This window comes from Geotrypetes seraphini, chromosome 8, assembly GCF_902459505.1.
Source record: "Geotrypetes seraphini chromosome 8, aGeoSer1.1, whole genome shotgun sequence".
Lineage (NCBI taxonomy): Eukaryota > Metazoa > Chordata > Amphibia > Gymnophiona > Dermophiidae > Geotrypetes > Geotrypetes seraphini.
Window position 1 is genome coordinate 48,822,940 of NC_047091.1, and position 72,089 is coordinate 48,895,028.

Here is a 72,089-nt window from a genome sequence, read left to right on the forward strand (position 1 = left end):
ACATGGGATAAACAAGCAAGAGTGATAGCCCAGGATACCAAGCCAAAGAAGCACCATGCTACTCTTTTGAGTCAGTCAGTAATTCTATGAAACCAAGTCTGGAAATAAGAGAAATTTCTACCGCTATAAAGCAAGACCTGGAACTGAACCCAAAAGAGGAAGGATATAGCTAGGGTAGAAGCAATCCAGAGATGAGCTACCAAAATGGTGCAGGGTATAAATAACAAATCAAAAGCAAACTTTTTTTTTTTTGTGCCAAAAGAACATGATGTGAAAATGTAAAGGAGAAAATATTTCTTCATAGAGAGGTTGCTGGATGCATAAAAAGAGCCTCCCAGGAGGGAAAAACAGGAACAGAATTTAAATAGAATCCAGAGACTGGCAGTTTCAGGGGCCCGATGCAGAAAGCCTCCCAGTAGATCCATGACTGCCACATAATTAGTCCTCCAAACCTACTGCAGCATGCTATAAACAATGAGTATGCAAATTACATGCAATGGTAATTGGCAGCTCATTGCAAAATGTCACCCTTCCTGGCAGTGCCTGAACTACAATTGGCTCAGGCACTGACAGGAAAGGTGACATTGTAAACCACATAGATGCACTTGCCAATGCGGTATATCAAATTCTAAATAAACTTGGAACCATCGAAAATTCCTGCTTTCATTTTTTCCATGGTAGGTCCAGGTAACATATGCGCTTATGGGGCTCATAATCAAAACTTAAAACACGTCTAAAAACCCGCCCAAGTTGGCACTTGATTGTCCTATAAGACAGGTCGTCCATGTGCCAATAATCAAAACGGCTTTATGGACTTATACAGGGAGATTTTAGGCCTCTGAATCCTACTGTATGCCCAGAGATGAAAGGGGCTTTTCTGGAGGAGTGGTTAGAGCAGGATGTGGGCTGATCTAGACTTAGTTGGCCTGCAGGGATAACTGAATGTTTGATGAGACTTCCTAGGTAAAACTTATACATTGTGAGTTAGATGATGTAAAACAGTGGTCTCAAACTCAAACCCTTTGCGGAGCCACATTTTGAATTTGTAGGTACTTGGAGGGCCTCAGAAAAAATAGTTAATGTCTTATTAAAGAAATGACAATTTTGCATGAAGTAAAACTCTTTATAGTTTATAAATCTTTCCTTTTGGCTAAGTCTTAATTAAGTCTTAATAATAATATTGTAATTTATAGCTAAAGAGACATCTGATCAAGAAACTGTTTTTATTTTACTTTTGTGATTATGATAAACATACCGAGGGTCTCAAAATAGTACCTGGCGGGCCGCATGTGGCCTCCGGGCCGCGAGTTTGAGACCACTGATGTAAAAGCAGGTATAAGTACCATAAAGGTATCGAAAGTGACCAGCAACCACTGCAGGGACAAAGACCCATACACACTCCCCCTGTGTTCACTGATCCCATCGCACCCCCACAAAGTTCAGAATAAAAACATATATACCTGCCTCCAGAACCAGCAGCTGCACAGAAGTGGCTTAAGTAGTCTGGGGGGTGGGCTACTGAACCATAGAGAGGAGGACCCAGGCCCATAAGCCACTAACCACTACATTAATGGTGGAAAATGTGAGCCCCTTCCCAAACCCTACTGTGCCACCCGCAGCCATAAGGGTTATTGAGGTTGTAGACAGGTAGAAATAGTGGGTTTGGGGGGTATTTGGGGGGGGGCTCACCATAACCTATAAGCGAGTTCTGGTGAGATGTTTATGTGACACCCTTTTTGTGAAGTTCACCGCAGTGTGGCGCAGTGTTAAAGTTATAGCCTCAGCGTCCTAAGGTTGTAGGTTCAAACCCATGTTGCTTCTTGTGACCCTGAGCAAATCACTCAATCCCCACATTGCCCCAGGTACATTAGATAGACTGGTGGGGGGGGGGGGAGCTTTCATTTCATGACACGGGGGAAGGGGACCAATGTGCTCTTGAACTTCCTGTTTTGCCTAGCACATGCACATAGGAGTTTCGTGGTAAGCATGTTTCTCTCCTTTGCTTTCACTTCACTAACATACATAAAATTTGCATTCCATGTGCTTTGGGTTTTGGGGGCTAGTTTTCAGTGCTGTTCTTGCACTATGGCATGTATGCTTTTGCCTCTAGTGCCAAAGTTTTGAGCATCAGGCCCATTGTGAAATATTGCAAGAGCTATAGACATGTAAGGGAACAGTGTGGCACAATATTAAAGCTATAGCCTCCGTTCAAACTTGTATGAAAAGGCTGATTGCTTCCTTAGAAATCTGACCAATTAAACTAGAGTTGTTTCTAAGGTGTTTAACTATGTATCTTTCAAATCCAGTGTATAATTTGACTGAATGTTCATAATGTTTAAAGAACACTTTTTTGTGTGTCTTTTCATGAGACCTCAGAACCACCACTCCTCCGTCCCACCAAGGTGTATATACGGGGAGTACCAGCAGTGAAATCCTCACCGGTCTCTTCAAAGTTTAAATACCATACATTTCTTAGTGTGTTATTACTTAACTTAGTAATGGTGAAATCTTGTTTTTCATACGGACTGAACGGTAAGACCCTTTCGTCAGGGGTCTACCCACTACCGCAGCCGTGCACCTCAAATCCGTTAGTGTTGTGAGAGCTATAGCCTCAGCACCCTAGGTTCAAACCCACACTGCTTCTTGTGACCCTGGGCAAATCACTCAATCCCCCCATTGCCCCAGGTATATTAGATAGATTGTGAGCCTACTGGGACAGACAGGGAAAAATGCTTGAGTACCTAAATAAATTAATGTAAACCATTCCTGGGAGGAATAGTTCTGATTTCCTATCACATTCCTTGGCAAAAACAAGTCTACAACTCCCTTCATGCAATGGGGTAAAGTCAGGCCCCTCCCCCAGTGCATTCCCCCCCCCCTGGGGCTCTGATTGGCCCAGGTTGTTTAAGGCCCCTCCCATAGAAGGGGCCTTATGTGTCCGGGCCAATCAGAATGCACCAGGAAGGGGTAGGCCCATTTTGGAAGAGGCGGGTCAGCTGGCCAAAGGGAATAGGCATCTCTCCGGTCAGCCATCTAATTAAAGGTATGGAGGAGAGGGGTCTGAGGTGGTGGTGGTGGGGGGTGTTGTGATGCAGCAGGAGAGACTGGGCATCTCTCCCGCTGCTGGGGAGGGGGGTTGCTTGGCAGCAGGTGAGAGTATTGTTGTGGGTGTTGTGGGCATCTCTCCCGCTGCTGGGGGGGGGGGGAAGGTATTGCTTGTCAAAATGGCTTTTCTAGCAGTGTCCGATACTGCCATACCAGGGTTTTAAACAGTACTATCATTGTACCAGCACCCCTGGACCAGTTTCTGACTTTTGTCACCAAAAGCCAACGCCGCTCTTAGAGAATGGCTTGGCAATTTTAAAGAATCCACCAGCGTGCTCATTTTAATTTTGAAGAGCCCATTTTACATGTCAGTGTCGGAGACTGCTAGTAATCTTGCTAAAAACAGAGAGATGCCGTTTTGATAATCTGCCGCTAAAATGCATGCAGGCTACACTGTTGAAAACAGTTTAGTGATGGCGTTATTTGAGAATCTGGGCCTAAAATCAGTTCTTAGCATCATCACTATCTCACACCTTTCCTTATGAACACCATTCATTTGGCAGGTCTCTCTTATCTGTGCCAATCTGTTCCACTGCTAACTCCCGGCTCTGCCCTTTCAACCCTTACTGTGCCATTTGCCAAGAAAAGGCTTCCTGAGTCTGTGCCTCATGCTACTTGCCTGGACATATTCCTATCCAGGCTAAAAGCTCACCTTTTTGGTATTACTTTTAAACCTTGTCCACCTGTTTGTCATTTATATTTGGCTTGATTGTAAGCTCTATGAAGCAGGTACTGCCTCTTTTAAGTGCAACTATAAAGGACTGCAAACACTCGGTAGCACTTTAGATATAATTTGGTAAATGTCAGTAGATAAATGCTGCACAGTCCATCTCGTCTGCCCAACAAGGTGGCCAGAATTGAAATATGGCTCTGCACAGGTTCCACTTCATGATTAGACCTTGATATGCTTAATTTCCATCTCTCTCTGCCAATTATGGGGCACAGACCATAGAGGTCTGTCTAGCACTGGTCCTATGTCCCAAGGCCACTCCACTCTTGATCCTGATCTGCTTTTGCCATTTAGAGGATATGGATTTGTATATCACCTTTTTATAGTTTTACAACCACACTCAAAGCGGTTTTACATACAGGTACTTCAAGCATTTTCTCTATTTATCCTGGTGGGCTCACAATCTAGCTAATGTACCTGGGGCAGTGGAGGATTAAGTGACTTGCCCAGTGTGGAGTTTGAACCTACAACTAGAGAATGACACGGGGAAAAAATCTGTCCCCGTCACCGCCCCGTCCCATCATCCTCTGCACCGCCCCGTCACCGTCACCGCCATCCCTTTCACCGCCCCGTCACCGCAGCATGCATAAAAGCCTCAAACAGGTATGATTTTATATACTTATCTTTATTAACGTATTCCCATGGGTTACATACTGAACATGTGCTGGATTCCTCCATTCTTGCAGCACATGTTCAGGAATAGGATTCAGTAACCCATGGGAATGGACACAGCACACTACTACACTAGTACTCAGATTAAAAAAAAAAAAAAAAGAACCAGTTCCCAGCTCAGCCAGACTCCCGTCTCCAACCGGTCAAAGAATCCACTCAGATTAAAAAAAAAAAAGAACCAGCTCCCAGCTCAGCCAGACTCCCATCTCCAACCGGTAAAAGAATCCCCCCCCCACCCCTGCCGCCGCCACCGCCGCCAACCCTGGGCAGGCAAGTAATAGGAAAGTGTGCACCTTACCACTTCCCAATGCTTCTTATCCATGTCGGAACCAACGATACCGCCAGGAGCACCCCGGAGAGGATACCTGAGGACTTTGGTGCCCTGGGTGAGAAGCTGAGGAGGTTGGATGCGCAGGTTGTGTTCTCCTCGATCCTTCCAGTAAGAGGCAAGGGAAGAGCCAGAGAGAATCGGATCCAGAAGGCAAACGTCTGGCTGCAAGGATGGTGCAAGGAGATGAACTTCGGGTTCCTGAACCACGGAGAGGCACTACAAGGACTACAGGGACCAGATGGGTTGCACCTGTCCAGCAGAGGGAAGAACGTCTTTGGACACCGATTAGCCCGCCTACTCCATAGGGCTTTAAACTAGGTAAGTTGGGGGAGGGTACGGGCACTAATAACCTATCTAATGAAGTAAGCTGCAAATACCATTCAGGATCTGAGGTATATACACATAGCAATCATGGATCTGGGGGGGGTGCTCACATTTCCGGGTTCAGGGGGGATACTGACATTTTCGAATCCGGGGTAAGTTCACACTATGTTTCAGGGTCTAAGGAGAATACACACATCACAAACAATACCAAAGGAGCCGATGGAGCTCAATCGGGAATATCACTAGATAGCCATAACAAACCTAGGATTTGGAAGGCTATGTAAGTCAATGCCCACAGTTTGGGCAACAAGATTCTGGAATTGGAGACGGAAATGAGGGGCGCCGACCTAGATGTGGTGGCAATATCCGAAACCTGGCTTACGGACTCCCACAGGTGGGACATGGTCATACCGGGTTACAATTTGTTCCGCCAAGACAGGGAGGGCAAAATGGGAGGAGGGGTAGCACTATATGCCAAAGATGACATCAAAGTTACCAGAATCACAGATGTTAGGTACACAGGGGAATCCCTTTGGGTAAATATGGCCAGGGGAAAGGACAAATGCCTGTACCTTGGCATAGTATACAGACCTCCAAGGCAACAGGAAGACCTTGATATGGAATTAATCGAGGACATAGAGAATATCACCTTGCGTGGGGACACAGTATTGATGGGGGACTTCAATATGCCTGACGTGAATTGGAACACACTTTCCTCTGCGACCGGCAGCAGCAAAAGGCTATTAAACTCTATAAAGGGAGCAAGACTCAAGCAAATGGTTTTGGAGCCAACTAGGGATCAGGCGATTCTAGACCTAATACTTACCAACGGAGAAAGTGTCACAGATGTCTCTGTGGGAGACACGCTGTCATCCAGTGACCACAACATGGTATGGTTTAACCTCAGAAAAGGTTTCACCAAACCCAACACATTAACTAAGGTCCTCAGCTTCAAGGACACCAACTTCGAGGACATGGGGGAATTCATCCATCAGTCGCTGCAAAACCAAGCAGAGACTGATAATGTAGAGGAATTGTGGTCAACACTGAAAACTACCATACACGAAGCAACAAACAGATTTATTAAATCTGTAAGTAAACGACGAAGAAAAAACAAACCGCAGTGGTTCTCTATGGAGGTCTCCAACCTCATAAAAGAGAAGAAGAGAGCATTCATCTCCTTCAAACATTCAGGGAAGCAGGGCTCCAGAGAAGACTATCTGGCCAAGTCAAGAACCGTCAAAACAGCAGTCAGAGAGGCCAAATTGCAGGTGGAGGAGAATCTAGCAAAGAATATCAAAAAGGGCGATAAAGCATTCTTTAGGTATATTAGTGATAGAAACAGGAACACAGGAGGGATAGTACGCCTTAGGAAACCGGATGGGAACTATGTAGAATCAGACTCCGAGAAGGCTAAACTGTTAAATGAATACTTTTGCTCAGTTTTCACCCGTGAGGCGCAGGGATCCGGCCCTCAACTACCAACAGGGGATAGCTCGATAGACCCGTTTTGCAGCTTCGAGATAACGCCCAATAGTGTCTACAGTGAACTATCCAAACTCAAGGTTCACAAAGCCATGGGGCCAGACAACATACACCCCAGAGTACTCAGAGAGTTAAAAGACACCTTGGCGAAACCACTATCAACACTCTTCAATCTCTCCCTTAGCAAAGGAAAAGTCCCGCTAGACTGGAAAACGGCTAATGTCATTCCACTCCACAAAAAAGGAAGTAGGACGGAAGCTACGAACTACAGACCAGTGAGTCTCACATCAATAGTAAGCAAACTAATGGAAACTCTAATCAAACACCAATTGGATGCGGTCCTTAACGAGGGGAATCTGCGAGATCCCCGTCAACATGGGTTTACAAAGGGGAGGTCCTGTCAATCCAACCTGATCAGCTTCTTTGACTGGGTGACGAGGAAGCTGGATATTGGGGAGTCCCTGGACGTCGTGTACTTAGATTTCAGCAAAGCATTCGATAGCGTACCACACCGCAGGTTGTTGAGCAAGATGAGCTCTATAGGTTTGGGAGATACCTTGACTACATGGGTGAGGGACTGGCTTGCAGGTAGACTTCAGAGGGTGGTGGTGAATGGCTCCCCCTCCGAAACGACAGAGGTGTTAAGTGGAGTGCCGCAGGGCTCGGTCTTGGGCCCAATCTTGTTTAACATCTTCATAAGGGACTTGGCTGAAGGGCTTCAGGGTAAATTAACGTTATTCGCCGATGATGCCAAATTATGCAATATAGTGGACAAGAACACAACAGGACCTGACAACAAATCCAAGACCGATAGTATGGCACACAACCTCCTCCTACTGGAGAATTGGTCCAGAACCTGGCAACTAAACTTCAATGCCAAAAAATGCAAGGTCATGCACCTTGGCAACAAAAATCCATGTAAGACTTACAATCTTAATGGTGAGATCCTAGAGAGAACTGTAGCGGAACGAGACTTAGGGGTAATCATCAGTGAGGACATGAAGACTGCAACTCAGGTGGAGAAAGCTTCATCTAAAGCCAGACAAATCATGGGTTGCATACGAAGGAGTTTCGTTAACCGTAAGCCCGAAGTCATAATGCCATTATATAGGTCCATGGTGAGACCCCATCTGGAATACTGTGTACAATTCTGGAGACCACATTACCGCAAAGATGTGCTGAGACTTGAGTCGGTCCAGCGAATGGCCACACGGATGGTCACGGGGCTCAGGGATCTCCCGTATGAGGAAAGGCTGAATAAACTGCAGCTCTACTCCCTTGAGGAACGCAGGGAGAGGGGGGACATGATCGAGACATTCAAGTACCTCACGCGCCGTATCGAGGTGGGGGAGGATATCTTCTTCTTCAAGGAACCCACGTCAACACGAGGGCATCCATGGAAAATCAGGGGAGGGACATTACATGGCGACACCAGGAAATTCTTCTTCACCGAGAGGGTGGTGGATCGATGGAATGGTCTTCCGATGCAGGTGATTGAGGCCAGTAGTGTGCCTGATTTTAAAGCTAAATGGGATCGAAAGGTGGGATCTCTTCGCAAAGGGAGGTAGGGGAGGGTCATTGATGTGGGCAGACTTGATGGGCCTTGGCCCTTATCTGCCGTCACCTTCTATGTTTCTATGTTTCTATGTTACCTCTACTTGTAGCGCCGAAGTTTTCAATGAAATTTCAGCTCCTCCAAGTCTGAAGCAGTGACTCCTCTCCAATCCAGGCAGCGACTCCAAAAAAAAATCCTGGGCTTGCCTCTCAGCTCCGAAATCCCCCGATTTCCAATCGCTACTGCAACCCATTAAATATCATGTGTGGCAGTAGCGATTGGTCCCCTTCTTGAGCAGGAAAGAACTGACTAATGAGGAGCCAGAATATTGAAGGGGGCGGAGTCAGGCAACGTGCAAGTCGGGTGGAGAGAGACGAGTTGGAGGAGACCACATGGCCGACAAGCATGGCCGCTGGAAAAAAATCAGACACCTGTCCCGAAGTGAACTGAACACACGGTGAACACCCAGTAAATCGCGGTATGTAGAAGGGGATACATTTGCCTGCGGGGACAAATCTTTTCATCATTTTTGCGGGCGGTGAAAACTTTTGTCCCCGTGTCTGCAGTGATTTGGCTATGGAGTCTCCATAGCCCGCAGCCAAACCGCAGCCATGCCGCGGTTCCCCCCGGGGATCGCTCCCCGTGTCATTCTCTACCTACAACCTCAGGATGCTGAGGCTGTAGCTCTAACCACTATGCCACACTCTCCTCCTACTGCACCCAGAATGTAGAAGTCTACCCAGCATCAATAATAATAAAACGCTAGAGCGCGCATGTGCTCTCAAAAATTTGTGAGTCCTGGCGCCTTGAGGTGTGCTTCTGTGGCCACATTCTAATTGACACCTCACGGCGCTTGCAGGGGCTGGAGGCACATGCGCGCGACTGTGCTCTCTACAAACCTCCCGGCTCCAGCGGAGTAGGCAGCACCAGTGGCAGCAAACGAGTGGTGGACAGCAGCCCCGCTCCGGCCGTTGACCCTCCACACACCTCCCGGCTCCAGCGGCGTAGGCAGCACTATAAACAGGCTGCTTCGCGCCCTTCTCTGCCGAGTTCCTCTGCCGCGTCTCTGATGACATCATCAGAGACAGACGCGGCAGAGGAAATCGGCAGTAGGAGGCCGTGAAGCAGCGTGTTTAAAGTGCTGCCTACGCGGCTGGAGCCCCGAGGTTTGTCGGCGGTGGGAGGGTCAGGAGCAGGCCAGATTGAGGGGCCGAACGGAGCAGGGAAGAGAAGGTAAGAGAAGGGAAAGGGGGGTGGGGGAAAATGCTGCTACTGCTTCTGCACAGGAAAGGGGGGGATAGGAGGGAAATGCTGTTGCTTATGCATATGGAAGTGGGATGGAAATGCTGCTGCACAGGAAAATGGGGAAAAATGACAGACAGACAGCGGGAGGGAGGGAGACAGAAAGAAAGACACAGGGGCAGGGAGAGGGACAGAAAGACAGACAGAGAAAGGGAGCCAGAGAGAGAGTCAGTGGGAGAGGGAAAGGGGGCTGCTTTGGGGGGAGGGGTGTGCTTGGGGCAAACAGCTTTGCTCTGGGGGGGAAGACAGAAGGGGCCATGGAGAGACAGGGAGAGGGAAAGGGGGCTGCTTTTGGGGGAGGGGTGTGCTGGGGGGGAGACAGAAGGGGCCATGGAGAGATAAGGAAAGGAGACTGCTTTGGGGGGGGAGGTGTGCTGGGGACAGACAGCTTTGCTCTGGGGGGGAAGACAGAAGAGGGCCATGGAGAGACATTTGGGGGGGAGGTGGGTGCTGGGGGAAAGACAGCTTTGCTCGGGGAGGGAGAGACAGAAGGATACAGACAGCGGCCAAGGAGAGAGAGGTAAAGAAAGACAGACAGACACATCTATTCTAGCACCCGTTAATGTAACGGGCTTAAAGACTAGTTGGTCATAATTTCCAACCTCTGAAGCTGTGGTCAAAGCTCACGCCACTTCAATGGCATACCTAGCTCAGTTACCTCCCGGGTCAGAGTACCCCTCCCCTCCATCAAGCAGCAAGGGAGTGCATAGAGCAGTCGTGGAGCCACAAAAGGTTGTGAAGTAACGGAATGCATGGGATACACACAGAGGAGGAAAAGAATGGAATCCAATTAAAGCAAAACGTAAATGACCTGGTAACTGGAAACAGTGGCCGATCAAGGGGGCAGTGAATGTGATCCACCCTGGGTGCAGGCAGTGCAAGGGTGCAGAGAGCAGTCACAGAGCTGAAATCTACAGGCATGCAGCTGTGGGCTCTGCAGTCCTCTGCCCCAACATCGACTTCCTGCTGCTGGGCAGGGGATGCTGACAGCTGCACACCTGTAGACTGCAGCTCCATGACTGCTCTGGGCACCCTCATACTACCTGCCCTTGGAAGGCCACTGCTCCAGTTCTGAGATCATTTAAGTTTTTTTTCTCTGTTTAATTCCGTCACTGTATTTGATCTTCACAAGCTCCTGCAGGAGGGCATTCCAAGTATCCACCACCCTAAAACAAACCAACCAACCCACCCTGAAATGCGAGGCTTCTTTCCAGAGTCAGTAAGTTTCATTTTGCCCCATATTTAACTATCAGGCAAACACCAGTCTTGAATCTGTGACCTGGGCTGAGATACCTGCAAATTAACTCCTCCTGGAAAGCATATGTCTCTTAACCCAGTGGTCTCAAACTCGCGGCCCGGGGGCCACATGCGGCCCGCCAGGTACTATTTTGAGGCCCTCAATATTTTTATCATAATCACAAAAGTAAAATATTTTTTGATTATATGTCTCTTTAGCTATAAATTACAATATTATTAGTAAGACTTAGCCAAAAGGAAAGATTTATAAACTAAAAAGTTTTACCTCATGCAAAATTGTCATTTCTTTAATAAGACATTAACTATTTTTTTCTGAGGCCCTCCAAGTACCTTCAAATCCCAAATGTGGCCCTGCAAAGGGTTTGAGTTGGAGACCACTGTCTTAACCCAAAGGTCATAGGTTCAGGCAAAAATAAATAATAGCAGTAGTAGTCATCATAGATGTCAGCCCTTTGCGTGCAGTGGGTGCCTGTACTTTACGGACCAGATTGCTTCACTTAGCACACACAATCAGTTTTGAAAAGTTGGTAGTAATAGTCTGGTACATGATGTGGCAGTCAGTTCATGTCGGTAGCTCACTTACGGCCACGCCGCCCAGGGGGAGAAGCAGGGAAAGTCCGAAGAGGCGGGACTTTTGCAGATAGGGCGGAGCTGCAGCCGGCTGGAGCTACAAGTCCGAACTTGTTAGGGGGTGGTGCGTGTGACGTCATACAAGCGATGAGCTACGCTCCGTGCATGCCAGTGTGTGTGCTCGCGGGAGGCGCGAGAGCGGAGCGCGAACTGAGCCCGCGAGTGAGAGAGAGCGCGAGCCGGCCTGGGACGGGACCCATGCATCGCCGCTCCCAAAGGTAAAGTACCGAGAAGCGTTCACCGAAGGGCGGAGAGGAAAAGTGCAGAAGAGGGGTGCCGTGCTGAGCTAAGCTGTCTGTTCTTCGAGAGACAGAGAAAATAGCGGCAGTGCAAGGTTCAGGCTCCCCATGTCCGTGCATAGCCCTGGGGGTAGCTCCTGACTCCTTAACTGCGGGTGTGCACAGCATTTAATTAATCGTAAATAAATAGAGGAGCTTTGAGACTAGGAGTGCAACTAGATCACTTTTCTCTTTATTCAAGTGGCTAACGCTGCAGATCAAGTCTGCAGTGTATCCTAATATTTTCCCTTTACTTAACTATTTCCATTGCAAAATATGTCACGTCTGGTTTCATCGATACCTTGTTTTGTTTTAATGCAAACTTTTAGTAAATGATAAAAGCTTTTTAAAAGTTTAATCTTATGAGGGGTTTGGTTGCTTACCGATGAAAGATAAATACCAATTTGAAACTGTAAATGTATTTTTGCTTTTAATCAGTAAGCTCTTTGCAAGTTGGTGTTTTAGGAGGGCTCAGTTCAGTACAGCGCTGCTCTTGGGTTGTGTTTACAAACATTGACACGATGTTCTCTGCCCTGACCCCCAGCGGCCATCTCCTGGTATTGCACACACCCGGAGGAAATAAAAACAGCCTATTCTTTGCCCGGTGCCCAAAGCATTTCCACTCGCTTCTGTTTACAAAACATTTATGATGATGATAGCTTCTTGTTTGCAGTTTTCTTGCCAGTAAATACGTGATTAATTTGCTGACGAATTATTGCTGGCTATATTTGTTGCTGCATTTAATGCAAACTTGCCATCTGAAATGTCTTATGTGATTTTGTTGTTTTGTTTGTTGAAATGTTTTTTTTTTCAGGTTGTGCTCTCTTTAGTTTTCAATGACTGTCTTGCTTTTTGCACTTGTGAAAAATCCTAAATCCTGCAGCTGCCAGGACAAAGTAGTTCTAGTGTTGGGAACTTGATAATAGCTGATGATGATATCTCTTGATTATACCAAGGCAAGACTAGAGAGGGAAGAGAGGAACTGAACGATTTAGTTCTAGCTGCAGTCTTCGTGTGACCATTTATCGTTCAGCATATCCGTTCTAGTGCCTCTCCTTGTGTGACCCTGGGAATGAGTCACTTAAGTTATTATTTTTTTTCTTCTCGAGTTCCCCTTACTCTCTCTCCCTGTTGAAAACTCTCATACTGAGCAGAAGACAAAACCTGACAGTCCAGAGGTGACTGGTTCTCACGTCTGGTGGATTAAGATTAGAATGTGAAGTGTATAATTTAGAAAATGCTGACTGAGCTTAAACCCACTTGTTAGTTCTGTAGCAATTCAGAGGTGGACAGTGGATGTTATTTACTTTACCTACATTGCCATTGGTTGTGCTACAGGGGAAATCCTAGATAAAGTTCTAATTTCTGGGCTTATGGCCAGTGATTAGGCAGGTTGCTTGATATGTATGATGTTTGGTTTGTTGATATATTGACTCGGTGAAAAAAAATAGTTCCTCTAAACTGGGACAATAATGTCTCTCAATTCCAGGTAACAAAATATATTGAGATCTAGAGAACGGGGGGGGGTGGGGGATGGGATGCTTGTACTAAGGAGCACAGTTGTTGGAAGACATTTGGAATGCTTTTTTCACTTTGTGGCCTTATCTGATAATAAAAGTATAGATCAAAAGATGCTCTCTTTTGGGGGAAAGTGTTAACTTGTTTAAAATGCAGGGGAGGAAAGGGGGCAATGCAGAAAAGCGTGCATTAGGCATTAGCACACAGAGGCAGATGTTCAAAAGCATGCTGTTTGAGTAAGGCTGGTTGTAGCCTGTCTAGCTTTTGAGTGACTTCAGCCTCTAAGTACAAAAGAGTTCTTGGTGGCTTTTACAAATAATGGTAGCAGCCACTGAGAACAGCCATCCTGTGGAAATACATTACAAGGAGCTCATTGGTATTAAAGTGAGCACTCCATGTAAAGCATAGCAAGGAACGCATGCCTTTAGTGTGCAAACCTTTTTACGGCAGGTCTGAGCTCTTGTAGCCTTACTTACCTGTCATTGTAGGAGCGCTTAGACCTGTAAAAATTTTGTGGGGGTCCAATGGACTCCTCCTTTCCAAACCCCGCCCCCCTGAAGCCACAGCACATCAAACCTATCATCCCTAAGCTCTCAAAAACTGGCCCTCGTGGTCCGGTGGCAGACCCATTCCCCCCTCCCACTGAGCCCCCAAAAGAAAGCATTGATGGTCTAATGGGCTGAACTGGACCCTCCCCCACCTAACCAAACAGGTTGGGACCCAAGACCCTCCCCCCCAATACCTTTGGTTTTCTTCTTATATGGTATTTAGGCCCCTCCCAGTGCATCCCAGGATGCACCAGGCAGAGACAGGACTGCCTTTTTGAAGAGGTGGCCCCTGAGGCAGGAGGGAGTGGACATTCCTCCTGTCGGGCTTCAAAAAATACGTACAACGGTGTCAGGGGAGGAGTCCTGGCCCATATGGCCAGGTGAGGGCAAGGGTCCTTGAGCTGAGGGGGGCCCACTAGACCACCATGCCTTTTTTGAGTGGGGGGGGATCTTGGCAGGAGGGAGAATCGGGGCATTCTTGGAGGGCTCAGGGATGGCTTGGGGGACTGTGGTAATCTTTGGGGATTTGGGGTTCCTGGATATGCATACAAGAGTTGTACCTACCACAAAGCTCTTATGGGCATGTCTCAGTAAATTCTGACCCTTTAGCGACAGATGCTCAAAACCAACAGCATGCTCAGTGGCTTAGGGAGACTGAGAGGTGCCCGGGGCGGTGGCACTCCTGCCCTGATCCCACCTACTGCGCATGCCCCCCTCCCTTCCCTGTACCTCTAGTTGAATTTGTTGCTCGTGGCGGTCAACAATGTGCTCTTCGCGACCCCGTCAGCTCTCCCTCTGGTGTCATTTCCTATGCGCGGCACCCGGATATGAAGTCTGGGGGAGAGCTGACGGGGTCACAAAGAGACCGCCGCAAACAACTTCTTCAACTAGAGGTATGGGGGAAGGAGGCGCGCATGTGGAGGGGAGGAATGAGAAGAGGTGGGAGGGGCGGACAGGAGGAGAGGTGTTGGCGCCCCTACCAACATAGCGCCTGGGGCGGACTTCCCCCCCCTCGCCCACTGCATATAATTTGCATGCTGTTGGTGTTGACCATATGTCACTAAAGTTAGGCTACTTAGGCCCGAGCTTTACAGCGCCAGAGTTTTGTGCATGTGCCCCACACAGCTTCTAATGTAAATTAAAAATAACACCAAAATTTTTTGGCTGGCTGATGCCATAAGTTAAATATGCGAGTTTGATGCTAATTTTATTAAACAGAGGACACTGAACGTATATGCTATGTTTGTATATGTAATACCAACTTATATATCGCTGTTGACCATGTTATATTTGCCATATTATGCTAGTATATATAATACTATGTTTGTCATGCAATGTTTAGAATAGTCAGACATAGACTCTCAAACTAACATCTCACCCTTAATATAATATCATTATAGGTAAAAAGAAGGGTAATAAAATGATCATGAAAATGTATGAATATATCTCAGATTTCCATGAAAATACACGGAACATTGTTCCTTTCAAAAAAATCCTTTAAATGTTTATCAAAATCTTAACATACTGTACTTTGATTTTCCAATGATTCTCATTAAACATTGAATATACTATAGGGGATGAGCATGTCATAAATTTGAAGAACTCGGATCATAGGACCTCCTATGATCTAGATATCAGTTCGTCCGCATCCTGTGCTCTGTTTTTTAATCATACATGCTCACTCCCCCTCCCTACCTTTTAAAGTCAAAAGTATGTGCTACTATCTAAATATTCATACAATGTTTGCCATGCTCTGTTTGTCATACAAATGCATGTCATACCATGTATCACCATACCATGTTTGTCATGTTATGTTTTACCATGTTTTAACTGTTTTGCCACTGTCAGACAGTGTCCTGCCATGCCATATTTGCCATCACCTTATATAAATACACTTTAAGATGTATGTAAACTTGTAACCTGTTCTGAGCTCTCCTGGGAGCACAGGATATAAAACCAGCTGAATCGATGAATGTGCATAAGGTTCTGCACTCGGAACAGCCAGTACTGTGCACGTACGTGTCTGAGCAAAGAGTATCAGCTCACATTCTTAACTATATGATCGGGATGGTGCACATTCATAAGAGAAGAGGGGACGGTTCTTGATACAGTCTACCGGCGAAACATATCGAATGACAGGTCCCTTCCCGATATGAACAACAAAACAAAAAAGATAAGTTTATAACTTATAGAGCTTCAGAATTGCTCAACTATTTGACTAAGAAATTGACTATAATAGCACTTTAACAAAATAAGCACTTTGTGGCATAAAGCACTTTATAGAAAAGCACTTTATAAAATTACTAGTCTTTAAGCCCATTACATTACTGGGTGCTAGAATAGATGTGTGTGTCTCTTCTCTCTCTCTCTCCTTGGCCGCTGTCTGTCTTTCTTTCTGTCTCTCTCTTTCCTCGGATTTCCACCACCACCTCTTCACTGCTCCCCCTGTCCAGCAGCAGCAGCCCTCCCTTTTACCTCCCCCCTGTCCATCAGCACCCCTGGCCTTCTCCCTTACTTTTACCTCCCCCCTGTCCAGTAGTACCCTTTCTCCTTTCCCTACTCCCCCGGTCCAGCATCCGCTAGCCCGGGCAGCCTTGGGGCTTTTGCTAGGCCTGCCCACCTCGCATTATCGAAGTGGGCCGGCCTAACAAATGCCCCGCGGCTGCTGCATTTGCTGGTCCGGGAGTGGGAAGAGGCGTCCCGGCAGCGCAGGAGTCAAACTGCCACCGCTGCTGAAATTGCTGCATTCGATGCAAATAGAATATGGCCACGGAAGCACACACCACGCTGTCAGGGATCACGGCCTCCTAAGTGCGCATGCGCGCTTAGGGTTTCATTATAGAGGATTAAAGAGGTTTACAGCAGGCCCAGTGAGAAGGCCAGTGCTGAAAGTACCATAGCCGTTGAAAAAACTTGGCTGGTACTGGTACTTCAGAGGTCCTTGCTATACTTAAAGCATATGATACTATGCTGACTTGAACAATTGTGTGTATTATAGTATCTATATGTTCAGCTGCAAGATAATACTGTAAAGTTATTTTAGGCATAATCAGCCTCAAAAAATTTTGGTACTAGACATTTTTGCGATGCTAAATATTTATAGGTAGAATACATGCACAAGATATAGTTTTTCTGCTTAGACCTGTGTGCAGAACCGTCGTCGCCTTCGCTATTCTTAAAAAAAATTGTGGGTACTGTTGTACTCATAGCAAAGGGAGGAAACGGGCATGAAATCCTCACAAATGCTGCGACAGAAGAATGATCTAATCCTTCTACACCTTCTCAGACCAGGCATTCAAGTTCCTATGCTGTGCTTGCCTTTGTCTTCTGTGTATAGATGCAGAATAACTAATGGTGTCATTACTGTTGATTTTAATAAACATCACTGCACAAGACAGTGCACAGCGTGCGTGGTGCAGTGGTTAGAGCTACAACCTCGGCACACTGAGGTTGTGGGTTCAAATCCCACTCCTCCTTGTGACCCTAGGTAAGTCATTTAGTCCCCCATTGCCCCAGGTACATTAGACAGAGTGTGAGCCCACCAGGACAGATAGGGGAAAATGCTTGAGTACCTGAATGTAAACCACTTATGGTAGGGGTGAGCTACTCCGGTCCTTGAGGGCCGGAATCCAGTCGGGTTTTCAGGATTTCCCCAATGAATATGCACAAGATCCATTTGCATGCACTGCTTTCAATGCATATTCATTGGGGAAATCCTGAAAACCCGACTGGATTCCGGCCCTCGAGGACCGGAGTTGCCCACCCCTGACTTAGGGTATATAAATGCTAAAAATAAATAACATGAAATTTTGTGCAGGGTTAGCTTCTCCACAAAACCCTTTTGTCACCCAGACAGTTATGCGCAGATTTCACGCATGCCACACACTCCCATCTGCGCTAGCTTTCTGCATCAAGCCCTGGGTTTGTATTTCAAGCTTGGTGTTGGGTACCTGTGCCCCTCTGATCACCCACATGTCAAATGAACATAAAGGAGGAGCTTACTTAGAAACATGATGGCAGATAAAGGCCAGATGGCCCATCTAGTCTGCCCATCGACAGCATCTACTATCTCCTCCTCTCTTTAAGAGATCCCACCTGCCTGTCCCACACTTTCTTGAATTCTTCCTCAATACTGGGGGGTGCCCGACGCCTGCAGAGCTGGCTCCTGTGTCTGAGAGCAAAGCTTTGGCCTGTTCAGTGGGATTTTTACAGACACCCTGGGAAGGATACACACATGCTCATTCCTCTCCTGCCAGCTAATGAGGTGCGGTTTATCCACTGCCAAGAAGAGCTTACAATGCCAGGTGCAATCAGCGGTGAGAAATGGGAAAAAGTAGGGCAGAGGCCGAGGGGGTGTGTATTTAGTTTACACCCCCTCTTCCAAGCATAAGATAAATGTGGAAGGTTTGTGAGAAACTTAAGAGTAAGAACATGTAGTCTTCAGCACTTGTGGTTCCAGTTTTTTGAATTCTGCTTGCTCCTGTTCACATTAAGTAACCTCTACCTGATTATTTATTTTTCATATTTTAGAGACCTGAGATAATTATGGCAAGACCATTGCAAGAGGGAAACTCACCAGCAGCACCTGTCGAGAACACCCGGGGCGAAGGCACAACCTGTTTACCCTCTGTCCTTGTTTCAAGTCCCTCTTGCGCACTGCCCTTCACAGGTTGCAGGCACAACTCCCCCGACCTCGTCTTGCGGACCCCAGGAACTCCCCAGCATAGGGGCTCACCCCTGCATCATTCCACGATCTGCTGTGGCCAGGAGGCCCATCACACTGCCTCCACGGCGTCCTCCACCTTCTCGGGCAGCAACAGAACCAGAGGCACCACCGTCTCCGGTAAGGCCTTACCACCAGCCTTCCAGACCTGTGACTCACTATATTCACATGAAGGGAATATTTTACGATGCTGGTTGCCAGGATATTTGAGCCCTTCCAGTTTTATTAGGGACATCCTTGGGCACTGCTGAGGTTTAACAAGTCTGTGTGTGTCACCTTGAGGTTGCTTAAGCTGCTAACACAATCTTGAGACTAGCACATTTTCTGCATTGTATTGTGTTCAGGGATGGGGTTTAAACAGCATTTTTCAGAGCCTCAGTGAAGTGTGTTTGTTTTTTTTTTTTTTGCTTGGGAAAAAATATTATGTTAATTTGAGTAGCTGTAATTCCTTCTGTGATTGAAGGACAAATATCATGACGTTGCACTTGGTGAAACATTATGATCATATCTGTAGAAAGTCACTATTTTTTGACAAGTTTACCACAGGTAAGAATATATATTTTTCTTTTTATGGAAAACCCTCCCCCTGCTTAGGTTCTTCCATCTTGGTGACTGAGAAAATCATAGGGGTGATGCTGCTGTGCTGACATCAGAATTAGAGAATGACACGGTGACAAAATTCATCACCGTTCCCGTCCCCGCGGATAACCGTGGGAAATAATCCCATTTTATTTTTTAGTGTCTCTTTCAGCCTCAGTCCTTCTACACCAGCATTCTTCAAAGCAAAGATTGAGGGTCAGTGGTTGTGGCCATTCATACTCTGATTCTTCCCTCTCTCCTTAAAGAATGACATGAAGATGATTTACCGTGGTTATCCGCGGGGACGGGAACGGTGATGTATTTTTTCACCGTGTCATTCTCTAATCAGAATCTTTCCCTCCCACCACCACATACATACTTCACATGCAAACTAATGCCGATAAAGTAGGAATATAGTAAAAGCAGCACTGAAGAAAGGGATTCCCTTAGCCTCAGAAAAAAATCTTCCAGAAGTTCAGACTTGTCATAACTTGTTGTTTTCTATACGTAAGGATCACTTCAGGGCTGGTGGCAGACATGCAGAGGCCCAGGGCAGAAACTGGGGAGGAAGTCTCAAAGCCTACCTTCCAAGCTAATCCTTCAGATTGAGGCAGGCAGAGGGGCCCAGGATAGATGCTTGTTTGCCGCTTCTTAATGGCATCTCTGGATAGCATCCAGATCTCCAGGCCGATTCTCAGAAATTCCCACATTAAAGCCGACGCTGCAGGTCCCATACTTCTGGAATAGCGCAGAAAAGCAGGAAATGAAATTCAAATTATATGTGCGCTGTAAAAGCCAAAGCAAGGCAGATGGACATGCTTGGTTCATGCACAGAAGAGTGTTGCATGAGCATAGCTCTTATGCCCATGTGCCAGGCAAACCCAACTAAAGCACACATTGGCGCTGCTGCTCTTAGCTTTAAAATATAAGCTTTTCCACTTTTGGGGTTTATTTTTTTTTTTTAAAGACTTATATGTAAGCACAGAAAACGGGTGCCAATATGTGCTTTGACTTTCAGATTCGCTTGAACTCAACACAATTTATTTTTCAATACTGGTGCTTACATAAGCTTTCTTTTGCAAAATCCAAACCCAGCAGATTTTAAGACGGGATTTCTTTTGATTTCCATTCTTCCAAGCTCCAAGATGGCATTATTTTTTCCAGTGCTTGTTTGTGTGCTGTTCTGAGCATTGGGAAGGCAAAGCAAGCAATATTATTAGCATGCATTTGAATACAATTTGCAACATAGTGCCGTGCATGTTTCCTGCGCTAAAGCCCTCTGAGCATTCCGCGCAGATTTATATGTGCACTATTCCTGCGTTAATTGGCCTTTTTGCCAGTGGTAGGTTTTGAGAATCGGCTTTCTGGAATGCATGGGACAATTTCAGGTTCCAGGTTGCCCTTGTTCATGCTTATTTCTATCCTGTTTATTTTTACCCACTGCTGTACTACTTTTACTTCCCTTCTCCATTCCCCTCCTCCAACTACTCTTCAGTCCGCTCTAAAACCAAGGCAGCAGCAAACACAGCTTTAGCTCCCTGACCCCCCCTCCCCCCTGCCACCCCAGGTTCTTTATCAGAAAAAGCTGATATCCTAATCTAAAGGGGTCAGATCCAGATAAGAAACACCAGACTACAGGGCTTCTGGATGTATGTCATCGTGGGACAAAGGAAAGTGGAGGGGGGGATTTTTCTTTTCAACTTGGTTCTTACATTAGGGAAAGTCAGACGGGGCAAGTGCTGTGTTTTTGACAGGAGTGGAATAGTGGGGCGAAGGTATTTTTAGCGAATGTTATATGCACTTTTAGAAGCCTCTTTCAGAAAGGAACCATTTTGCCAACAGATTTCTTTTGTTCTAGTTACATCCCTGCTGGTGATTTGCAGAGGACAGTCCATGATTATCAGAAAAGTCCCAGAGGACTGCTTTGGCAAGGAAGAAACTGGGAAATGGGGGCACTCCTGGATGTTAATGAACCTGTGGTATCATTTATCATCCTTTTTTTTAAAAAAAAATTCATTTAGTATTTGTCATATCTGGGACAATCTCTAATTCCAGTACTTCAGGCAGCAGGCAGGAGAAGCCAGGCTACCCTGAAAATTAACTTTATTTCTGGTGTCTTGCTGTGACCTCTCTTAATATATTCCTTATTGTCTTCTCTTTATTTTTTATCCTAATATACATTTCTAAGTCTTTTTATTAATAATAAATTCCTCTTCACTATTTTTTGTTGTTGTTGTTCAGCTGTAATGTTGTGTACTGTTGCTTGGGGTAAATTACTGATGATAAACAGCACAGTAACGCTTCACAGCCCCCATCCCTCACATACACATTCACTCGCTCACTCCATTTACTTAAGTTCATAAGAGTGGCAGTGACCCAGAAATTCAAAAAGTTTAAGCATTTCATACTATAGTTGAAAACTGACCAATACTCAATCAGCTTGGCTAGTTTTGTTGGAGGTAAGCTAGCAGGACTTATATTGTCATTTTATTGACTGTCCTCCTCACTCATTTCCAGTCCCATGCAGACTTTTTTCTCTCTCTTGAAGCAAAGGCTGTGAAAGCATTTGGGCCAGGTTCAGAGCTAGAAGGTGTTCTCGGCTCCCATATTTTTTTTAGACTTGGTTCCTGCCATTTCTGTAGTAGCTCAAGGGAAGTTACATTCAAGTATAGTAGTTTCTCTACCCTTGGAGAACTAACGATCTGTATCTCAGAGGTAGTGGAGGATTAAGGCCTTGATTCACTAACCTTACCGATCGTGTCCCGACTAGTTTGCAACCACTTTGCAACCCTAACCCAATTCACTAACCTTCCTCCCGATCCGATCCGATCCGCACATGCAAATGAGGGGAGATGGCATGCAAAGCAGGAAGGCAGCGATTCACTAAACTTTACATTACATTACATTACATTGGTGTCTTCTATCCCGCCAATACCTTTCAGTTCTAGGTGGTTTACAACAAGAGTTGGTCTGGGCATTTCCAGGGAGAATATATGGTTACTAGATGTTTTTATGCGTCGGGATCTGTGGAGGGTCGATCAGGAACACCGACTGGGCTGGCCAATCAAAAAAGAAGCGACTACTGGGGACCAGTCGTTCACATCCTTTCCGACTGTCCTGCTCTCTGCCGCCCTGCTCTCATGATGTATGCAGCCATCTTACAATTACAGACCAAACTTACACAAAAAATTAAGCTTTGATGTTAAATTTAAAGATAGTCGGGCCTGAACACAAGTACATGCAATATAATTTTAGATACTGTGTGTAAAAAATTTTTTTTGCAAGGCAGCAAGCATTGCGTAAAATAATAGTATGACAATTTCAAAGGCCTGCCGGTTACTCACGAGCCTGTGGTTTTAACACTACGGCGTTTTCTGTTCTGTTCCAGACTGGAACAGGATAGAACATGCTGTGAGGAGCCCCGCTTTAAAACCGCAGGTTAAAACCACGGGCTTGCGAGTAACCAGCAACTGAAAAGGTTTAGGAAGAGCAGGTTAGAGTTCCCCCCAGCCTTCAGCCCTTCATCCCTTTCCATTGTTTCCTTTGACTCAAGCGTGTTCTGTTCCAAAGCCCCCCCCCCTCCCTTCATCGCTTGTGCAGATCATCTACAGGCAAAAAAGATGGTCTGCGCATGTGTCTGGATCGCTCTGCAGCGATCCGTGCAGTCGCTGTGGGGCATGCCTCCGATTGCATTAATTTGCATGAGGAGGCTTGGTGAATAGGTCGACCGGGAAGACCCGGCCACGGATTGGATCGCTAAGGTAAGATTAGTGAATCTAGGCCTAAGTGACTTGGCTAATACCATAAAGCAGTAGTGAGATTTGAACTCTAGCTTCCTTGGTTCTCAGCCCATTGCTCTAACCACTAGCCTACTCCTCCAGTTTGATGGATGCCAGAAGGGTTAGTGGCAGGGGTGCATGTTCTGGCTTAGTTTCTGGCCCAAATGCTTTCATGACCTTCCACTGCAGTTTTCTGCATTTGTGGTCCATTGAACTGATCCTGCTCCTGCAGGGAAGGTGAATAGAGGAACATTAATAGAGAAGAAAAAAAATCTACAGGGGAGGGGTAAGTCATGGAGAAAAAGTTCTTGGGAGGGTGGGAGTGGTATTTTCCAGGAAGAAAAGGGGAAACATTTTGGTGGAGCAGAGTGCCTGGCCCTGGCTGTTTATCAAACACCGTTTAATGTTTCTTGAGGAATAAACTACAGGTCAGAAAACCCCGTAAAAAAAAGAGTAGGGTCTTAGAAACCGGTTCACCATGACTATTTACCCATTTTTAATCATCTTTAACCATTGGCTGAAGAGTCTGAAAGGAAGATGCTGAGGTGTGGACACACCATGATATGTGTCAAGTCCACCTGAAGAATAAATTAACAGGTTTGGAGTAGAAGGCTCTTATCTAGTAAACAACCTGGGTTGTAGGGTATACTGTCCTGGTCTCTTCCGATTTCCTTTTGTGGTGCTGACTCATTCCAAACCTCCCTAGCATGCAGACAGCCTGGGCAGCTGGGGTGTGTATGTGTATATATATATTTATATACACATACATATATATATATGTGAGGGTTATTTTCCAGCAGATTCCTGTGTGCATGTGAGCTGTGGGCTTTCTGGGATGCATGTGGTCGGGTGAAGTGGTTGCTGCCCAGAGATTGTGGCTAAGAGTTGTTACATAGAGCATACAAGGTTGTTTGAATGGCAGAAATCTCCTACTCAGGGGTGACATAGAACATGCCCAGACATGTCCTCATGGTGCCCCCTCTTCTTTCCTTCTATTCTTTTAACAATGCTGCCAGTCTTGGCTGTATTTCAGGATGAAAACCTGCCACACAGAACTATGCTGGTGTGGGGGATGTCTCCAGCTGACACCCGATCTGTGTTATCTGGGTAGTGAGAGAGTTCTTGTGTGACCCCTCGCAGTCTCTAGACTTGTGATTTTAGGTTCTCTTAAGAAATGTAGGGATGACAACTCTGTGCATGCAGTAAGTGTAAAAAAATTAAAAAAAATCAGGACTGGCTTAGCCTCTCTGATGTCCTCCCTGCTGCCAGCTTCTGGCTTTTCCAGCTTCCTTCTCAGCAGCTTCCTGACCCCTTGCTTCCTGTTTTAATAAATTGCATTCAAGTGAGAGAACCCTGGACTGGAATCAGAATTCAGGAGGAGGTGACACAGGTTTATTTAAAGAAATGCAGTGGTTTTTTAATTGATTCATTTTGTGTGGCATGTTAGACGGTAGTGGTATAAAAATAGGTTGTCATGCAATTATATTTGAGGGACTTTTGTGTTCATTAGACCACATGTTAAATTGGTATTTCTCTCTTCTGTTCCTTCTCTTATATAAAGTTGTCGAGCGTATTAAGCTGGGTTGGTTGAGGCAGAGCTGGGGAGGGGGTCTGACAGCAGCTGGATTGATCGGTTGTTTGCCTTCTGCACCGGGTTCCAGTCTCTCTACTTTGGCTCTAGTATTAAAGGTTAAAGGGAATTTGGATTTACCTTGCTTACTTTCTCAGTAGTTTAAGGAAAGTTACATTCAGGTCTATTTTCCTCTCCACATTGAGCTTAAAATCAGAGGTGCCATTTTATCAAACAACAATAAAAAGTGGCCTTGGTGCACCCACACAGTCATAGAGTCCATTTTTTTCTGCTATGATAAAATGGCCAAAATTCCTATTTTTGGTATTAGCACTTTGCTATTAAAATAGATTAGCGCAGTGCACTTTTTTAGAGTACTTCATATTGTTAGTTCAAATTTGCTGCTTGTTCTGTAGGGTTGCTGTTGTTAACTCATGATTGCTATGAAAAATATATATATATCTATTTGGAAGGGAAAATTTTTCCGCCTCCCCCCCCCTTTTTTTTTTTTCAATCTCCCTCCAACGCTTCCGAAAACATTTGAAAACTTGGCTTTTCGCTAAAATGTAACTACTCCTTCCTTCTCCATTATACTAAGTCCCCTCTTTCTTTCTTTTTACTAAGCCCTTCTCCTTTCCATTGGAGTTCCTTTATATATTAATTCCTGTAAACCGTGTCGAGCTCCACTTTTGTGGAGATGATGCGGTATATAAACTTAAGGTTTAGTTTAGTTTTTTTTACAAAAGTGTAGCGCAGTTATTAGCGCCGGCCTTAGCGGTTAACAGCTCCAGCGCTCATAGAATTCCTATGAGTGTTGGAGCTGTTACCACCACAGCTGATGTTAAAAACCACGCTACAATTTTGTGGGGAAAAAAAAGGGGGGGGGTTAGTGTATGAGCCCTTAGGAGCTGATTCTATAAAGGGTGCCTGACTTAATTGTCAAAGCACCTCTTAATAGGCTCAGTAATTTTTATTTTTTTATTTTTTTAATTTTATTTTTTTTTAATTGGGTGATAGGTACCTATCCGATTCTGTAAAAGAGAGGTGCTTATCGCAAGGCACTTAGAGGTGCCTAACGCCCAAGTGGATGTTTCTATGGGCGGAGTATGAGGCGCCTTAAATGTAGGCCTTTTAAAACCCTTGCCTACATTTCCGGCGCCTAAGTTTTTTACATAGGCGCCGTTAGCTGCGATTCTGCAAAAGGCACCTAAGTGTGATTGGCACCCAGCCTGCGTTATTTTTTGTTTTGTTTTTTTTAATACCGTCCAGTTTAGGTGTCATTTATAGAATTGGCCCTATAGTGCAGAGTATGTCTACTCTGCCCTGCCCCCCCCCCCCCGTGCCAAAAATTAATTTATATTTTAGCGCATGGATAGTGCGCGCACACAACAAAATAACTGCAAGATGCCTTTTTTTTTTTTAAATACTGCGGTATACATGCATTAGTGCTTACTGATTGTTTATAAAAGGGCCCCTAAATGCATACCTGAGGCAGTGAAGGGTTAAGTGACTTGTACCCAATCACAAGGAGCAGCAGTAGCATTTGAACTGGGCTTCTCTGGTTCTCAAACCATTCGGCTGCCCATTCTAGTTATCTTGCTGAGTTTTGGACCCAAGGAAGGGCGTGTAGATATCTTAAAAGATATCAATTTATTTTTATGGGAAATAACTTGATGAACAGTGTTCCAAATTTTCCCCATTTTTGTGTAACAACTGTTCTGTTCAAGCCATGTGGTCCCATCTGAAGAAGGGACCCTGTGTGGTCTCCAGACCTCATATTCGACACCCATCTTTTTGATGCAGCACAGCGTTTCACAACCAGCAAGAAATGCGTGTAAAAGGAAACTGACGCAGTTGCTTGATACTTGCTCTTGTTTTATTTTCTGCTTCAGATACTGGACCCAGAGAGGGACAAGAGTCCATAGAAGAGGACCACATCAGTGTGAACCCTGCAGCTCGGGACACGGAGGGCATCACAGCGAATGGGAGGGGTGCTGCGGAGCTGCCACTGATGGACGAGCAGGCTGCGGGTGCTATCGCAGCCCAACTGAGGGTCATCGGTGATGAGATGGATGACATGTTTCGGCGGAGGGTGAGTTCCATGGCAGCAATCAATCCATAGTGTTCCGAGAGTATAAAGACCAAGTTCTTAAGATGTACAGCAGTATATCAAAGGTCTGCCTAGCCCAGCATCCTATCTCTGAAACCATTGAGCAGCAGGTCCTCTGTGGAAGTGGTATAAGAAACAGGCCATGTGGAGAGCCATCCATTCCTCTGAGCTGGGTTAGACACTCTGAGGGCAGGGCAAAAAAAAAGGAGTGGGGCAGTGACATCATGCCCAGGAGCTCTTTGTGGTATCTTGGAGAGGGGGGGGGCATAGGTATTGTTCCTACCAACCCTCCAATTTCCCTAAACCGGCCTTGCCATCTGTTTTCATACCATGTTGTTCAGCCATCACAGTTTTAAGGGGGTACTGACTTCTGTGTGTGGGTAGGTGGGGGGGGGGGTCTTCCCTGACTGGTATGTTAACTAACTTATGGTATCACTTATCCTTTGTGTTGGTGTTCAGTGGTCAGCATGTCTCTTTATGATTGCCAGCCTTGAAATGTAATAAAAGACCTATATGGATAGTCAGCAGTGCTGGATATAAGGTATTACTGGGACTGTCTGCTATTGTCTGTGTTCAACAGTCATATTCAGAAACTATACAGTACACATAATACTGTATATGGTTTACTTTAGCTTGCTGAAAAGCATTCCTAAAACAAAACAGTATATACCGTCCAGAAATGTGAGATCACAATCCGCAATGAAGGTTATCGATTGATGTATTAGGCGAAACATGTTATAAAAAAAAACACAAGCAATGGCTATTTTGGTCTTGTTGGTCCATATCTGTGGAACATATTGCCAGGGTTTTTAAGACTATGTAGAGAGAAACTGTCATTCAAGAAATAGTTGTAAACTTATTTATTTAAAGCTTTTTATTAGCTTTAAAGAGAAATATATTTTATAGTTCGTATAGGGTGAACTTTTTATTAATGTTGCGCAAGTTTTAGTGCCTATATTTGGAAAAAGGATAGGCTGTGTATGTTATAATACGCTTGAGTATGTTTGGAATATGTATGTTTTCTACTGTAACCCCGTGGGGAGGAAATTTTTAAAATAAATATACATGCTATCTGTAGAGCAGTGGTTCCCCAGCCACAGGTTTTCAGAATATTGGTAATGAATATTCATTATTCATGAGATTTGATTTGCATGCTTCCACTACATATTAAGTGTGTATATTCAGAAAATCTGACGAGCTAGAGTTCCCCAGGATAGGTTTGGGAACCACTGGTGTAGCGGCTCAGTATCGTTACTAGAGGGCGATTTTTTTGTTGTTGTTTCATCCTCCCTCTGCTTCTTGTTAAACCAGTGGTCTCAAACTCACGGCCCAGGGGCCACATGCGGCCCGCCAGATACTATTTTGAGACCCTCTATATGTTTACCATAATCACAAAAGTAAAATAACAGTTTCTTGGTCATATGTCTCTTTAGCTATAAATTACAATATTATTATTATTAAGACTTAGCCAACAGGAAAGATTTATAAACTATAAAGAGTTTTACCTCATGCAAAATTGTCATTTCTTTAATAAGACATTAACTATTTTTTCTGAGGCCCTCCAAGTACCTACAAATCCAAAATGTGGCCCTGCAAAGGGTTTGAGTTTGAGACCACTGTGTTAGATAGGATGGGATTAGTTAGGCAAAGATTCAGCTAGTATTGTCCATGTAACCTCTGAAAAATTGTATGGATGGAGGCTTTATATGCTCTTCAGCAACCATGCAAATCTTTCAGAACCCTGGCCTGCTTTAAGTTTTTGTCTTCAACTTGTTGCACTGTTAGCTGTCACTGTGTTCTTTGCAAGGAATTCCACAGGTCAACTCTGCATAGACACATGATGGCAGATAAAAGCCAAATGGCCCATCCAGTCTGCCTATCTGCAGCATCCACTATCTCCTCTCTCTAAGAGATCCCACGTTCCTGTTCCACGCTTTCTTGAACTCAGATGGTGTTTGTTTCCACCAACACTGGGAAAGTATTCCACATATCTACCACCCTTTCTGTAAAGAAGTATTTCCTTAGATTACTCTTGAAACTATCACCTCTTAACTTCATCCTACACCAATGGTAGGCAAACTCATTAGTCAAAAGAGCCAAATATCAGCAGTACAATGATTAAGATTTATTTTGAGAAACAAATTTATTTTCAAGAACCATGTTTTTAGGAGTTGGTTTAAACTAGCAACTAACATTAAATAAAACCAGATGTCATAATAATAATCATCTTATTTATTGACAAAAAATCTTTTTCTACCTTTTGTCGTTTCTACTTTAATCATCTTGTCTTCAATCACTTCTTTCTAGCCAGCATTTCTCTCTGTCTCTCCTTTGTACATGCCAGCATCTCTCTCTGTCTCTCCTTTGTACATGATTCATTTCAGCTCTGCCACCTCTCCATTTTTCTCTGTTACCACCCCCTCCCCTATGTTCTGGAATCTCTCTCTTCTCCTTTCCTTCCCACCCCACAGTCTGGCATCTGTCTCCTTCCCTTCCCTGATTCCCTGGCATCTGTCTCCTTTCCTTTCATCTCTCGCTCTCCATTCTTGCTCTGACATCTCCTCCTTCCTTTTCCCTTGGTCTGTCATACCTTCCTCTTTCCCTTCATGTCTTGGCATCTCTTCCTCCCTCCCTCTCTTCCCTCCATGCTCTGGCATCTCTTCCTCCCTCCCTCCCTCTCTTCCCTCCATGCCCTGGCATCTCTTCCTCCCTCCCTCTCTTCCGTCCATGCCCTGGCATCTCTTCCTTCCTCCCTCTCTTCCCTACATGCCCTGGCATCTCCTTTCATTCATTCCTTTCCCTCCAGTTGGGTGCAGCAATTCTTTCCCCATCTGCTCCCTTTCCTCTTTCTGTCACCCCATCCCCGGTCGGCAGTACAGCCCCTAAGCGGGTGCTCCAAGGCCTGGCGTCATGAACTTCTTCAGGCAGCAGCAGCATTCACAATTTGCTGCTGTTGTCGGCTTTGGGCCTTCTCTGTTGGATCCTGCCTTCATGGAAACAGGAAGTAGGCAGGACTCAGCAGAGAGTAAGGCCCGAAGCCGGCAACAGCAGCTAATTGCAAATGCTGTTGCTGCCCGAAGAGTTAAAGATGCCAGGCCTTGGAGCACCCAGGGCAGACCACTTCTCTCCTTGTAGCCGGGGCCTCTGCGAGACGACCGACAAAACTCTCTCCAGCACTCGTCGGCAGCCGCAGCACTCTAAACAGGCTGTTTTGCAGTTTGCGGCCTTCTGCAAATGATTCCCTCTGCTGCGTCACTGATGATGTCATCAGTGAAGCTGCAGAAGGAATTGCCAGCAGGCTGTGAACTGCAAGCCGCGGGTAACCCCCCGAAACGGTGGGGGGGGGGGGAAATGCTCACTGCGGGCACGGGGTCAAGGCCATCCACTGCCCTGTGGAGCGGTGAATGGCCTTGTCCCAGCAGTTAAGGGAGGGAAGGCGCATGGTCACCGATCACGCGCGGCCCTTCTCCCTCCGTCCAGCCAAATCTATCTCCCTCCCTCCCCCTTACCTTTGTGGCACTTTAGTAAAGAAACTTACTGAAGCCTGCCTGCCTGCAGTCGCGTGTGTGTGGGTGGAAGCTTCTGCTCTGATGCAACTTCTGGTTGCGTCAGAGGAGAAGCTTCCACCTACACACACGACTGCAGGCAGGCAGGCTTTGCTGGCTTCAGTAAGTTTCTTTTACTAAAGTGCCTTGAAGGTGAGGGAGGGAGATTCTCGGGCTGCTGAAGGGCGGTGAGGTGGCGAGAGGGAAGGGTGGATACTGAAGGGGACGGCGGGAACGGGGCGGTGAAGGGGACGGTGGGACAGGGCAGTGACAGGGACAGATTTTTTCCCCATGTCATTCTCTACTGCTTTCCCCTATAACAGCCTCCGGAAAAGCGTTTCAGATTTCTGCCACTCTCTGGGTGAAGAAGAACTTCCTTACATTTGTATGGAATCTTTTCCCTTCTAACTTTACCGTGTGCCCTCTCGTTCTTTTCACCTTCTACTAAGTCAATTCCCTTCAATATCTTGAATGTTTCGATCATGTCCCCTCTGTCTTCTCTTTTCAAGGGAGAAGAGGCCCAGTTTCTCTAGCCTCTCATTGTACAGCAACTTCCCCAGTCCCTTAACCATTTTTGTCGCTCTTCTCTGGACCCTTTTGTGTAGTACTATGTCCTTTTTCATATATGGCGACCAGTGTTGGACGCAGTATTCCAGGTGGGGGCATACCATGGCCTGGTATAACAGCATGATAACCTTTTCAGATCTGTTCGTGATCCCCTTCTTAATCATTCCTAGCATTCTGTTTGCCCTTTTTGCCGCTGCCGCGCATAGCGTGGACGGTTTCATTGACTTTTTAGAAGTACTCCCAAGTCTTTCCTTGTCATCAACAGCAGATGAATCCAGAGACTAGTGGGATTACATCCATCAACCAGTAGGTGGAGATAGAGAGCACTTGATTTATCCTCTGGTATATCTTGGATGCACAGCCTCCTGGCCAACCAGTATACTCTTATCTCCAGCAGGTGCATGGATGTGTTCCTCACAGCTCCTGGCTTCTGCTTGTGGATTTCAGTTCCAGGCCTGGATGTTTGGAAGGAGGGGTGTTCTGGCTGAATGGTGCCAGCTTTGCAGGTTAACCTGGGCCCTCTCAACGTCCCTACCTCACCCTCTTCAGGGTAACACCTGGGCCCCCAGGACCCTTACCCTACTGGACGTGGTGCCTTCTGAACTACAGGGCTCACAGCTCCTGGATTCTACAGTGGATTTTGAGCCAGGCTTTGCAGCTACCAGCTTCAGTTTACTGGATCAAAAAAGAGAGATATTCTGGGGGCTTAGGCCTCAGTGGAGAAAGGTTCCTACGGCTCAGGCCTCAGTTGAACTGCGGGATTGGGGCTGTACACTGCCATTTTTGGAGGGGCAGCACATGGGCTCCCAGGTCCCTTCCCCTTCCCCCCGAAGAACCTGGATACTTAAGTCCCATAAGCTCACTTGTTAGGTGGGCGCGGGACTACAGAGGTCGCCATTCTCTTTGGAGAGGCGCCAGTGGGAGGAGTTTGTTGCTTCTTTGTGTAGGACAGCTGAGGCTGCTTCAGCCTTAGTTACGCGCGGCCACTGGCTTGCAGCTACGGCGGGCAATATCGGGCGGTAGGAGGCCCTGAGAGCGGTCGGCCAAGGCCCTTCCCTCCCGCTACAAAAGGGGGGGAGCCAGCGCTGCAGTTGCCGCTGTCAACCTTCGCAGTGATTTCTTTGCCGTCACTATTCGGCAGGCCCCAAGAGGTTGGCCTTGGCCGGGGCGCCATTTCACTGGCGGCCTAGTGTACCTTGTTTAATCCCTGCTAGCTTACAGTTAGGTGAAGCTAGGTTAATTGTGGGCTAGCTGCATCTCTTTCTCTCTGGCTCAGAGTTTTTTTTTCTTTCCACTCCTTAGGAGTCATTCATGTGGAGGAGTGGGCTAAAAGTTGGATCAGATGTCTTAGTGTCTGTGGTTGTCATTGTATCTACTTGGGGGCTCTGGGAAAGGCACTTGTCACTTCGGGGCCCAGGTACAGTTTTAGTGTTTTGTCTCTCCTCTGGCATTCTTCTTGACTTTGCTCAACAGTTTGCCTCCTGTGGGAGCCCTATCGATTTGTGCTTCAGAGGGCTTCAGTTAGAGGAAGAGTCTTCCCTTGTCCTATTTCCAGGCTTGATGCCCTAGACCACACATGTCAAACACAAGGCCTGGGAGCCAAATTCCACCCGCCTGGCCATTTTTATGTGGCTCTCGGTGACAGTGTCGCATCTAAGTGCCTGACTATGTAGCCCCAGTCCTAGTGGCGCTCCAAGCTCCTCACCATGCTGCCTCAGTACCCATTTGCAGGCAGAAGGACCCAGTCCCAGTGTAAAAGCTAGGTTGGAGCAGGGCGCTCCACAGAAGTGCCTGACCGTGCCACAGGTGTCTCAGGGTGAGGAAGGATCTATACTTCTACTAAGACTAAGTATCTTAATAGAAAATTTGGCCCTTGACTTAGCCTGTTTTTTAGATTTCGGCCCCTTATGTGATTTAGTTTGACCCCCCTGCCCTAGACCCTTGCGAGGGAAAGAAGGTCTGGTCTGCGGCGGTGCTCATGGGTTTTTGGCATCAGCTAAGGACCATTGCTAGGCAGGATGGTTCCAGACCACAGGAGGTTATTTGGGGCCTGGCGGTTATGATAGGAAGCTGTTTTGCATTCATTCTATTCATGGAGGTGCGATGTAGATGTGGTTTCCGCATCATGGTACTCTCAAGCGAGGATGGCTCCTGTTCACATATGCTAGGGAAGATAGCCTCTGTATAATCGTGGGTGACATACTCTTCGGAATATAGTATCTCCTGGGACGCATGCTGCAGGGCAGGATTTAGGGGCGAGGGATTTCCCGTTCACTTCTTTATTTCCCTCCCTACGTTTGGACTGCTTTGGTAATCCCACTAGTCTCTGGATTCATCTGCTGTTGATGACAAGGAAGGTAAAATTATGTCCTTGCCTGTTAATTTTCTTTCCTTTAGTCACAGTAGATGAATCCAGGGCCCCACCCTGTTGTGGGTTTTTGTCACTCTCAGGCACGGTTTCAGCATGCTTTCGGCTAAAATTGCATTCTCGAATTTGAAGCATCAATGGTGCAAGTTGCACATGTGAGAAAATGAAATTGCATATGTGTTATGTTTCATATGTCTCATGCCTTTTATGTGCTTTACTTTGTGTTTTAATTCAACTACTTTGAGAATACCTATTACTGGTTGGTCAGGAGGCTGTGCATCCAAGATATACCTGAGGATAAATCAAGTGCTTTATCTCCACCTGCTGATTGATGGACATAATCCCACTAGTCTCTGGATTTATCTGCTGTGACCAAAGGAAAAAAAATTAACAGGTAAGGATATAATTTTACCTTTCTGGGGGCTCTGTCCAAGTATAGCACCGGATATCCTGCATTCATGCATATGATTTTTGTTACCGACATGCATCACTTCATTTGCCATTTCACGGCCCATTCCTCAAGCGTATTTATTTATCTTTGTAGATCTTCACAATCCTTCTGTGTCCTCACTACTCTGAATAACTTTGTATCGTCCGCAAATTTAAAAACCTCACTCGTCGTGCCAATTTTTAGGTCGTTTATAAATATGTTGAAGAGTACAGGCCCGAGCACCAAACCCTGCAGCACTCCATTCGTGATGCTTTTCCAGTCCGAGTATTGTCCATTCACCCACACTCTGTTTCCTATCCGCCAATCAGTTTTTAATCCATGTGAGTATATCACCCTCGATTCCATGGCTCGCAATTTTTCAAAGTAGACATTCATACAGAACCTTGTCGGAAAGCCTTCTGAAAATCTAGATATACGATGTCGAACGGGTCACCCTTGTCTATCTGCCCATTTTCTCCTTCAAAGAAGTGCAGTAAGTTTGTCAAGCAAGATCTTCCTTTGCTGAAACCGAACTGGTTGGTCCTCATCAGTTTGTGTCCGTTAAGGTGATCGATGATGCGGTCCTTTATCTGCACCTCTACCATCTTTCCCGGTACCAAAGTTAGACTCACTGGTCTGTAGTTTCCCGGATCTCACTTCGAACCTTTCTTGAAGGTTGGCGTAACATTTGCCATTTTCCAGTCTTCCGGAATCTTTCCTGATTTGATCGACAGATTGGTTATTAGTTGGAGCAGTTCAGCTATAACCCCATTCAGTTCCTTGATTACCCTTGGGTGGATGCCATCCGGTTCCGGGGATTTATCGGTTTTAAGCCTATCAATCTGTCTGCATACCTCTTCTAGACTAACCGTCATCCCTGTCAGGTTCCTGTCTTCATTTCCTGTGTATGCCTGTCGGCTTCCGGTATATTGGATATATCCTCTTTGGTAAATATAGACACAAAAAATGTGTCCAGTTTGTCGGCGATGGCTTTGTCCTCCTTTAGTACTCCCTTTATTCCCTGGTCATCTAATAGCCCCACCGCTTCCTTCGCGGGTTGTTAAAGCGATCGCCCCATATTCCCCCATTCTATCACCCTGACATACATATCCCATATTGTCCTCACCCAGTTTTGAAGGGTTGTAATATTGGGTCATGGGCCATCCTTCTTGGTAAATGGCTCCATAATTTGGTAAATGGCTCCATAATTTTGACCTTCTTTTAGATCAAGAATTTGCTTCCTGAAGGCAGAAAAAAAAATCATTTTTCCACCCACATAGTTACACACTTCTAGGTCAGTTTGAATTTGAATGGGATGAAACTGGGGGAGGGGGATGAAGAATGGTCTTGGCTACCTGTCGGTATCGCACATGCTGGTAATGAAGGAATATATATTATAGAACTCCTAAAGCCACAGGTTGGAAAGAACCAATTTAAGAACTATTGTGCTAAGAAATGGGCTTTGCCCTTACAAGGGCCTTTCCCACACACCAAACCCATTTCCATTGCAGCTTTCAAAATGTTAGCATTAGCACATGGTCATTTAAAAAAATAACCTCGGGAGCAATTTACTGCCTCCTGTCTAGGTTGTGCTGGGGTTGCCAGATTTTACTAAAGTAAAATCTGGGCCCCAGCCCCGCTCTCTTGTCGGGCAGGAGGAAACCTGCACATGCACGGATGCCACGCGATGACTTCATTGTATGGCAACCGCACATGCGTAGATTTCCTCCTGCCCGATGTGATTTAAAGGAGGCTTTTCAAAACCCGGACAAAGTGCCGGGTTTTAAAAAAGCTGTCTGGACCCCCGGACATGTCTGGTGAAATTTGGACATCTGATAACCCTAGGTAGTGTTAAGGGCTCCCACATCATAGATGTGGTAATGTGCTAATCAGCTAGTGTGTGCAGATCTATGGCCATTCTCCACCTCTGATATATCCCCATCATAAAAAAAAAAAAAAAAACTAACATGGAATGCTTTAGTACAGGGGTGTCCAACTTTTTGGCTTCCCTGGGCCACATTGGCCGAAAAAAATGTTTCTGGGACCGTGCAAACACTGCAGCAAGACAGAGGAGGGAGCTGGCATGACGGTAAACGCCCGGGGTCAGCAGAGGAAAACACTGCATCGCTCTTGACTGGGGCCGCACAAAATACTTCATGGGGCCGCAGGTTGGACACCCCTGCTTTAGTGTGTCCCATGTTTAGCCCATTTTTATAGCTTAAGGCACAAAAAGCTTAGTAAAAGGGGTTCCTAAAAAAAAAAAAAAAACAAACCCTGTGGGGGGGGGGGGGGAACAAATGATAGATTTGCACCATATTTCTGATGGCTGCTCCTCCTCTTGGTTCCACGGCCAGCTCCTTGGTTCCAGTTCCAGGGCTCCTATTTTGGTTCCAGGGCCAGCTCAAGGAATTGTAGCACACTGAGCCAACTTCTGCCTTGGGCCTCCTCTCCTGCAATCTGATCTCTCCATCTATTACCCCCTCCCCCTGACTGTAATCTGATATCCCATCCTCTTTCAAGCCTTCCCCCACGCAGACCAGGTGAGGCAGTGCGCTGATCATAAAGGTTACCAAAATCTAGCCCTTCAGGAGTTTGAAGTTACACTGGACTGGGATTTAGATGCCCTTTGTCACTGGTTCCCTGGGCCCAGTAGCATAGTAAGGGGAGGCGGGGGTGAGGGTCTGCCCTGGGTGCCAGCACTCAGGCTAGCACCGACCCAGAGAAAAACCCATTCTGTGCTGAATGCCCTTCTTCCTCTCTGTTTCTGGTAGTTTCTCCACAGCCTGAGCTCTGCTTTACTGCATAGGGTTAATGCATTTCAAAAGAGAGCATGTGTGTGTGTGGAGGGGGGTGGGGGAGGGGTGAAGGAAGAGAAGTAGCCTTTATCTTTCTTTTCTTTTTGCTGAGTTCAGGTAATAAAGAAATTAGTTAATACTGTTTTGATTGTGATAAGGTGTATGTTTATTCAAGCTGTTGGCTGAAAAACTGGCCAGGTAATAGCACCTCTGACTAGGGAGGTAATGACGGGGCCACCTGAGGGATAGAAAGTGCTGAAGATCTTCCCTCCAGCCCTTGCCCCTCCCCCCACCCAAAAAAAAGAAGTCATTCCTTCTATCTATTGACTTAGAACTTTTCCTTCCTGTCTTAACAGCAACAGATTTTAATTATTTACCCCCCTCCCCCCTTTTACAAAACCGCAAAAGTGGTTTTTAGCAATGGCTGGTGCACTGAATGCTCTGCACTGCTCCCGACGCTCATAGGAACTCTTTGAGCGTTGGAGCACGCCAGCCAGCGCTAAAAAAAACGCTTTCACGGTTTTGTAAAAGGGGGGGTTAGTTATTCATTCAGTTTTCTATACCGTTCTCCCGGGGGAACTCGGAATAGTTTACATGAATTTATTCAGGCACTCAAAACATTTTTCCCTGTCTGTCCCGGTGGGCTCACAGTCTATCTAATGTACCTGGTCTGTCTCTGCATTTATATATTGGGACCTTGAGTTAGTGGGATCACATATTGGTTTTAGTCTATCCCTGTTTGCAAGGTGGAACAGCGGAACATTTAGTTCTGACATTCATTGGTGAATCCCACTGTTTTAGGCCACAGTGAAGGGTTTATTTTAGCCTATTTTTAGCCTTTTTGAGGTATGAACATGACTTTGGAGACTGAGATGTAGACATTTTCATTCGTGAGCACTAGAGCTGGTTCTAAAATGCTTAGGCCACTGAGTGGTCCCAGGAGCATACAGGCTGTCAGGGACAGGGGCATTGTGGAACGTCATTCTCGCATTCATTCCAGTGCTCCCCTGTCCTGAAAGATGTTCACACGAATATTCTTGTAGACTCACTTCACTTTTATGGAACTCATTGCTGCTTCATATGTAGGATGCATATAAAGTTTAAATTAAGCTTGAAGAATTGATTGTCCGTTTATCTTTACATGCAAACCTGCAATGGTGGCTTTTAGTGCAGGTCGGCGTGCTGAATGCTCTGCGCTGCTCTTGACACTCATAGAGTTCCTATGAGCATTAGAGCAGCATGGAACATTCAGCGTGCCGGCCTGTGCTAAAAACAGTTATTGCGGTTTTGTAAAAGTGGGGGTTTATTTGTAACTTGCATTTGGTTTTAGGATTTTTTTTTAATTATTATTTATCATTTTATTAAACAAATTATCAAGAATAACTTCTTGTACAGTGTATGATCAAGACAACCAACTAATACACAACGAAGAAACTAAAATAATAATATGAAAATAATTCTGCTTAATCAGTTTTAAAGTCCCATATATGGGATCCAAGATGGTAATCTGAGTGAAAATAAAAAAATAAGTGTATCAATTTTATCAATAAGGCGGCTAGCTGAAAGTGGTTCACAGGAGCAATTAACTAACTTAAGTTGTTACTATCTCTCCCATGGAGAGAAACCCCGTTAACTGTACAGGTTCAAAGAATACATAATTAGAAGATTTATACTTTACTATGCATTTCCATGGGTATCATAATAAGAATAAAGCACCTATCGCAGTAACCCCAGGTTTAAGAAGCAAGAACAGTTTTCTGCGCTTCTGGATTTCTTTTGTCACATCAGGAAATATTTGGACTCTCTGTCCCATAAATTCTTTGTGTCTATTCTTATCAGGTAGCAGGGCAACTGTTACTAATAAGGTAGCTGGCCTAGCTACCTCCTTCATTGAAGTCTCCAGGATCGTGGTTAAGTCCATTTGTTTGCCCTCTACCTGAGGTTGTTCCTCTAAGATCTTTGTAGGAAGATAGTAAATTTTTGAAAAGGGAGGAAAATTATCTTCTGGAACATTGAGTACTTCCATGAAATATTTCTTTAAGACTGCTTTAGCCGAAAGTAAAGGTACCTTTGGAAAAGTTCAATATTCTAAGAGTATTTATTCGATTGTTGTTTTCCAATATTTCCATCTTTCTTCTTAAATTGAGATTATCTCTAATAAGAGTCATTTGCACTTCCTTTACATCCAATATGTCTTTCTCAACTTTTCTACGTTAGTTTTTACCACCGTTATGTCCTGTTTAAACCTATTTAATTCCTCCCTTTGTTCACACAGTTTATTTTCTAAATCTTTTATTTGCGGTGACAAAGTCTGTCCAAGTGCAATTACTAAATCCCATAGAGAGTCTAGGGTCACATTGATAGGTTTAGGCAATGAAAATATACTTGCAGTCATTAATCCAGCTTGTACTGTTCCCGGCGTCTTTTCCCCATGTAGGTCTTGTCTTTCATGATCCCTCGTTGTCTTAACCACAGGAGTGTTCTCCAGTGCTTCGCTCAATTCAGCCTCCCGGGATATAGAGGCTTCCTCTTCAGACTGACTACTATCCCGCGGCGAGCTTGCACTCTGTGGATGAGGGGGTGGAGTTCTGGCATCTGGGCTCAACGTCGACTCCAGCCCAAGGAGACTCGCGGCTGCCTCATTCCTGGCCCGCAGCTCCAGCAGGCCTGACTGTGTCGGCTCCTGAAAACGCCTTAGGAATTCAACCAAAGTCGCTTGTGGGGGGGTCTCCGAGCGCATCGAGGCTCCAGATGCGCTTTTCCCCCTCCGCTTCGGCATCGGGTTTGGCAAGAAGGAAAGGTAACTGACGAATTCTGTGAGCGTCTCTCCCACTCTCAGCTTCTCGCGGCCATCTTGAATGCGGGGTGGTTTTAGGATTTTTTAATAGCTTATTGTTAACCGTGACGGTGTATTTAAGAATGGCAGTGGCTGACATCAATAAACCAATACATTAAAAGATGCAAAAATTACAGTATACCCCCACAAATTCGCGAATCATGGACTCAGTCTTTCATGGTATTTTCTGACCGCCTCTTCCTGGTACTAAAGTCAGGCTACACTAATCAGGAGCTGCTTTGACACGCATAGCGTGTCAAAGCAGCTCCTGATTGGTGTAGCCTGACTTTAGCTCCCAGAAGAGGTGGTTGGAAAATACTAAGAATGATCCTGCACCCAATTCGCAGTTTTTCAAAATTCACGGGTGTTCCTGGAACAGAACTCCCACGAATTTCGGGGGAGTACTATATATGCATATTCAGCCTGTGGCGATCGGTGTTCTTAATGCTGTCTGACAGGGTTATTTCTAGCCTGGATATTCAGGGCCAAGCTGTAACTGGATACTACAACTGAATATCCAGTAGTTTTCTGGTCATCAGAAGTTATCTGGATACTAATGCTGCCCGATTCACGATTCACTTTGGGTGAATCAATTCGAATCGATTTGGTTTTTGTTAAAAATCGGCCACCCGATTTGGTGACTGACCCTCCCCCCCCTTAAACCAGGAGCGGTAGCGCTGCTTCTTGCTGGCCAGCTGCTGCCGCTCCTGCTTTAGTGGGCGAGGGAGGAGGGTCACTCGGAAGTGCTGCAGTGTCTGGCTTCCCCCCCTGACCTCCCGCTCTTACATTTACCTAATTACTATAGAGTAGCGGAGCAGCCTGCAGAGAGGATTGCCAGTGCTAGCGATCTTTGCAGGCTGCCATCGGCCTCCGGAGCTGTCGTTTCCTCTGCTGTGATCCTGCCCCTGATGTCAGAGGAGGGGCGTGACCGCGGCAGAGGGAAGGATAGCTGCGGAGGCCAATTATAGCCTTCAAGGATTGCTAGCACCAGCGATCCTCTCTGCAGGTTGCTCCGCTGCTCTAATTAAGTAAAAGTAAGATCGGGAGGCCGGGGGGAACAGGCAGGCCTTTGGGGAGGGGGGTGCAGGCCTTCAGTGGGGGGGCCCTGATGTAGGAATACAGGGAGGGAGGGAAGGGGGATTCAAAGAGATGTGCATATGCTGGACTGGGGGGGGGGGATGAAATAATGGGTCTAAAAACAGAGGAGAGGGTGAGAGAGAGAAGGTGGACAATAGGATTTAGGGAGGGAAGAAATAGAAAGGGATGGTGTGGAGGGGGGTAGGAGATAGAGATACTGGATAGGAAGGTAGTTGGGAAGAGAAAAGGAGAACTCGTAGACCCTGGGGTGGTGGGGAAGAAGGGAGAAATGCTGGATGAAAGGGTAATTGAGAAAAAGGGGGGATGGCGAGGTCCAACCCTGCAGCTGCGGGGATGGAGATGAAAAAAAGGAAAGATGCCAGACCTCCAGGGGAGGGAAGGGAAATGGAAGGGGAGGACAGAGATGGAAGATAGGTGGTTAGCATGGAGAAAGAAGGAGACCCTGGCAAGCGAGTTATTGGAAGACAACCAGATCCTGGGACCAACATAATTGAATGGCCAGGCAACAAAAGGTAGAAAAAATAATTTTATTTTCTGTTTTGTGATTACAATATGTCAGATTTGAAATGTGTATCCTGCCAGAGCTGGTGTTAGGCTGTGAACGTAAGCTAGGATTTAACAGCGCCAGTGTGGGTAGGAGAGGGCAAAGGGGTGAAGAGGCTATAAAATAAACCCACCAAGATGTTTAAACAAAAAACCACCCAATTGGGCAGGAAAATCAAACTGAATTGAAAAATCGATTCAAAATAGGCTGAATCGAATCAAAATATATTTTCCTGAATCGGGCAGCTCTACTGGATACCGATGAAAATTAATATGGTAGTTACTGGCCAGCCATCAGCAGTGAAATATCAGCAGTCTGGATAACTCTTAGCTCTGTCCCTTGGTCTGCCCAGCAGTATCCAGATCCAGCCAGATACCTACCTGTTCAGGAGTCAGTGGGCGTTAACTGGGCGGTAGTGACTCCTCCCCGGCTAGCACCTGCTGCATATTGACCTATATATTTTTAAACACTCTATGGCACCCTGGACGGGCTTCTGTTTTGGAGCCCTGCCCTCCCAGGCCAGTTCCCTCCTCTCACGCTACTGCTTGAACCCTAAAAGATACGGCTTCATAGGCTGCCTCTGCTGCTGCTTGATACCAACGCAGACCCTCCCTCTTCATGGCAGCTGGCCTATGAAATTGCATCCTGTCGGAAAATGCTTGAGTACCTGATTGTAAAAACCGCTTAGATAACCTTAATAGGCGGTATATAAAATCCTAATAAACTTGAAACTTGAACTGGCAGCAGCGTTGGAGGAAGGAGGAGGTGGGGAGGGTTCAAGCTGCATCTCTTAGCTTAAATTATGGGCCGGTGATGTCGCAGCCCTGGGTGATTGGCACCTTTAGCACCAGCCTCACCTGTTCATAGGTTAACACCCCCCCCCCCCATCTCTAAAGTGAAACTGGCCCACAGCAATATCTGGGAACACTGCAGTCAGAGAATTCCCTTACCTCCTGCAATAAATCAAATTAAGCTAGTTTGTACACAAAATATTCTTAGAAGGGGGTGAGGGTGGCAGTTGCACTCTGCTCATGAGTTTCTGTTCTGGTTCTCCCAGGGTGTGGGTGGTAGCCTTTATGCAACTCCTTCCCTCCCCCTCCCCCTCCACCTCTAGCCCTTAAAGGCCTAGGGCATTTAATTAGCATGAACCTGATGCTTTTGCTTTTCCATTGTATGACAAGGAAACAACTTTTTTAAAAGTGGGGGTGAGGGCTGCTAATTGCAAAAGAGTAGCTCTCAGCTGGACTGGGTATAAGCAGTTAAACATTTTGTAAAACTAAAGTGCACGTTGCATCCACAGAGCTGGAACACCCTGATTATAGCACTAAAATAATTTCAAGATGCCTTCCCGGGTGCAATTATATACCATTTAGTGTTTTAAGCACAGGGTGAAATAAAGAATCTCTCAAGTGTGCTTTGTAAAGTAATATTTGGGTGGGGGAAGGGGGAAGGAGTGGCAGTAGCTGAAAAGGACTTTTTGTCTAGTTGGACTGAATAGTGCTTGGGGACTGACTGAACTTCATGTCTTTTGTAAGTTAATGACTGAAAATATGTGGAGGTTTGTGTGGAGGTCTGCCCCCCCCCCCCCCCCCTTTCCGAGAATTTTTTTTTTTTTTTTTACCTTTCTGGATGTGTTAAACAGCAGAGAGCAGTCACCTGCTGAAGGCAGCAATGCAAACGGATTCTGGGATTTTGGGATCCGAGAACTTGTTTCTCACAGCACCCCCACAGAGTTTTTGTTTGCTCAGACCTTTGCTTTTATTCTTGTGGAAATTTTGCTGGTCATGGTTTAACTGAAAAGTGGGGAATTCAGGAGATTAAGTGTAAAGGTGTGAACTTCCCAGACTGAAGACACCCTTTTCATTACCTTGTGTTTTTCATGGAGGAGCACAGATTAGAAATTGCTTTCTCTAGGAAACCAAGGGAAAACTGATTTCCTCTGGAAAGTACTCTGCTTTTAAAAACTTTCTTCCGACTTGAGGAAGAAGTGAAATTTCAGCTGCCTGAAAGTTTGGGCTGGGGAGGGAGGGGGGAAGCTACACAACAGCCTGTTCTCCAGCCTGGAACAACGCGAACGAGAAGGCAGCTCGCTCTGCTGCCCTCTTGCCTGTCTGCCTGTGTGTATATATCATGTTCTATTTATAATCGCATGACTCAGCTCGGCTGCTCGCGTGCCTGGCCCCTGTCAGCGTTCTCATGGCCTTCAGGGTTTGGCCCTGCCTCCTCTTTAGCAAATAGGTTCTGGCAGAGCGGCTCATGCGCTCCTTCAACCTCCTCCCCGCGCTCCTACTTTCAATGAATTGTGGGCATAGAATGCCAGGGCACAGGGAGGGGGTGGAGGAGTACCCCCATCCCCCACAAGAAAACACGTAGCCCAGTCTTTTTTTTTTTTTTTTTGCCCTCCCATCCTCCACACTCTCCTGCCTCACCAGCTGTTTAAGAACCAGCTGGTCAAGCTACCGGAGCTGCAAAAAGTGCCGTCTTCTGTGACTGCTCTAGTCCTGCAGCCAACACACACGTGCACTGAGAGAGGGGAGGGCAGAAAAGGGAATTAGGAGTGAGTCGGGGGAAGAAATAAATAAGAGGAGTGGAGGGTGAAAGGGAGCTTGTGGGGGGAATATAGGGAGGCAAGGAAGGGGAGGGGAGACTGGAGAAGGAAACGCTGTAGTAACCTAGGATCTAAAATGCAAATGATTATGAGGGGCCGCTGAAAAGTTCTCAGCCCAACCAAGACGAGAATGATGTGGAGCCATGAAACTTTTCATTTCATATCCTTGAAACCCAAGTATCAAGAAGAGCGTGGAATAACGTAAGTTTCATGGCTCCGCATCATTTTCTTCTTGGTTGGGCTGGGAACGTTTCAACGGCCCCCTCCTATTGCTGGTAGTTGATACACAGCTCTCTGCTTAAGACATGAAGGGGAGGGAGGCCAACCAGACTACGCTACTAGCAGACTGGGTGTGCCGTTTTGGTCTTTATCTGCTGTCATCTGTTATGCGGTTACTACTATCGGGCTGAATTTTTTTTTTTTTTTTTACTGGCCTGATATATCCATTCAGCAAGGGGCAGAGGGAGGGTGGAGCCAGGACAGTGCTGCAAAACTATCCAGATACTGTGGTAGCAATTATCAGCCACTATGGAAATCAGCTAAATGTTTAGTGTAGGTCTTCTGAATCTGTGTGTAGTGAAACTGAATATGAATATTAGTGCTAACACTTTTGCCAGTGTGTTAAACTAAAATGGTGGCTGCCACTGAAAATTGGCCTAATATTAAAAGTATGATGATGGATGAGAAGCAAAAAGCCTCAAAATCTGTTCACTTTAATTCTTGTTGCGTTGTCTTGTCCCAGGCTCTCTGAAGTTCTTTCTGTCTTTGTTTATTTATTCATTTCGATTTCTATCCCGTTCTCCCAGAAGCTCAGAACAGGTTACAAAATGACATTCGCAATTGGTTTAAAGACAGATTAGTCGTGACAAAGAAACAGGTTACAGTTAGACAATCACAGATCTTATTCTATCCTCCGGACTGGTCACAACGAAGACAACTTAGGAGAAGTACTTTGTAGAGGCTAGTCACTGATAATCCGATAGGCAGAAGAAGAAGGTCTTCACTGCTCTTCAGAAGGTCAATAGTGAATCCAGTGATCTTATCTGTGTGGGTAGCTGGTTCTACAGCTGAGGGAGGAAATGGCTGTAGGAGCGTTTGTGCGCAGTGCTCATCCGGAGCCATTCCATATATTCGCCACCATTTCTGCAAAGACATATGTACTGTATATACTCAGAATATAAACTGAGGTAACCTTTTCCCCAAAAAAAAGAAGGAAAAAAAGTTGGATTCAATATAAACCGGGGGGGGAGGTGTCGGGTCGGTGTATATTCAACTCCCCTGCCCTGCCAGGATATGCACTCCTGTCCCTCCTCTCTCCCGATGCCTTGCAGGCTTCCACTGGGCCTGCCGTAATCCCTAGTGGTCTAGCGGTGGGCTGGGACATGAGGAAACCCTCCCACCTCCTGTCCCGAACAACTAACAACTCTCACCTCCCTCCTGCCTCCCCGATTAGTAAAAAGCATTCCTTTAAAATCCCTGGTGGTCTTAACGGTGAATTGGGGCAGGAGCAATCTTCCTATGTTCCTGCTCTGTGCAGAGCCGCTATCTGAATGGCTGCCTGGAAACCTCGCAAGTTTCCGCAGTGTCATGAGAACTTGCAGCAACCACCAGGGATTTTAAAGGAATGCTTTTTACTAATTGGGGAGGCGGGAGGGAGGTGAGAATTGTCAGGACAGGATCCCTCCTGTCTTGGCCCACCACTGGATCACCAGGTCTTATGGCAGGCCTGGTGGGTTGGGCTGAGGCTTGCAACAGGTCCAGGGGGTGGGGGTTGACGCTGACATGAACATAAACAGAGACCCCCATTTTTGGGCCTTTTTTTTTTTTTTTAACCCCAAAACCTCAGTTTATATTCAAATATATTAGATGTTATGACTGCTTGATGTATATAACTTCTTTTTCACTCTCCAGCCCAGCTGGGGAGCCACTGAGTCACCAGGCTGGCTCATTAATGTTTAATTTTGATATGAAATCACCATCCTTTCTGGAAAGATGAGCACTCCTTTGATGTGTAATGCATGGGACATAAAGTAGGCCATGAGTTTGGATGAAAGATGAAGCTTTATTGGGGACCACATATTTTGGTGTATTGCTGGGGTCATTCAGTGCTTCTTGGAGTATATAAGATCTCACAAAATCAGTTATCTCAAAAAGAGGATGATGTTTTTGATTTCCCTAGAAGTCAAGGAATTCATTTAATCACGTTTTTGTGCTAACAGTACCCAGACTTGCCCTGCCATTAGACTTAGCAGATCTCGAGTGTTATAGCCTATACTGAGCATTTGTGCATATAACCTTTTAATATACTTAATCCTGGCAAAATTATATGCAAAATAAATATGTTTGTGCAATGGACCACATACCAAAATATAAACCTTGTCTCTGAAATAATTTAGGGCCCCTTTTATCAAGGTGCACTAGAGATTTTTAGCATGCGCTGGTGCGTTAAATGCTCCAAGACTCATAGAATTTCTATGAGCATTGGAGCACTTACCTTGCCGGCTCACACTAAAAACCTCTAGTGCACCTTGATAAAAGGAGGGGTTAGTTATTAGTAAAAGATGCAGAATTTTTAAGTGTTTGGCTTTTTTGGGGGGAGGGGGGAAGGAGGAGGAGGAGATGCATTTTCAAAACTTGTCTCTCTGCAGCATGGATTCTTAACCCAATCTTCAGGGGATACCTAACCAGTCAGGTTTTCAGGATATCCACAAAGAATATACTTCAGATAGAGATTGCATGCATACAAATCTATCTATCTTGAAAAGACAGGTGGAAGTACACATGTTGCAATCAGCACATGTAACATTTGCATAGAGCAGTGTCTCTCAAACTTTTTTATAGCTCCGGCATACTAAACGGAGAAAATGTTGGTTGTTTTTTTTTTGTGGCACATTATAATTGAAATTATAAAATAGCAAAACCCAACAAAAAATAAATCAGAGTTATTTATTTGAAGTTCTTTAAGCTATGTATGGGTAATTGTAACGACTGTGAAACTAAAGTAGATAGTTTCAAGTTTTTTATAAAATATGATTAATCGCTTATTCAGAATTCTAAGCGATGAACAAATCAATAAAATTGCAAAATAAGGGGGGGGGACAAACAAAAGTAACAAAAAAACTGAACCTTACAAAACATATTGAAGACTAACTTAACAAACATAATAAAATGTGAGGAAAGGATGGGGACAGAAATACAATTTGGTTGATAGAAGAAAAGACACCTAGGGTTGAAAACAATAGGAAGGGAAAGAATCTCAAAGAAGTTATGAAAATAAAATGAAGCTCCTAGACAGTCCTTTTAGTTATTAAATGCGTCTTTAAAAAGAAAGCTTTTAAGTTTGCTCTTAAATTTATCCAAATTTTTTTCCTCTCTTAAGTAAATAGGGAGGGAATTCCATGTTTGAGGAGCTGTAACAGAAAAAATGAAGTGCCGTCGTGTATTAAAATTTTAAGTGAGGGGATGACTAATAAGTGTTGGTCATCGGACCTCAGTAATCTGGATGAGGTATAAGGAATCAATGAATTGTAAATGAAAGCTGGAGTTTTGTATATCAGAGATTTGAAGGTAAGCAAACTTAATTTGTACATTATGTGATGAGCGACAGGAAGCCAGTGTGCTTTTTTAAGAAGAGGAATCACGTGATCAAATTTCTTAGCTTTCAATCAATGCGATGGATGTGCTTGTTTTTTGAGTTCAAATTAACTCAAAACACTGCTCGATAGTCGACAAGCAAACACACATTTCATCATCCACCATCTGCAGTCATTCTCATTTTTTTTCAATTTAATTTGTCAGAGCTGAAAACCAAGTTCACAAAGATAAGATCCAAACGGTAACAAAGCCTTGATTGCTTTGTTGCTCAAGTTAGGATAACTACTGCATAGAAAAATACAAATAAAATTACTTGCCGTTAGTTTTCAAGGACCAATCGCGTCAAAGAATGATGCTTGTCTGGGCGGTTGTACCTTTACGCACACAGATGCTCATAACATTGATAGACTCTTGCATATGCAACATAGATGTCATCTATTCTAGTGTATACTTATAAGGGGAATTTTTAAAAATAAAGTAAAATTCTGGAATCTCTCATGGCACGCCCAGAATCTCTTTGGAGCACATTACCATGCCGTGGCACACAGTTTGAGAGACACTGACGTACTCCCAGATCTACCTCTCCACACCAGATATCTCTACAAGAGTTCAGGCCCGAATTTCAGCCTGCCTGTTCAACATTGCTGCTTGGGTGTCTCACCGCCATCTCAAACTGAATATGGCTAAAACTGAACTCCTTACCTTCCCGCCTAAACTCAACTCCTCCCTCACACCATTCTTTATTTCTGTGAATAACACTATCTCGTCGGTTCGCAACCTTGGGGGTGATCTTTTGACTCCTCTCTCCTTCTCTGATAAGATCCAACAAACCGCCAAATCCTGTCGCTTCCTCTATAATATTGCCAAAATCCGTCCTCTTCTCGCTAAACTCTGGCAGTGTTCAAATCCAAGCTAAAAGCCCACTTTTTTAAACTACTTTCAACTCTTAACTCCCACTCACTGCTGTCAGATATCTCTTCCCACTGTATCATTACCTGTACCATAATCTCCCCAACCCTGTAATGTCCTGCCTAAATTAGATTGTAAGCTCTTCTGAGCAGGGACTGTCTATTGTATGTTAAAATGTATAGTGCTGCATACGCCTTTTCAGAGCTATAGAAATAATAAATCGTAGAAGTAGTACTTTTCTAAATACCACTTTCTGTTCTGGGGCAACTGTTCTTAGGGAACCCTATATTAATAAAGTATATCATAAGGCCTAGCCATCTTCCCCCCCTCCTTTTTTTTTTTTTTCAGTCCTTTCTCCCCAACCATGGTTCCATGGGGGGGAGGGGGAGTAGATGAAGAGAAGTAAGCCACAGAAAAGAAAAGGGGGGAATGGAGGGTGAAATGGGAGGGAGAGGAAAACAGAGAAATGTTGACTAAAGGATGAAAAAAGCTTACGGGGAGAAGAGCAGAGGGATGTGGTAGAAACGGCTTCCATCACTACTGTAAGTGAAACGCTTGCTATCGGAAAAGAAATGTGGTTCATTATGCCCTGCTCTCATAACTGTTATAATCCAGATTAGCCAATCAGAACTTGCACTGCAGCACTACCCTTCCTGTGCTTGGCACCATTTCAGAGGTTATAAGATACTGAGGGCTTGTATATCACGTTACACTTCATTTCTAGCATTTTTTTTGGTGGGTTCACACTGGTAAGAGCAACATGTCAGACAGATGGGCACGCATGACCTCACTAAATACTGCCTGGCCCATGCAGAACAGGGGATTTGTTTAACAGCCACATTTGGGACGCAATGATCCAAAGAATTTTTTTCCCCTGTTTTGTCTGTGGTGAAAAATATTTAAATACCATACGAGTGTATATTCTAGGGATGAGTAGCCCCAAAATGTTCTTTGGTCTAGTTTTTATGCATGCGCATGAATTAGGTCTGCCCTATCTGAGGATTTTGGCATTCTTTTCTTGACTGTTCTATTGTAAACCACCTAAATCCACATAGGCTTGGCAGTATATCATTTTAATAAACTTCTTAATTTTCTTTGGATTCTTTTTTGCATTTCGGGGGCAGTGTTCTAAACAGTGCTCCTCTGTTCTGACTGAGACAAAAACATGAACCATTGGGCCAGAAACATGAGAAATGTCAATTCAAATGAACGCACATTCCTGGTATACGCCAGTGGGCAGTCTAATTAATAGCTAATACCACTTTTTAGCACTGGATGTACCTAATTAGGATGGCTAATACACTAAAATCAGAGCAGCCATTCTAACACACCAACACTTTACATGTCAGTAGGAGGCGCCTTCTTCTCACATTAGCCCAACTTTAAGGCACTTCCCCTTCCTCCTTAGTCTTGTCTGCATCCTGCCATGTTAGCAGTCAACTTGTCATGTCATCATGCACTTTGAATTCCATACCATTAGCATACCTTGAAAGCAGTGCATGCAAATAGATCTCATGCATATTCATTGGGGAAATCCTGAAAACCCGACTGGATTGTGGCCCTCGAGGAGGGCCTTTGACACCCCTGCTCTAGGGAATGATAATTAATTTTCCAACATTATAAAAATCCTTATATCGGCATTAGTATCTAATAAACTAATTTAAATATATAATATGGAAACTTTGGCATCAGTAAGGAACATGGAATGTACATATGAGCTTTGTATAAAAGCTAACACCCATTGAGTCTATAGGCCCTTTAATGTCTTGGTGCAGCACTGTTGCAACCCAACTAAACAGTGGGGAAGTTTTTTTTGGGGGGAGGGGTTTGCTTTATGTTTTTGTTTTTTTTACCACCTTTCCTACTAGTTGTAAAGGATTTTTTGTTTTTACAGAAATATCTTGTAATAGTAAGAATAAACATATATAACACATTCAGCAGACCTCTGACATTTTTAAAAGTTAGGGGGAGAGACATGGAAGATTCTCTGTAAAATTAAAGACAAACAATTTTGTTAAAGGCTGATGTGTATGTTTATATGTCTCTGTTCAGGTACACACGTGCCTATGTGTTGTATTAAGTCATACCATAAGAGGCTCAGTCAGCATTGTCTCTCCCCAAATGTACCTCAGGCTTAAGTCACAAAGCCAGTTTTTCCAGTCCTGAACCTCGCATGCACTTGCTCCCCCCTCTCTCCCCCCTCCCCCTTCCCGAGTAGAGACATGGGATGCGTTGTACAGAGCTGCAGATGGGTTTTGGGTTGTTGTTTTTTTTTTTCTTTCTGCATCTCCGTAGGCTTGGGTTGTTTTTTGGTTTTTTTTTTAATTATTTAATTATTTTTTTTTTTTTAGAGTAAAACTACAACTTTGATAATAAGATGCTTTGGCGTGCCATTGATAGCATCACAGTTGTACCCAGTCTGCCACTAGTGACAGCACATGGATTGATATCCAAGATGATTGGCCCCAAGGCATTAAGAAACAGTTTAATAAAACGTAGAAGGGGTGGTTGGGAGTGAGGATTTACTATGGGGGGGATTATGGGATCAGTGGGTGTTCATGTGGGGTTATAAGAACTAAAACCTCGTATATTCAGTTTAAGGAGGGGATAGGGAAGGTTTTGAAAAAGGACTGGGTTTACAATAATAACTTTATTCTTCTATACCGCCACAATCATGCGACTTCTAGGCGGTTCACACCGAAGAGAGCTGGACAAATCAGCGAGTTACAAAATGCAGATAGTCAGTGAAATTACAGTATGCAGAATCTTAAAAAATGTAGCAAATTACAGTATACAGTTCGTTTAGAATTTCAGAGGGGCCCTTTTAGAAAAAAAGTAGCGAATTAAAGAATACAATTTGTTAAGAATTTTCTAGGCGGTTCACATCGAAGAGAGCTGGACTATCAATATTGGTGTAATAGGAAGTTGTTGTTTTTACTTTTGGGGCTCTGGTCAGTGCCTCCCCCTCCCCCCAATTTTGGGCTCAGGCACCAGTACCGGATGCCTGGCTGGTGAAGATGCTCAACCCTTGCCAGCCAAAGAGATTTGCTGCCCAGAGGGTTGCCTGAGCAGCATGAAGTTGGCAGAATGCTCCAGCTGCCAATGCAGTGAACTGAGCATGCATGTACCGGTGTTGGAGGGCTAGAGCTTCCTGCCGGCTTTCTTGCTACTCAGGCAGCACAAGTAGAGACTCAGTAGCAAATCTCTTTACTGGCAGAGGTTCTCTAATCCCCACCAGTCAAAGGTAAGTAGAACTGTTGCCCTCCTAAAATGGACAAGGATAACCTTTATTTTTTTTTGTCGATTAATCTGTAATACTTTGCTTAAGACTTGTTTGTTTAGAAAACTTTTTGGGTGGGATGAAATGTAGTTATCAAATGTAATTGATTGTATTTTCACTTTATGTATTTTGAGGGTTTTGTTCCTGTTTTGTATTTCCTGGCTTTAACCAATTTTTGTTATCTGCATAGAATTGAAAGGTGTACTATGGAATATAAATAAAATGTTATGCATAATTTGAGGGGGATATCAGGGAGAATGGAGTGGGAATGCTTGTCCTCCACTCCAGCTTCCTTCCCCCCCCCCCAAAAAAAAAAAAAAGTGCTCGGTATGACCTTGCTTTATTTTTAGAAAATCTAATGGCATAAATGCACATGAGGCAAGTCTCTTTCATTTGAAAGGAAGCTCCGGAATGAGAAGACATAAGATGAAGTTAAAAGGTGATTAGACTTAGGAGTAATCTAAGAAAATAACTTTTTTTTTTTTTTTTTTTTTTACAGAAAGGGTGGTAGATGCTTGAAATAGGCTCTCAGTAGATAGAGGTGGTTGACACTAGAGAATGACACGGGGACGAATTTGTCCCCTTAGGAACTCAATTTCCCCCATCCCATTCCCACAGGTTTTGTCACTGTCTCTGTCCTTGCCCCATTCCTGTAAGCTCAGCCTTAAACACACTAGCCTCAAACACTTATGATTTTAAAGTGTTTGAGGCTTTTACAGATGAGGATAGAGCTTGCGGGGACGGGAAAATGAGTTCCAGTGGGGACAGGGAAAAATTTGTCCCTTTGTCATTCTCTACTGGAGACACTGTATCTGAATTCAAGAAAGCATATGATAGGCACATGGGCTCTCTTACAGAGAGGAGGAGATAGTGGATGGACCATTTGACCTTTATCTGCCATCATATTTCTATGTTTCTATTCTACTGTACGCGCAATATTATGACTACTACTAGAATCTCATTCTAAAAAGACACACATTTTAGTCTTAGATGTGGACTTACATCTGATACCTTACTACACCTATTGGAATGTCTTCTATTATTTTAATTGAATTGGTTACTCAATAAAAGATTTGTACCTGAAGAAATGTAGAAAAGGGAGTTGATTTTTATCTTAGCATAACATACTTATTAGCATATACTCTGATTTTATTAAAACCCATATTGTATTTGATGGGTGCTATTTGTTCTGTTACGCCAAAACAACGTGTATGGAAGGGAGGAGAGACTCTCATTCATTTTGCTTTCTTTCTCCCCAGAGACCAGTACCAGTTGAGCGGCAGTGGGATCCCTGGTGGCAGTACCTGTACAATGTCATCTCAGAGGCACTGGCCATGTTCTGGGACCCTCAAATGGACATTGCACAGTAAGCTAAGCCCAAGTAGCAAAAAGACTGAACTAAGAGTCCTTCCAATGACTGGAAGATAAGTGTATAAGCCGTGGATGGCTTTACTGCAGCTGGTGCTACGGACAGAACGGGTTTCTCGGTGCCGTCATTACTGCTGGACAGGAGAGAGCAACAATTGTAGCAAAACAAAAGGCAAATTGCATTTGCCAGACTGGATGTTGGGGATCCAGGGGGGCTCGTGGTTTCTGAAGCCAGCTGCCATCCTGCCCTACTATTTTACAAAGAGCCATATTCATGCACAAGGGTGCTCTGGCACTACATACCCTGTTTGGGAGGGTTTTTTTCCTATCGCCCATAACCTAGTTTGTCAGTACCTCAAATTCATTATTGCTGAATTTTGTGATTTCACTTTCAACCAGCATTTTGGTTTAGCCCAGAACTGAAACATGCTCTGGTTAAGCTATGCTACACTTGAGGGCTATTTTTTCTTGCTATTGGATAATATAGAATTACTGTATTTTTTCACATATGACACATGCTAATGACATGTCTGTGTAAAAATGCGAGATATGATCATTTTTAAATTGGCACTTTTTTTTTTATAAAGGCCTTTTTTTTTTCCTGTTTTTTTGCACTGATGTCTGCAAAAACATAAAAAGAAAAGGCCTAAACAAATGCATTAATTTTTGCAATTGATGTGTTGTAGAAACGTAAGAGCCCCTTTACAAAGCCGCAATAGTGATTTCTCCGCAGCAAATGGGCTTCGGTGTATTTACCACAGGAGAATCGCTACCCATAGCTTTGTAAAAGGGGCCCTAAATGTTCTAATTTTGCAAGTATTGTGTCTTAATAAAAATATATCAGTATAATATGCAGGGGATAGGTACAGTTTATAAAAACACGTAATGTGTGCATTATGGGGTCCTTTTACTAAGGTGCGTTAAGCTAGACTAATAATGGACACATTAGCATGCCATAGTAAAAGGACCCCTATATGTGTAAATACGGTAATCTGCTGAATTGGTCCTTGGATTGGAGTACTGATGGATGGAGGTATGAGGAGAAAGCTGATGGAAGAACCAGTGATCATGCCAGGGGGATAAATTCGATTAACAGTGACTTTAAAAGATTTAAAATATCATGGCAAAGGAAAGAGGAAGGAGAACAGATGAAAGTTTAAAAACAAACAAACCCCCAATCGAATCTTATCCCCTAGAACTTTTAATTATGAAATTTTCCGTATGATTCTGTGGATGATGCAAGAGAACATCCCACATGTTCTCTGTAATTTATTGCAAAAAAATATTTTTGGTGAAAGTGAAGAATTTAAATTTTGTTTTGCATTATTTTTGTTAGATGTATTTTTATTGGACAAGCTTGGTCATAAAATTAAACTCTATTGCAGCAAAGACAAAAGTCAATATCTACACCTAGGATAATGACAAGCTTTATTTTTTTTTTTAAATAAAAGGCCTCTGAGAGAAAACCATTAGAGAATGGAGAAACCAAATAAGGTAAACAGAGGCTGAAATTAAATGAACTATATGAGACAAATGGAGAGATAAAATAGATCCTGTGTTTGTTTCTGGGGGGGGGGGGGGGGGAATAAGGAACTGATATGATTGGAGGAACGGGTATTGATTATTGCCTGAATAGTACTCCAGTGAATTTGGGAAAATGCAGGATACAGCTCACTATACACAGTTCTTGAGCCAGAAAGAGATAATGATTAATGATACTGCACTGTAAATCGAAATCCCCCTGTCATCTTTTGGATTGGCATAGTTTTCTGGTTTAAAATTACCTCCTTTCCTTCCCATTTTTTAATGACCTGTCAAGTTACTATGCAGACAATATGGATTAGAAAACTCAAGATATATCTTTCCTGGGAGTATTTCCAGGACTTGGCGCTTTGCTGTGGACTGCGCAGCCTAAGTAGAGCTCTGCATATACAGACACAAAGAGGTCAAGTGAAATATTTTTTTCCCAGTAAAAACAGAAAAATATTGGTAGAACTATGGTGACCTCCATAATCCTCCCCCCCCCCCCCCAAGATCCATTTGGCAAAATGTTCTTCCTTTTGATATGTCTGTAGCAGCAGAAATGCAAACATAAGTGACCCATGCTCCTAAATGTGAGTGCACTAGGTGATGGGGGAAAGGGGTAGGGTAGGGCAGATGTGAGGCAGAAGCTGGTTTTGTTGCTTCAAGCTTACTCTTGATGCACTAGAAATGGGTTTGGGGCTTTGTCTCCCTTTCCTCCTGGTGGATACAGTGATGAGTTGATGGCCTGTCAAGGGCTGGACCCTTGTGGGAACTGTTCCTTAAGTCTGGGACAAGACAATGCACTCGGTTTGGGTAGGTGCAGGCTCTTTTGTTTAAGCTGTATAATTCTGTACTGTATATATGTTTCTGTATATAAATTTCCTGTACATATTTTGATTTTTGTTTTTGTATAGCTTCTTTTCAATAAAACTGGATTTCAGAAAACAAGGCAGATTTCTTTACTGCTGTTTTGAAGAGGAATCTTGCACCTTCTGTCCACTTAAAAGGAGCATCATTTGCTTTTCTTATTAATTTGGAGGTTTGAAAAGTTCTTTTGGGGGGGGGAGAGGATTTTTTTTTTCTTGTGCAAAACTAATGCTGGGATCCTAGCGCCAGAAGCCTTCAGTCGGTTTTCTATGGATTTTTGTACCTATTTTCTGGCTCCTCGCCTCCATTAGCCTAGTCATTTCAATGACAGACATCTTGTCAGGGCCATACACCAAAGTTACTTCTGGAACCCTGAAATCCTAAGTTCTAGTTGTTGCTGTTATGCAATGAGTTAGGTTACCTCCTTAATCCAACTGGGCTATGAACACTGCTACCATGGTATGCCAAGCCCCAGCAGTTTTGGGGGGATGGAAGATCCTGAGGCCCTCTAGAACAGGATCCACTATGACTTTGCAGTTTATTGCACTGAAGGGGTACATAGCCATTTCTAGGGTGGATGGTCTTTCAGCCTATAATTAGCATTGGGAATGCATGGAAACTTCCAGAAGTGAAGAAGGCATTCATGTTCACTCTTTCTCAAAACCCTGTGTGTGGGCTGCCCAGAATGGCTTAAATAAACTCTTTAATACAACATAGCAGGGGAGGAGTTGGAATCTCAGGGCACTGGTCTTTGACCTAAGGGCTGCCGCGTGAGTGGTCTGACCCAGCAACGGAAATTCTTAGTCCCAGGTGCAGGCCTGAAAGTGGGTGGGGCATTAAGGATACCAGAAAATATATAAACAGCAAATACTCTACTCTCTTCCGCAGGGAGGGAACAGACTGGCGCTACAAATTTAGCACAAAAGGTAGAGAAAAGTACATCCTGCACAAAACATAAGTCAAAAAACTCCACTCGACAAACAACTTCAATGCAGTGAGTCTGAAATCTCCCTTGGGCATATCAGAAAAAATAGTAACACTCTCTTTCAAGTTCATAAAGATGCAGGGAAAAAACCTCCAGCACTTAAGACCAAAACTGGCCATTCCTCTTAGCACTCAAATCCTGCACACTGTATCTCAACAGGAGTACTCTGTTTCACAACTCGCGTTTTCAGGAGAAATCCAGAAGAGAACTGCACAGCAACAACAGATGATTCAAAATGGCAGCAACTGACAGAAAATGCTAAGAGAGAGTGTTACTATTTTTTCTGATCTGCCCGAGAGTGGTTTTAGACTATTTACTGCATTGAAGCTGAGTGGAGTTTTTTGACTTATGATTACTATACTTGATATATATATATATATATATATATATATATTTATTTATTTTTTTTAGCTTATGCTATTTTAGACCTCAGTACATCCTGCACAAAACTTTCTCCACTTTTGTGCTAAATTTGCAGCGTCAGTCTGTTCTCTCACTGCTGTTTATATATTTTCTGGTTTTTTTCCTACTCTTGCCTTGAAGATATTTTTCTGTGCATTCAAGGATACCCCAGCACTGCTGGAATCAAAATTAGGCATAGGACATTTGAATCATTCATGTACTCAAGGCCCTGCTGTGTGTCCACTCTTTGGAAACAAATGAGAAATGAGGGTTACTGCAGGAGGGTGAGGTAGAATTGAAGACAAAATGCCATTCATTGGGTGGTGTGGAGAGATGAGAGACTAATATAAACCAAGACTCCCATTTTTGATCCTTTTTTTTTTTGTCTCTCTCTGTTTATATTTGAGTATATACGGTACTTCTAAATACAGGTACAAGATCCTTTATCCGAAAACCAAAATTTGACACGAACCAGAAGCAGTTAATTTCCCCAACATGACATGCTGAAATCAATGCTGGAACGTAGAGAGCTGCAGATTAGAGAATGGCACAGGGACAAATTTTTCCCCATATCCTTGTTCTTTTTCCTGTCCCTGTCACATTACTGCAAGCTCCATTCTCATCTGCACAAGCCTCAAACATTTTAAAATCATAAGTATTCCAGGCTTGTGTGGTTAAGGCAGAGCTTACAAGAATGGGACAGGAACGGGGACGAGGAAACTGAGTTTTTGCGGGGATGGGGAAAAATTTGTCCCCGTGTCATTCTCTACTGCAGATTTTAGGGTGGCAGTGAGAAGCAGAAACGGTTGGTTGGCTGGAAAGTGGCAGAGATGCAGATTAGAGAATGGCATGGTGCCTGTTTCCCGTGGTCAACCTGCTGCAACCACAGAAACAGGCAAATATTTTATATATTTACTACCAGTGTGGGAACAAAACCTTTTTTACCGCTCAGGAGCGATAAAAGACTTTGATCCCATGGGGAGTCCCTCACGAACACAGCATCCCAGCTCGCAGCTCCATCCCTTCTCCCTTGTGGGTATGGCAGCTCTAGCCCACCCCCTCTCACTCTCAGGTCCAGCAGCTCCAGCCAGCTTCCCTCCCTGCTACTGGCATATACCTTGAAGAGCAAGCCAATGGACAGTGCATGTGGTCACGGCTTTCTTTCTGCCAGACTCCTCCTTATCAGCAACTTCCTGTCTTTATGAAAAGAGGAAGTTGCATCATAAGGAGGCACCCAGCAGAGGGAAGGCCGTGACCATGAGCACTGTTGATCGGCTCTCTCTTCTTCAAGGTAGATGCCAGCAGATGGGAGAGAGGGAGGGAAGCTGGCTGGATCCGCAAGGGCGAGGGGGCTAGACCCATGAGAGGAGGGGGGAGCTGGAGCCATTGGCAAAGCAGATGCTGGGGCAGGGTTACCATATGACTCCAGAAAAAGGAGGACAGGTTGAGACATCCAGGTTTTATTTAAATTGCTTTCAATAGAAGTAAAGCCCAGATGTCTCAATCTGTCCTTTTTCTGGGGCCATATGGTAACCCTAGGCAGGAGGGCTGGGGCACAGGAGGGAATGCTGGGGCTGATGAAAAGGGCTTATGAGAAGTTGCTGCACCTGTACTCGAGGAAGGTAGAAAGGTGCTGGACCTCTTGGGGGAGGGGCTGAAGGGAAGAGATGCCATACTAAGCGGATGAAGGAAGAGGGAATGAAATACTGAACTCGCAGCAGGGCGCAGGAGAGACACAGGGAGGGAGGTATCGGAAATAGAAGGGAAAATGATGTGTGAAACGAACAGGATCCGTTTCTTGGTCCTGAAACTGCCCTGCAAAACACTCTGTCATCTGGAGGCAATTCCCCTTAGAAAGAAAGATAGGTAGCCAGTATTCTAAAGAGATTTTGCCTGATTTATTATGAGTGTGCATTCATTTATATATCTGTTACATGGGTCAGTGGTAACCATCACAGGAAAAGGGGGATGGACAAGAGAGGGGAGGGGGTGCGTGAGCAGGATATGTACATGGCAGGGGGTTTGAGCATGTATTGTCTTAAAGACGAAGCTTCATTAACATGATTAAATGACCTCTTCCCAAACCATCGAGAGAGTAAACACAAACATTCTGCATCTGATTACCTCCAGCACAGGCAGGAACAAAAGACATCCTTTTAGACAGAGACAGAAAACTTATCCATTAAAATGTGTCCTTTCAATCCCCTCTTACGTCATGAAAATGACGTCATAAATGCACAGCATGAGCGTGGAGGGAGAGATATTCTAGATGTCTCTTGAGGAGGAGTTTTAGGGGCTGTAATATGAGTCAAACAGCGCAGGAACAGTCTAAAAATTACATAAGCAACAAGAGTGCAGATAATAACAATAAGAAGGTCTTTCACCCACCCCTGCATCCAAATAAAATACAGATCCCAAGGATTAGATAAACCAGAATTACGTTTAAGTTCAGCAGAGAGGTCTTCTAATTTTTTAATGGCCATAGTAACCTTACCCATGGGACCTGCATTGTCAGGAATAAAGGTGCAACAGGATAAAGTATTTTTGACACCCAACAAAGCGTTGCTGATTATAATAAATGTAATTAATCCAATCAACATTCTTATTGATAATAATAAGGGACTCAAACCTAGCCTTAACCTGGTCTCGGGCCTTGAATTCATCTGGGACCCCTCTTGGGACCCATATCTCATCTATGTATAGCTAAAGCGCACTGGCCTATCTACTGGCTGAGTAGTTTAACACGGAGCCGGAGGTCTCCACAGAGCCAGTAAATATCACCTAAAGCAAAATCTAATGCTGCAACAGTGAAGCATACCTATAATTTCCAAAAAAGAATACTAGGCTGTAGTTAAATTTCCAGTATGTCTCGGACAATAGTTTCTGATTAATACATTAACACATTTTAACTAATCATGATTTAATCAGGACTACTTGAAACCATCTTCCTGTCCCCAGGGTCTATCTGCATCCCCATGCCAGAGTCAGATTGAAACAATTTCCCATAGGCCTTGAGTGACACCAGTTATGCCAACCAAAATGCTGAAAGCCTGCAACAGCTATGCTGACATCTTCCATATTCTTCGAAATGAAAGCAAACTTGTGGTACCCTTAGCCAGCTTGCCTCGCTTATGCCTTGCCAATCTCTAACAGTATATCATAGCTGTCCTCCAAGCTATGAAGATGAAAAGTTCCCATTATGAGTTCAAACCTCTGTCTTAGGTTGCATAGAAACATAGAAACAGACGGCAGATAAGGGCCCACAGCCCATCTAGTCTGCCCACCTTAATGTCCCTCCCCTACCTTTGCCCTGTGAATAGATCCCATGTGCCGATCCCATTTGGCCTTAAAATCAGGCACGCTGCTGGCCTCAATCACCTGTAGTGGAAGACTATTCCAGCGATCAACCACTCTTTCAGTGAAAAAGAATTTCCTGGTGTCACCTCGTAGTTTCCCGCCCCTGATTTTCAACGGATGCCCTCTTGTTGTCGTGGGACCCTTGAAAAAGAAGATATCTTCCTCCGCCTCGATGCGGCCCGTAAGATACTTGAACGTCTCGATCATGTCCCCCCTCTCTCTGCGCTCCTCGAGCGAGTATAGCTGTAATTTGTCAAGCCGTTTTTCGTATGGTAGATCCTTGAGTCCCGAGACCATCCGGGTGGCCATTCTTTGCACCGACTCCAGTCTCAGCACATCCTTGCGATAATGCGGCCTCCAGAATTGCACACAGTATTCCAGGTGGGGCCTCACCATGGATCTATACAATGGCATAATGACTTCCGCCTTACGACTGACGAAACCCCTTCGTATGCAGCCCATGATTTGTCTTGCCTTGGACGAAGCCTGCTCCACTTGATTGGCAGACTTCATGTCCTCACTGACGATTACCCCCAAGTCTCGTTCTGCTACCGTTTTTGCTAGGATCTCGCCATTAAGGGTATAAGACTTGCATGGATTCTGGCTGCCCAGGTGCATAACTTTGCATTTTTTGGCATTGAAGTTGAGTTGCCATGTCCTAGACCATCGCTCCAGTAGGAGTAGGTCATGCATCATGTTGTCGGGCACTGAATCTTCGTCTGTTGTGCATTTGCCCACTACATTACTCAGTTTGGCGTCATCGGCGAATAATGTTATTTTACCTCGAAGCCCTTCTGCCAAGTCTCTTATAAAGATGTTGAATAGGATTGGGCCCAAGACTGAGCCCTGTGGTACTCCACTAATCACCTCCGTCATTTCGGAGGGGGTGCCGTTCACCACCACCCTTTGGAGCCTACCTCCAAGCCAGCTCCCAACCCATTTCGTCAATGTGTCACCTAATCCTATAGAACTCATCTTGCTCAGTAACCTGCGGTGTGGTACGCTATCGAATGCTTTGCTAAAGTCCAGGTACACGATGTCCAGGGACTCCCCAATATCCAGCTTCCCCGTTACCCAGTCAAAGAAGCTGATCAGGTTGGATTGGCAGGATCTCCCCTTAGTAAATCCATGTTGTCGGGGATCCCGTAGATTCTCCTCATCCAGGATCTTATCTAATTGGTGTTTGATTAGAGTTTCCATTAGTTTGCTCACTATCGATGTTAGACTCACTGGTCTGTAGTTTGCTGTCTCCATCTTTGAGCCTTTCTTGTGGAGTGGAATGACGTTAGCCGTCCTCCAGTCCAACGGGACGCTGCCTGTACTAAGGGAGAGGTTGAAGAGCGCAGACAGTGGCTCCGCCAAGACATCACTCAGCTCCCTAAGCACCCTGGGGTGCAGGTTGTCCGGCCCCATTGCCTTGCTAACCTTGAGCCTTGACAGCTCACCGTAGACACTGCTGGGCGTAAACTCAAAGTTACTAAACGGGTCAACTGAGCCAACCCTTGTCTGTAGCTGAGGGCCGAGCCCTGGCGCTTCTCGGGTGAAGACTGAGCAGAAGTATTCATTTAATAGTTGGGCTTTTTCCGAATCCTTTTCCACATAGTCTCCGTCTGGTTTCCTAAGACGTACAATCCCGCCTGAGTTTTTTCTTCTATCACTGATATACCTGAAGAAGGATTTATCTCCCTTCTGGATGTTCTTTGCTAGAGACTCCTCCATGAGGAATTTAGCCTCCCTGACTGCTGTTTTGACGGCTTTTGATTTGGCCAGGTAGTCTGCTCTAGAGTCCTGCTTCCCTGATTGTTTGTAAGAGATGAATGCTTTTTTCTTCTCCTTGATCAGGTCTGAGATCTCCGCAGTAAACCACTGTGGCTTATTGTTCCTTCGCCGTTTACTTACTGATTTTACATAGCGGTTTGTTGCTTCTTGTATGGTTGCTTTCAAAGTCGACCACATGTCTTCCACGTTATCGGTTTCTTCTTGGCTTTGTAGCGCCTGGTGAACGAAGTCTCCCATTTCTTTGAAATTTGTGTCCTTGAATTTGAGGACTTTGGTTAGTGTAGTAGATTTAGTGAAACCTTTCCTGATATTGAACCATACCATGTTGTGGTCACTGGAGGCCAATGTGTCGCCCACCGAGACCTCTGTGACACTTTCTCCATTGGTAAGTATCAGGTCCAGTATTGCCTGATCCCTTGTCGGTTCCAACACCAGTTGCCTGAGGCTTGCTCCTTTCATAGAGTTTAATAGCCTCCTGCTGCTGCCGGAAGCAGAGGTAAGTGTAACCCAATCCACATCAGGCATGTTGAAGTCACCTAGCAATACTGTGTCCCCACGCAAAGTGATATTTTTGTGATATTTTTGTGATAGGTCGTATCTTACCCGTCGTTGAGCGAATGAACGGTGCATAAGGGATGCAGGAAACTTTCTCAGGAGAAGCAGGCAGCATATTCTTAACACATGGGTGACGTCACCGACGGAGCCCTCGGTACGGACCTTTTTAACTAGAAGTTTCTAGTTGGCCGCACCGCGCGTGCGCGAGTGCCTTCCCGCCCGACGGAGGAGTGCGTGGTCCCCAGTTTCTTCGTTTCCGCGGAGCGAAGAAGACGCGTGTGTTTTTTCAACGGCCGTTGAAACCACTTTTTGCCTTCCCGCTCGCGCTTTTTTCCATATTTTTTCTTCTTTTACCTTCGGGTTTCTTTTTTCTTTGCTTGTAAAAAAAAACCAAAAAAACTTTGCTTTTTTTCCCCTTTTTTCGATTTTGCCCCGGCGGGGCCTGTTGCCATTATACAGGCCTCGGGGTTCGATTTTGCGGAGGCCGTTTTCCCCTTCATGCCCCCGCAGGTCGGTTTTAAAAAGTGCCAGCGGTGTGCACGCCCGATCTCCCTCACTGACCCACACAATTGGTGTTTGCAGTGTTTGGGTCCGGAGCATCGGGCGGACTCCTGCACCCGCTGTGCCACTCTTCAAAAGAGAACCCTTAAAAACCGAAGAATTCAACAAACTCTCCTCTTCGGCACCGGGTCGGCGATGGACTCCTCGACATCGACAGCGGTACCACAGAAATCGGCACCGTCTACTTCGACACCGCCCGACCCCACATCGGCGTCTCTGGCGCCAGGTAAGCCGGCTAAGAAGCCTTCCTCTTCCCTCGAGCGCCCTCCAACTACGGTGGCGACGCCGACCTTGCCGGCATCGCACCAGTCCCGCAAGCGCTCCGCCCCGATCTCGGTGAGTGCCTCGTCATCGGCCTCCTCATCGCCGGGGCGTGGAGCGGCATCTAAGGAACCGAAGAAAAAGAAAGCGGTTCCGATGCCACCCCTAGATGACCGTATCTCGGCCATCTTAAAGGTTCAACTCCAGGAACAGTTACAGCAGCAACTCAAGCACCTGTTGCCCACTATCCTGGCACCGCTCCTTCCGGTACCAGACCGGCCCGAGCCCCGTACCGAACCCCCGGTATCCACCCCTTCGGTACCCATCAACACCTCCATGCCGATTCTTTCGGCTGAGCAGCTTCATACCCATCCAGTGGTTCACTCCCATACCACATCGGATCCTCCTCGGCACCAAGCAGTGCGTCATTCTTCCCGGGACCGGGATCGACGCCGGTCTTCCTCTCCTGGTACTGTTTCGGTGCGATCTGGGAAATCTTTATCCAAGACCCGCCATACCGCACCTTCCACCCCGGTGTCTCGACATGCACCAGAGGTCCGGGACCCTGACTTATGGGAGGAAACCCCTCTCGGTACCGAGGAGGATCCCTCCTCATCTGATGAGGACCCGTCGGCACCCGATGTCCTCATTTTCTAAATTTCTGAGGGAGATGTCTGCAGCCCTGTCCCTTCCTTTAGAATCTGACTCAAAGAAGTCTCAAGCCTTCCTGGAGGCTTTAGATTTTGAACAACCTCCTAAAGAGTTCCTCAAGCTCCCCGTGCATGACATCCTACGGGAGACTTTTTACAAAAACTGGGAGAATCCCCTTACGGTACCGGGGGCTCCACGTAAACTGGACAACCTCTATCGAGTCATCCCTATCCCAGGGTTCGACAAGTCTCAATTGCCCCATGAGTCCCTTCTTGTTGAATCCACCTTGAAAAAGACTCAGGGCTCCAGTGTCTATGCCTCTACCCCTCCTGGCAGAGAGGGTAAGACCATGGACAAGTTTGGCAAGAGGCTCTACCAGAATGCCATGCTGGCCAACAGGGCGAACAACTATTCCTTCCATTTTTCTTTCTATATGAAACATTTGGTCCAACAGCTGTCTGCCCTCCAAAAGTACCTGCCGGAGCGCAAGGTCCCACTGTTCCAGCAGCACATCTCTGGCCTTCTTCAGTTGCGCAAGTTTATGGTCCGCTCGATATACGACTCATTCGAGCTCACCTCCCGTGCCTCTGCCATGGCCGTAGCCATGCGCCGCTTGGCCTGGCTGAGAGTCTCCGACCTGGACATCAACCACCAGGATCGTCTAGCCAATGCCCCCTGTCTCGGGGATGAACTTTTTGGAGAGTCACTGGATTCCACCACCCAGAAACTCTCCGCCCATGAAACAAGGTGGGACACCCTGATCAAACCAAAAAAGAAGGCTCCGCCTGCCCGACCTTATCGACCTCAGTCATCTTATCAGCGCAGGTTATCAGCCAGGCCACTCAATCCGCCTCCTCAACAACCTCGGCGGCCCCGTCAACAGCAGCACCATGCCCAGGCTCGTTCTCAGGCCACTCAACCCTCCAAGCCTCTTCAGCCTGCTAAGCAATCCCAGCCCTTTTGACTCTTCTCTCCAGGGCATAGCCAGTCATCCACCCTCGCTACCTCTTCCACAACCAATCGGAGGTCGTCTCACCATATTCTCCAGCCGTTGGGAGGTCATCACATCGGACCAGTGGGTCCTCAACATCATCCGCCACGGCTACTCTCTCAACTTCCAGACTCTTCCACCGGACAACCTTCCCGTAGAGTCTGCTTCACACTCATCTCAAACCCCCCTCCTCCTGAGGGAGGTTCAATCCCTCCTCCTTCTCAATGCCATCGAAGAAGTACCTCCAGATCAAAGGGGTCAGGGATTCTACTCCCGCTACTTCCTGGTTCCCAAAAAGACGGGAGACCTCCGTCCCATTCTCGATCTCAGGGACCTCAACAAGTGTCTGGTCAAGGAGAAGTTCAGAATGCTCTCCCTTGCCACGCTCTACCCTCTTCTTTCTCAACACGACTGGCTATGTTCCCTGGACCTCAAAGAGGCCTACACTCACATCTCCATCAATCAGAATTCTCGCCGCTACCTGCGGTTCCAGGTGCTGCACCACCACTATCAGTACAAGGTGCTACCGTTCGGCCTCGCTTCCTCACCCAGGGTCTTCACCAAGTGCCTTATAGTGGTAGCGGCCTTCCTCAGGTCTCACAACCTCCAGGTGTTCCCCTATTTGGATGATTGGTTGATGAAAGCACCTACGTCTCAACTTGTGCTACAGGCTACTCATCACACCATCTCTCTCCTCCACCTCCTGGGGTTCGAGATCAACTACCCCAAGTCGCATCTGCTTCCCACCCAGCGACTTCAATTCATTGGAGCAGTTCTGGACACCACACTAATGAGGGCTTTTCTCCCCTCCGATCGTCAGCGGACCCTGCTCCACCTCTGTCGTCAGGTGCTCATGCATCCCTCCATTCCTGCCCGACAGATGATGGTCCTCCTGGGTCACATGACCTCGACGGTGCATGTCCTTCCTCTGGCATGTCTCCACCTTCGCACGCCTCAGTGGACTCTCGCCAACCAATGGTCACAGACTACGGATCTTCTTTCTCATCCCATCTCTGTGACATCATCTCTTCAGCAATCTCTCCAATGGTGGTTGAACTCCTCAAATCTTTCCAGGGGTCTACTTTTTCATCTACCCCCTCACTCTATGATCATCACCACGGATGCGTCCCCCTATGCGTGGGGAGCTCACCTAGGAGATCTACGCACCCAGGGACTTTGGACCCCACAGGAGCGTCGTCATCACATCAATTTCCTGGAACTCAGAGCCATGTTCTACGCCCTCAAGGCTTTCCAACATCTCCTCTGTCCTCAAGTCCTCCTCCTGTGCACAGACAATCAAGTCGCCATGTACTACATAAACAAGCAAGGCGGCACCGGATCTCGCCCCCTTTGTTTGGAGGCTCTGCGCATCTGGACCTGGGCCACGGACCGCAATCTCTTTCTCAGGGCGGTCTATATCCAGGGCGAACAGAACTCCCTGGCCGACAATCTCAGCCGCATCCTTCAACCTCACGAGTGGACGTTGGACCCTCCGACTCTGCTCTCCATCTTTGCTCGATGGGGCACGCCGCAGGTGGACCTCTTTGCAGCACCTCACAATCATCAACTGCCCCTCTTCTGTTCCAGACTCTTCTCTCCTCACCGTCTGGCCCCGGATGCATTCCTGCTCGATTGGAGGGACCGGTTCCTGTATGCCTTCCCTCCACTTCCTCTGATGTTGCGGACCTTGTCCAAACTCCGCAAGGACAACGCCACCATGATTCTCATCGCCCCTCGGTGGCCTCGCCAACACTGGTTCTCCCTCCTGCTCCAACTCAGCTCCAGGGAGCCCATTCCTCTTCCTGTGTTTCCTACTCTACTTACGCAGCGGCATCAGTCTCTACTGCATCCCAATCTGTCTTCGCTCCACCTGACAGCTTGGTTTCTCTCGGGCTGACCTCTCCAGAGAATCTATCTCAGCCGGTCCGCCTCATCTTGGACGCCTCCAGGAAACCGGCCACCCTCCAATGTTACCATCAGAAATGGACCAGATTCTCCTCGTGGTGTCTCCGGCATCATCAGGAACCCACCTCCTTAGCGGTGGAAACTGTATTGGAATATTTGCTCTCGCTGTCCAATGCTGGCCTCAAAACTACCTCCATCAGAGTCCACCTCAGTGCCATCACTGCGTTTCATGAGCCTATTCTCGGAAAACCCCTCACGGCTCATCCTCTGGTTTCCAGATTTATGAGAGGGCTCTTCAATATCAAGCCGCCTCTCAAGCCTCCTCCTGTCGTCTGGGACCTGAATGTGGTTCTCTCAGCACTCATGAAACCTCCGTTTGAGCCTCTTGCCACAACTTCGCTCAGGCTTCTTACCTGGAAGGTGCTTTTCCTAATTGCCATCACCTCTGCCAGGAGAGTTAGCGAACTGCATGCACTGGTTGCTGACCCACCGTTCACTGTTTTTCACCATGACAAGGTTGTTCTGCGTACCCACCCTAAATTCCTTCCCAAGGTGGTCTCGGCTTTTCACCTCAACCAGTCCATTGTGCTGCCCGTCTTCTTCCCTAAGCCTCACTCGCACCCCGGGGAACAGGCGTTGCACACGCTGGACTGTAAGCGTGCCCTTGCTTACTACCTTGATCGTACCAGAGCTCACCGTACATCCCCTCAGCTGTTTTTGTCTTTCGATCCCAACCGTTTGGGTCGTCCTGTCTCCAAACGGACACTTTCAAATTGGCTTGCTGCCTATATTGCATTCTGCTATGCTCGGGCCGGTCTCTCACTGGAAGGTGCTGTCACGGCCCACAGAGTCCAAGCTATGGCTGCTTCTGTAGCTTTCCTCCGTTCCACGCCCATCGAGGAAATCTGCAAGGCTGCCACTTGGTCCTCAGTTCACACGTTCACTACTCACTACTGTCTGGATGCCTTTTCCAGACGGGATGGTCACTTCGGCCAATCGGTGTTACAGAATTTATTTTCATGATGGCCAACCATCCCCCCTCCCTCTTTGTTAGCTTGGAGGTCACCCATGTGTTAAGAATATGCTGCCTGCTTGTCCTGGGATAAAGCACAGTTACTTACCGTAACAGGTGTTATCCAGGGACAGCAGGCAGATATTCTTACGTCCCACCCACCTCCCCGGGTTGGCTTCTTAGCTGGCTTATCCTAACTGGGGACCACGCACTCCTCCGTCGGGCGGGAAGGCACTCGCGCACGCGCGGTGCGGCCAACTAGAAACTTCTAGTTAAAAAGGTCCGTACCGAGGGCTCCGTCGGTGACGTCACCCATGTGTTAAGAATATCTGCCTGCTGTCCCTGGATAACACCTGTTACGGTAAGTAACTGTGCTATCTCTGACCCTGGTAATGGTAATGCAATAGGCCATGCCAAATTAAAACCAAATTAGAACCAAATTAGCAAATGTCAAAGAAGATACTGGAAATTCATGTATAACTGCCTTACAAGCTAAAAGGAACCTTGTGAGAAAAGAAATGTACACGTGTTTCACTCTACAGCAAAGGAGAATCATAGCAAAATTTGTAGAATAGTTAAGATAGGGTGAATTAAAACATTAAATACATGGTCTGCAGTGGGAGAATACTCAAAGAAAAGTTCCCAAACTTGAGACATGAACATCTTGGAGCAAATTTTGTGCAATCTGTTCATTTTCAAAAGTGATAGTATGATTCACTTCTTTGGAGGTTTTCTTAAGTTGTTCAATAAAGTTCAGCAGCTTATGAAATGTCTCATTGCCCATACCAAGAGGTAGTAGATGTACAGCATATGAAATAAAGTCTGGAATGTCCGTAGAATAGGTTAAATAGGTGGAATTGTACAGCAAAGCGTTTTTAGGAAGGTAGCTATATCCGATGAACAGGAAACATTGTGTAAAAGTCTTTGCAGTCAGGGTACAGGAAGATGAATTACAGTCTCTTTAAACTGGTGAGATGCACGCTTGGGATGAAATGTGCACAGGATCTGTAAACTAGTGGTGTTCACCCTTGAGATGAAATGATGTCTGTGCATACAGGGAGGGATTTGAAAAGAGTCCCGATATCATTCAGCAGCTGTGCTTCAGTGTGATCCAAATAAGAGATAGAAAACGGGAGAGAAACCATGTTGCCTGAACTGAATGTAGAGAGAGAGAGAGACCAGGTTGCCTGTACTGAATGTGGCAACATGTGACAATATTAATGCATTTACTTGTTATAGTTATGGCAAAAGAGAGACAATATTCAAGTACTTAAGGTTCTTAATCAGACATTCCAAAAAGATATGTTTTTGTGTGCTGCATATAACTATTATGGCAATTCAGAGCGACCATAATTCTGTACTGAATGTATTTAAAAAAAATTATGTCAGTCAGAAATGTGTACTGAATGGTTCATATCAAGTGAGCACCATAGAATAAACACTGTATAGATATAGAATAAAACCTTTTCTTAGAACATAAGCAATGCCTCTGCTGGGTCAGACCTGAGGTCCATCGTGCCCAGCTGTCCTCTCACACGTCGGCCCAACAATAACCCCTAACTAAGCTACATTTAGCATATGCAAATTATAGGGAAAAAAGAACATTGCGCATTTGGGCTAGTAAAAAGTGGGAAAAGAGCTAGCTCTAGAAATGGCCAATATTATATATCCTGGGGTACCCCTCAAACCAAAACAAGTAGACAAAACACAGACCACATGGCACAGACAAAACACAAAACACATAGCTCTAGGCTTCAAACTATTCTTCCATCGGTCAAGTGTTCAGAGCTGAACTTATCTCTGGAAATAAACACATTGTTATAGAAAAACAAAACAGAGATGAACACATGAGTAAAGTATATGGACAAATAATGCATAGCATAACCATCTCATATTTAGAAAAGCTAATGTTTCTTTGGATCGTCTTTATCTCTGCAGTGACAAAGAGGATCCCTGGAATACACCAGAAATATCCTAGTGCCAAAACTGGGATGGGCATGCATATATCCGAACCGCTGCTAAGAAAAAGAAAAGAAAAACACATTTTAATTTTGCAACATCCTAATTTCAGCTAAAACAATAGGAAGGAATTTTTTTCCAAATCACAAATGTGCCAGCTGTGGCTTTCCAGATTTTATCTTTAATAGTCCTGTTCATGCGTTCGACAATACCGGAACTCTGTGGGTGATATGGGAGATGAAATTTCCACTCAATGCGGAGTGCGATAGCTAAATCTTTGCATACTCTGGCAGTGAAAGCAGGACCATTATCTGAGTTGATGTGTGTGGGACATCCCCACCTAGGGATGATTTCGCGAAGTAAAATGTTCACCATAGTCTGAGCAGTTTCATTTGTAGTGGGAAAAAACTTCAGGTTATCGGGAGAACATGTCAACAATAACAAGGTCAGCTGGTATACAGGGTTTCCCCTCTTTGCACCAAAGTCCTTCCAAAGGGCGGCTTTGGGCACCGGCCAGATGGGCATTGATTAAGCCAGTGACCAGGGTCTCCGCAATTAAAACATCCAGTACTTCTAGATGGATTATTACCATCTCAATCGGAGACAGGGGCCCGCCCCCTACGAAACCCATGACCCCCTCTTCCGCGAGGAGCGGACAGGCGCGGTCCCCAGGTAGGTAGCTGGCCCTGATAATGCAGGATTTCCCGAGGCGTAGAGATCTCAAAGCGTAGGAGAGTGTTGTGTAGTGGTTAGCGCTACAGCCTAAGGAACCTGAGGTTTGGGGGTTCAAACCTGCTCCTTTTTCCAATCTGAAATTATGCACGAGAACTAGTGGGCCATTCTGAAATCATTTGTTTGACCAGAATCTGCAAAGGAGAACGGAGATTAGAAAGGAAAGTCTGAATAAGTAGGGAATCCATATTTGTATGGGCACTAAGACCTGCCTCTTAGGTCCAGGTTTCATTAAACCTCTTCCACACCTATCAAGCTCTGTCTGCAATCCTGATCGAATCACATTGGATTCCTGTTACTCATCGCATTACCTTTAAAATCCTACTTTTAGTTTTTTAAAACACTGTCTTTGAACGAACCCCAATTCATTAATAAGAACATAAGAACATAAGAAGTTGCCTCCACTGGGTCAGACCGAGGTCCATCCTGCCCAGCGGTCCGCTCCCGCGGCGGCCCATCAGGTCCGTGACCTGTGAAGTGGTTTCTGCCTATTTCTATAAACTACCTCTAGTTTCTGCCTATTTCTATAAACTACCTCTAGTTATATCTGTACCCCTCTATCTCCTTATCCTCCAGGAACCTATCCAAACCCTCCTTGAACCCCTGTACAGAGTTCTGGCCTATCACATTCTCTGGAAGCGCGTTCCATGTGTCCACCACCCTCTGGGTAAAAAAGAACTTCCTAGCATTTGTTTTAAACCTGTCCCCTTTCAGTTTCTCTGAGTGACCCCTAGTGCTTGTGGCTCCCCACAGTTTGAAAAATCTGTCCTTATTCACTTTCTCTATGCCCTTAAGGATTTTGAAGGTTTCTATCATGTCCCCTCTAAGTCTCCTCTTCTCCAGGGAGAACAGCCCCAGCATTTTTAACCTGTCAGCGTATGAAAAATTTTCCATACCATTTATTAGTTTAGTCGCCCTCCTCTGCACTCCCTCGAGTATCGCCATGTCCTTCTTGAGGTACGGTGACCAGTATTGAACACAGTACTCCAGGTGCGGGCGCACCATTGCGCGATACAGCGGCATGATGACTTCCTTCGTCCTGGTTGTAATACCTTTTTTGATGATGCCCAGCATTCTGTTTGCTTTCTTTGAGGCTGTCGCACATTGCGCCGATGGTTTCAGTGATGTGTCGACCATCACCCCCAGGTCCCTTTCAAGATTACTCACCCCTAGCAGTGTTCCCCCCATTTTGTAGCTGAACATCGGGTTCTTTTTCCCTACATGCATGACCTTGCATTTTTCTACGTTAAAACTCATTTGCCACTTTTTTGCCCAGTCTTCCAGTTTCGTTAGGTCCCTTTGCAGGTCTTCACAGTCTTCCGTGTTTCTAACCCTGCTGCAGAGTTTGGTGTCATCAGCAAATTTGATAACCTCACATTTTGTCCCTGCCTCCAGATCATTAATAAATATGTTGAACAGTAGAGGTCCCAGCACTGACCCTTGTGGAACTCCGCTCGTGACCCATTGCCAGTCAGAGTATTGGCCTTTTACTCCAACCCTCTGCTTCCTGCCAGCCAACCAGTGTTTGATCCATCGGTAGATATCTCCTTGCACCCCGTGGTACCACAGCTTTTTAAGTAGCCGTTCATGAGGTACCTTGTCGAAGGCTTTTTGGAAGTCAAGGTAAATGATGTCTATGGATTCCCCCTTATCCATCTGGCTGTTTATTCCCTCAAAGAAGTACAGCAAGTTCGTGAGGCATGACCTTCCCTTGCAGAAGCCATGTTGGCTCGCCTTCAGTTGTCCATGGTTTTCTATGTATTCGCATATTGTGTCCTTTACCATTGCTTCCATCATCTTCCCTGGAACCGAGGTCAAGCTCACAGGCCTGTAGTTTCCCGGGTTACCCCTTGATCCCTTCTTAAAGATGGGCGTGACATTCGCTATTTTCCAGTCCTCTGGGATCTCCCCTGTTTTTAGGGAGAGGTTACATATTTGGCGAAGTGTCTCTGCTATTTCGTTTCTCAGTTCTTTTAGTACCCTTGGGTGGATGCCGTCCGGGCCTGGTGATTTGTCGCTCTTTAGTCTGTCTATCTGTCTGAGGACATCCTCTTTGCTCACCTCTAGTTTTACCAACCTTTCATCTTGTTCTCCGTTTATAATCTCCTCG

At 45.5% G+C, this 72,089-nt stretch overlaps 1 protein-coding gene across 1 annotated transcript; it reads left to right on the forward strand.

The window, feature by feature from the left end:
* Window positions 1-11,468: 11,468 nt before the first annotated feature.
* LOC117366205 lies at window positions 11,469-54,482 on the forward strand. The gene is made up of 4 exons (XM_033957425.1): window positions 11,469-11,609; window positions 18,266-18,578; window positions 26,279-26,478; window positions 52,330-54,482. Exons 2-4 carry the CDS (start codon window positions 18,281-18,283, stop codon window positions 52,438-52,440), a joined length of 609 nt encoding a protein of 202 aa, XP_033813316.1. The 5' UTR covers window positions 11,469-11,609; window positions 18,266-18,280; the 3' UTR covers window positions 52,441-54,482.
* Window positions 54,483-72,089: the final 17,607 nt, after the last annotated feature.

Coding starts and splice junctions, on each gene's coding strand:
- LOC117366205 (XM_033957425.1), top strand. CDS start 18,281: ATGGCAAGACCATTGCAAGAGGGAAACTCACCAGCAGCACCTGTCGAG. Junction 18,579..26,278: donor CAGAGGCACCACCGTCTCCG/GTAAGGCCTTAC, acceptor TTTCTGCTTCAG/ATACTGGACCCAGAGAGGGA. Junction 26,479..52,329: donor ATGACATGTTTCGGCGGAGG/GTGAGTTCCATG, acceptor CTTTCTCCCCAG/AGACCAGTACCAGTTGAGCG.